General features: G+C 44.9%; 6 protein-coding genes and 1 pseudogene across 7 annotated transcripts; 4 read left to right on the top strand and 3 right to left on the bottom strand.

Moving 5' to 3' along the window:
• Positions 1 to 1,507: 1,507 nt before the first annotated feature.
• PUS3 (pseudouridine synthase 3) lies at positions 1,508 to 11,465 on the top strand. The gene is made up of 5 exons (XM_080650281.1): positions 1,508 to 1,799; positions 7,829 to 8,247; positions 8,359 to 8,924; positions 9,794 to 9,984; positions 10,122 to 11,465. Exons 2-5 carry the CDS (start codon positions 7,873 to 7,875, stop codon positions 10,430 to 10,432), a joined length of 1,443 nt encoding a protein of 480 aa, XP_080506407.1. The 5' UTR covers positions 1,508 to 1,799; positions 7,829 to 7,872; the 3' UTR covers positions 10,433 to 11,465.
• On the bottom strand, positions 3,570 to 16,350 carry HYLS1 (HYLS1 centriolar and ciliogenesis associated). The gene is made up of 3 exons (XM_080650282.1): positions 16,269 to 16,350; positions 6,994 to 7,111; positions 3,570 to 4,937 (listed from the first exon to the last, which is right to left on the bottom strand). Exons 2-3 carry the CDS (start codon positions 7,005 to 7,007, stop codon positions 3,956 to 3,958), a joined length of 996 nt encoding a protein of 331 aa, XP_080506408.1. The 5' UTR covers positions 7,008 to 7,111; positions 16,269 to 16,350; the 3' UTR covers positions 3,570 to 3,955.
• An 8,944-nt stretch (positions 16,351 to 25,294) lies between these two features.
• On the top strand, positions 25,295 to 25,946 carry LOC308238255 (proteasome subunit alpha type-6-like; annotated as a pseudogene). The gene has a single exon. The product of its transcript is annotated as a proteasome subunit alpha type-6-like (transcript).
• Positions 25,947 to 30,852: 4,906 nt separating this feature from the next.
• LOC308238108 (deoxycytidylate deaminase) lies at positions 30,853 to 31,389 on the top strand (the record flags this gene model as incomplete). The annotated part of the gene is made up of 1 exon (XM_080649708.1): positions 30,853 to 31,389. One exon carries the CDS (start codon positions 30,853 to 30,855, stop codon positions 31,387 to 31,389), a length of 537 nt encoding a protein of 178 aa, XP_080505834.1.
• A 5,948-nt stretch (positions 31,390 to 37,337) lies between these two features.
• Positions 37,338 to 40,023, bottom strand: PATE3 (prostate and testis expressed 3; the record flags this gene model as incomplete). Its single annotated transcript, XM_080649887.1, has 3 exons — positions 37,338 to 37,462; positions 38,206 to 38,328; positions 39,975 to 40,023. The coding sequence occupies 3 exons, from the start codon at positions 40,021 to 40,023 to the stop codon at positions 37,338 to 37,340; spliced, it is 297 nt and encodes a 98-aa protein (XP_080506013.1).
• A 4,849-nt stretch (positions 40,024 to 44,872) lies between these two features.
• On the top strand, positions 44,873 to 46,609 carry PATE2 (prostate and testis expressed 2; the record flags this gene model as incomplete). Its single annotated transcript, XM_080649886.1, has 3 exons — positions 44,873 to 44,924; positions 45,797 to 45,933; positions 46,478 to 46,609. The coding sequence occupies 3 exons, from the start codon at positions 44,873 to 44,875 to the stop codon at positions 46,607 to 46,609; spliced, it is 321 nt and encodes a 106-aa protein (XP_080506012.1).
• Positions 46,610 to 47,723: 1,114 nt separating this feature from the next.
• Positions 47,724 to 50,218, bottom strand: PATE1 (prostate and testis expressed 1; the record flags this gene model as incomplete). Its single annotated transcript, XM_080650385.1, has 5 exons — positions 47,724 to 47,857; positions 48,840 to 48,956; positions 49,176 to 49,226; positions 49,829 to 49,864; positions 50,167 to 50,218. The coding sequence occupies 5 exons, from the start codon at positions 50,216 to 50,218 to the stop codon at positions 47,724 to 47,726; spliced, it is 390 nt and encodes a 129-aa protein (XP_080506511.1).
• Positions 50,219 to 70,793: the final 20,575 nt, after the last annotated feature.

Raw genomic sequence — 70,793 nt, 5'->3', positions numbered from 1 at the left:
TGGTGCTGGGCTAGGGGACCTCTGGCTGCACCCCTGCCAGGCTGGGGTACCTCAGGCCACGCCCCCCACCAGGTGGGGCTTGACAGGGGACTTCAGGCCATGCCCCCCACCCCAGCACCAGGCCAGGGGACCTCAGACCACACCCCCTGCTCAGTGGGTTTTGACGGGACCTCAGGCCACGCCCCCCCCATCATCGGGCCAGGGGACCTGAGGCTGCGCCCCCCTGCCTAGCTGGGCTTGACAGGGGACCTCAGGCGGTGACCCCCACTCAGTGGGGCTTGACAGAGGACCTCAAGGTGCACCCCCAGTGCTGGGTCAGGGGAACTCAGGCCACACCTCCCACCCTAGCACCAGGCCGGGGAACCTCAGACTGCACCCCCCCCCCCCCCCCCGCCCAGGGGGCTTAACGGAGAACCTCAGGCCATGCCCCCTGCCCCAGCACCGGGCCAGGGGACCTGAGGCTGTGCCCCCCGCCCAGCGGGGCTTGATGGGGGACCTCAAGGTGCACTTCCCATCCTGGTGCTGGGCTAGAGGACCTCAGGCTGCTCCCCTGCCCCAGCACCAGGCCGGGGGACCTCAGGCCGTGCACCCCCATCAGGTGGGGCTTGACAGGGGACTTCAGGCCATGCCCCCCACCCGGGAACCAGGCCAGGGGACCTCAGGCTGCACCCCCCACCCCAGCACCGGGCCAGGGGACCTGAGGCTGCGCCCTCCTGCCTGTCAGGGCTTGACAGGGGACCTCAGACCATGCCCCCCACCCAGCAGGGCTTGACAGGGGATCTCAGGCCATGTCCTGCACCTGGCGGGGCTTGATGGGGGACCTCAAGGCACGCCCCCCGCCCTGGTCTGGGCTGGGGGACCTCAGGCCATGCCCCCCCATCCTGGCGCTGGGCCAGGGGACCTGAGGCTACTTCCCCTGTCCAGCGGGGCTTGACAAGGGTGGGACTGGCCAGATCTGGATCTAGCCCAATGTGGGTGGGGCTGGCCGGGTCTGGGTCTCATGTGATTTTGAGGCACATGTGGGTGGGCGGGGACTTGACTCTGGGTCTCATGGTGCGCCCCAGACTCTAACAGGAGGAAGGTTTTCATATACATTTTACTAATTTTCTTTCATCTCTGACACTTCTATTATAGAGAACGGGCAAATAGCAATATTAAATTATTTCCTCTAATTAATCCCCTTTTAATGTGCACGAATTTTGTGCACCAGGCCACTAGTAGGTATATAATTGAGCCAGAGCCAGGTTCTTTTAGTTTTTGTATAAGGGTGGCAGACCTTTGAATGGTTACTTATCTATTATTTTAGCGCACTACAATTTATCTGTTTGTTCTTGTACTAAGCCAGGCCTTAGGTGGAAAACGATGGTCAGACTGGGAAACACTAGGCTGATTTCCACGTCAAGCCTGCACCCCAGCTCTTAGAACAATATTGCCCACAAAGCTGGACTACAACTCCCATGAGCCCCCGAGCGCGCCCGGAAAACGCAAATTGACAGCTTCCTGTTCCGCGAAAAGTCGCTTGGCCCAAGATCGGAATGTAAACGTGGGTTTAGGAGGGTGGGTTGTTTTCTAGGTTCTACAGAAGAGGCACGGACGAATGGACAAATAGTTGGACGTTTCTCTCTTCCCCGCTCCCTTTTCCTTCCTCGATCTTTTCAGGAAGTGCCGGTTTACGGGAGTGGGACCTGTGTTTGCGTTTAGTCCTTGGAGCTCCTCGCGGAAACTCAACGGAGGAGCGGTTACTTTAATTCGATTCTTACAGGGTCCTTGGACTGTGGAGTGAAGCCTCTGCTGTCTCGGTGAGAGTTGTTTGCTCATAAAACAAAATGCTGGTACTGGTTCGGGCTCCCAGTAGGTTGTGTTGTGGAAGGCATGGCGACACTTTTCAGGTCGTTTAGGGGATTGCTCTCCGATATTAGCGATTATAGGTTCGTGTTTTCTCATCCTGTATTACCCCTCCTTCCCTCGTTGGTTTAAATTTATCATGGGAATGCCCTTTCTACTACTCCACTAGTTACTAATATTTTCGAGATTAAAATCTTTTTAACTTTAAAAAATGTGTTGAAACTAATGGCTGCTTTAGTGCTTACCGGCAATGCGTGGCCGAATGCACGAATACCTCTGTGGTCATTTGGCAGCCCCCTTCCAGGTGTTAGGTGTCCGCTTGGGAACTGTATGTCACCCAGAGAAAGGTATGATGTCCTGGAGAAAGCACTGTACTGACTCAGGATACTGGGGCTCTACTCCTCCTTTTGCCACAAATCTTATTACTCCGCGCTTAAACCCTTTGGACTGGTTCTTTGGTTAAATAAGGGGTTGAACTAGATAATCACTTCGAAACTTTCTGATTTGAAATATTGGGCTTTGAGATATATAAAGGTAAATCATTTGAGCATTTTGCTAATTTGCATATAAAACTGTCATGTGGCTTTTAACTCTTAAAAATATATAAAGAAAAACTACCTTTAATCTCACTACCCAGTGTTATTTTTCACCTAATTTACATTTTCCATTAGCTTCCCATGATTCTCAATGACTGTTCTACTTAACCTCACCATTGTGGCTTACCGTTTTTACTTATTTGCAGTATATCTCCGAGTCACTGCGTTTTTTGCTGATAAATGCCTAGCAGTGGAACTGAGTGAATGAATGGTGTAGCTTAAACATTATGGAGAAAATGTACTTTAGCAGATAGGTCAAGGTTATTCATTTTGTCACATAGCTGTTTTCCTTTGAATGAACAAACTATTTCTGCTATCACTACTCACTCTTATGTTAATATGGACAACCTTCAGTTTGTAGATGTTCCTCATTGGATTAGAGTCAAGAACAAGGAGATCCAATTTAAGTGAGCAGAATTAGTGTTTTAGTTTGTATCCAAATAGGTCAGATGCATTTTTTTTTTTGTCTGCATCTAGTCCAGATGTTAGCAGTTTGAAGTTCTGTTGCAGAGTGGGAATAGCCTTCAAGTGACAGGCATATTTCTAAGACAACCTCAGTGGCAAATTATAAAAATTTGGGCAAAACATTTCAATAATTTGAAACAACTTGTGCTAGAATCCTGTGTCATATAGTGTGGCTGTTGAGCACCTTTTAAGAAAGCATTTAACAGTTATCTCGATTTACTAATGGAGGACAGCTGTGCTGTTACCTTTTTTCTTTCGTTAGGTTTGTGTGTGTGAAGGGCAGGTTTTGTTCCTTCCCTCTGGCTCATTGTTTAGGACAGTGGTCAGCAAACTCATTAGTCTACAGAGCCAAATATCAACAGTACAACTGGGGCTCTACTCCTCCAGCGATTGAAATTTCTTTTGAGAGCCAAATTTTTTAAACTTAAATTATATAGGTAGGTACATTGTTATTAACTTAATTAGGGTACTCCTAAGCTGGCCTTTGCTAAAAACTCAAGCGGCCAAAGAGCTGCATGTGGCTCGTGAGCCGCAGTTTGCCGACCACTGGTTTAGGCGATGAGAGTATGATGGGGAGTACAACTGGAAGCAGACTCATAACTCAGGTTTGAGACTGTCTTACTTTGGGAAGTATTTTAAGTAAAAATAAGGGCAAGTCCACAGATTTCCAAAATCCTTTAATGGATAAGCTTAACGCCCAGCAACTATTAAAAACAGCAACTCACGCTGGTCAAAGGTAAAAAGAGTATAGAGCAAAAACAGTGTTAGCCGACTTTGCTTACTAATCTGACAGCAGAGAGACCAGGTTTGTTTTCTTCCTCTGGTGTGACTTCTCTTGCATTGCTGGATTTGAGTGGTGATTTGGCAGTTAAGTGGCATCTGATATCAATGTGATATATACCTAGGAAAAACCAATGATGGGTGAAGTCCTTACTCTATAACGTACCACTGTCTTTCAAGTTAGTTGTTTCTATTTAAATAAAAGGAAAGATATAAAATGCCATGTTATCCCAAACAACTCTGTGAGACAGGTTAAAAAAAAAAAAGACTTAAGAAGGAGAAAGAGGGAAGGGAAGCTTCCTGGGCATGACACCATTTGCAAGGTCACAACGAATACCCCAACAAAGGGCAGATCTTTTCTTTTCAGTTGGTACTAGATAATTGTTTGGAACATATATGTGCTGAGGCTTGGACTGAGGTTCTGCTCGACAAAGCATCTGCTCTCGGACACCCCAGCGTAATTCCTTCCTATGATCTTCACCAGGTAATCGCATTGAGTCCCAGTCTCGTTTGTACTCAAAATAGCGGGCCACCCGGTCTATCTTGCCCCGGTTTCGGCTTAACTGGTCCAGCCTTGGGAGAATAAAGGACTTTGGTCGGCTGGCAACAATCAGGTCTTGTTCATAAGCTGGAGGGCCCATTCCTTCTCTTTGTAGATAGCTATTGAGCCGATCTTGGTATTCACGTGGTAGATTAAGTTTTTCTGAAATATCAACAGGGGACTCCCTGTCTTTCGGGAAATGAAGGTTCATCAGCCTTTGTCTTAAATCCCAGAGATCCATATCAATTTCTGTACCAGACTCTGATTCACTGATAATTGACTCATCTGTCACTAACACTTCCCCATCGGGCTTCCTACGCAGCACCTTTCTCTTCATCACTGGCTTTCGGGGTCTTTGGGAGGCCTCTGAGACTGTTTCTGAGGTGACATTACTTTTTGCATGTGGGTACTGCAGTTGCACAGGAAGAGCATATCGCTTTCCTGGGGTTACTGAAGCTTTGCTGTAGGGATCATATTGGGTTACTGAAGCTTTGCTGTAGGGATCATATTGGGTTACTGAAGCTTTGCTGTAGGGATCATATTGGGTAGGCCAGGCTTCTCTCCTGACATCTCCCTCACCCTGCCCTGCACAGATCTGGGTGAAAGCTGTAGCAGCCGCTAACATTTGTTCTTCTGGATCCATATTGGCCCAATTTTGTCCACTAGGTCCCATGAGTTCCTCCATTGCTTCCCTCACATTGTAGGGCCTTCTGCAAGAGAAAACACTGATCAGTTTTCTAATAATAAATTTCTATCTCACAAATTGTTCACTCCCTTCTTGTCAGTGAAATGAAAAATGGCTAAGGCAATCCTATATAATAAAGAGGTAATATGCAAATTGACCATCACTCCAACACACAAGATGGCCACCACGAGATGGCCAGCAGGGGAGGGCAGTTGGGAGGGACCAGGCCTGTAAGGGAGGGCAGTTGGGGGTGATCAGGCCTGCAGGGGAAGGCAGTTAGGGGTGACCGGGCCAGCAGAGGAGGGCAGTTGGGGACAACCAGGCCTGCAGGGGAGGGCAGTTGGCGGGGGGGGGGGAAAACCCAGGCCTGTAGGGGAGGGCAGTTGGGGGGGGACCAAGGCCTGCAGGGGAGGGCAGTTGGGGGGAACCAGGCCTGCAGGGAGGGCAGTTGGGGGGGGGGGGGAACCCAGGCCTGCAGGTGATGGCAGTTGTGGGGGACCAGGCCTGCAGGGGAGGGCAGTTGGGGGCGACCAGGCTGGCAAGGGAGGGCAGTTAGGGGAGACCAGGCTGGCAAGGGAGGGCAGTTAGGGGTAACTGGACCAGCAGGGGAGGGTAGTTGGGGGCAACCAGGCCTGCAGGGGAGGACAGTTAGGGGCGACCAGGCCAGTAGGGGAGGGCAGTTGGGGGCAATTGGGCCGGTAGGGGAGTGGTTAGGGGATGATCAGGCTGGCAGGCAGGCAGGCAAGCAGTTGGGAGCCAGCAGTCCTTGATTGTGAGAGGGATCCCCGGCTGCCCGTTTAGGCCCAATCCCACCAGGATGGGCCTAAACGGGCAGTCGGACATCCCTCAAGGAGTCCCATATTGGAGAGGGTGCAGGCTGGGCTGAGGGACACCCCCCCCCCATGCATGAATTTCGTGCACCAGGCCTCTAGTCATAACTATAATAGTTAAATATTTAATAAATTACAGATTAGTACAAGATAGTATGGGAACAGTTTGCAGGGGCATTAACTCAGTTCTAGAGAATTCTGCTTTCTTTTATTTTTTTAAACATTCAAATATTGTTCTGTTTTGTTGTTGTTTTTTTAATATATTTTTATTGATTTCAGAGAGGAAGGGAGAGAGAGAGGAAAACATTAATGAGAGATGTTCGATCGACTGCCTCCTGCAGGCCCCCTACTGGGGATCAAGCCCACAATCCCAGTTTGTGCCCTGATTGGGAATCAAACTCTGACCTCCTGGTACATAGGATGATGCTCAACCAATGAGCACACCAGCTAGGCTGGAGAATCCTGCATTTATTTCCACCCTCTTCTTATTCACTCCTACTTTCTACTGCCTGCTAGTTCTTACCACCTTTAGTAGCTCACAGGGCAGGCTAGGTGAGTTTTGGCATGAGAAAAGCTTGAGACTGCATGATATAGGGCTTAAGGCTTCATGACCATTGTGTAACTTGTACTGAGAAGGACACTTCATGTATCCAGCATTGTTCTGTGTGTTTTATATTCATTCATGCAATCCTCATAACTAGGATAGGTACTCTGATTATCTTTTCACAGACGAGTAACATGAGTCAGAGAGATGAAATAACTTAGCCCATGACTACACAGCTAGTACGTTGCACAGAATTCCAATGTATGGATGTACTGTAATTTTTCAGCTAGTCCATGATTGGTTTATTGTAGGCTTAGTCGTTTGTTGTTAAAAAATGAATGTTACAATGTGTATCTTATAAATTTTTACATACTTGTGCAAGCATAAATGCCTTTTCCCACTCTTAAGATTTTAAGAAAGTTATTTCATGTTTTCTTCTAGCACTTTTATAGTTATGTTTGAAATGTAAACTTTTAATCTATCATAGATATAGAAACTCAAAAGGCAAAAAACAAAATGAGCTACCTAGACTTACATAACATAGTCAGCCTTAGAACAGATGTGTAGATGATCTTCTATTACCTAACATAACCATCAGTCATAGGTTATCTAGTACCATTTTTAAGGATGTAATACAGTTGTCCTCAGATGATCTTTTTTTTTCAGAACATGCATTAAATTTAAAAAGGATCACAGTGCTTAATTACCTTCTTTCTGCCATCAAAATTGTTTAAAGTGGGAAGATCTTGACTCCAGGTTCTACTTCCAATATAAAGTACAATCATTGACAAATTTCTTCAATCAGGCTAGCTTCTATTGTACCACCTTTAAGACAGAACTTAGTATTAGATGATAGGACATGTAAGCTACTAGTTTTATCTGATACTGGAAAGCAGTAGACACTCACAGTAGACATATATTCCATATCAAAAGATCTCTCTTTTTAAGAACTTTTTTAAAGAGAGGAAGGACAAGAAAGAGAAACATTGATCGGTTACCTTCCACATGTGCCATGACCAGGGATCGAACCCACAACCTGGATATGTGCCCTGACCAGGAATCAAACCTGCCACATTTCTGTTTATGGAATGATACTCCAACCAACTGAGCCATCCCAGCCAGGGCCATATCAACAGATTTTGATGGGAAAGATTGAACACATGTAATGAGAAGTCAAAAGGAAATGTTTTAGGGGGAAAATATCAGTAACATCAGTCCCTAATCATCTCAGCTAATGAATACAGATGTGAAATATACAGCCATTTTCCCTAAATTCTGACTATTGAAACCTTAACAATGCTAGCCAAACATTTTTGATATTACTTTCCTTTTCCCCTTTAAATTGGCTACACAGATGAAAAAGAATAATCTCTGTGGATGGTCAACCCTAATAACTAAGGTAATGCTTGTATCCCTGGTCAGAGCAAAAGTCTGCTTAAGGCATTAAATTAACTCTTAGATACTATCTGTACATAGTTGAAGGCTCCTGACATGATCAAAGGAACCAACACTAAAACTGTATCCCTTTTACTCTCTTTCCAGGTAGTTCGGACCCTTATGATTCATTTATTCCTGGAGTTCTTATCATGGCTGAAAATGACATAGACAGAATCCAGACTGACAAACTCCTAAAAAGAGTACAAGAACTAGAGCAGGAGATAGAAAGACTTAAAAAAGAACAGGCCAACACCAAGGACTCAAATGCTAGAGAAAATGCTTCAGGAGCTAGAAAAGCTAAACGTGCATTTGACTTCAGTGCTCATGGTCAAAGACATGTAGCCCTAAAGATAGCCTATCTGGGCTGGGGATACCAGGGCTTTGCCAGTCAGGAAAACACAAACAATACAATTGAGGAGAAACTGTTTGAGGCTCTAACCAAGACTCGACTAATAGAAAGCAGACAGACATCCAAGTATCACCGATGTGGACGAACAGACAAAGGAGTTAGTGCCTTTGGACAGGTAAGGACCACTAAACTGTTTCTCAAAGCAAGCAATACCAATATATTCTAGGTGTACATACTGAGGATTCATATTTGTATCTCAACACATTATCTTTTTCTAATTCCACAGGTGATTTCTCTTGACCTTCGTTCTCACTTTCCAAAGGGCAGGGATTCAGAGGATTTTAATTTAAAAGATGAAGTCAACGATGATGCTAAAGAGATCCGTTATACTCACATTCTCAATCGCGTGCTCCCTCCAGACATCCGTGTATTGGCCTGGGCCCCTGTAGAGCCCAGCTTCAGTGCTAGGTTCAGTTGTCTTGAGCGGACTTACCGCTACTTTTTCCCTCGTGCTGATTTAGACATTGTAACCATGAACTGTGCAGCTCAGAAGTATGTCGGCACACATGATTTTAGGAACTTATGTAAAATGGATGTAGCCAATGGAGTGATTAATTTTCAGAGGACTATTCTGTCTGCTCAAGTACAGCTAGTGGGCCAGAGTCTGGCTGAGGACAGATGGCAAGAACCTTTCCAGTTATGTCAGTTTGAAGTGACTGGCCAGGCGTTCCTTTATCATCAAGTCCGCTGTATGATGGCTATCCTTTTTCTGATTGGCCAAGGAATGGAGAAGCCAGAGATTATCGATGAGCTGCTAAACATAGAGAAAAATCCCCAGAAACCTCAATACAGGTAAATTTAAGTATAAATATATATTAACAAAACAGCCATTGCTTTTAGATTATTTTGAAATATATTCTAATATATCTTTCTATCCTCACAATTGTCTGAATAACTAAGTGACTGAGTCTTTCTTCATGAAACTTTTAGTATAACTTGTAGAATGTTATGAACATGTAAGAGGAAGTGCTATCTTTGATTTTTCTTCTGTTACTCCTATCCCAGGAATAAGAAATAGGTGTTTGGACCAGGCCTCTTAAATAAAAGCACATTCATTTCTACATCCCCCCACCCCCACTGAATTTATGTTAAGAGGTATTGTTAGGTTCTGCTAATAGTAAGCATTCAAACTATTCATATTAAATCTTGCTTGCTTTGTATTATGGAGTAATCATACTACTACTTTGGAATTTTTCCTAATTTTCAGTTTCTGAAATGGTAGGAAAGGTAGGAAAAGTAAGAAAAACAGCTGACTTTCCTTTGGAGAGCAGGCTGAGGTCAGACAGACCAATAATTCATTCCTAAGCAGTGAAATCTATAAGTTTCTACTTCATACTATGCAAAATTGACAAGTTTGGGAAAATACCACCAGCTGTTTTAAATTTTATAGCCATATGATGGAGCCAAGTGAACTCACTTGTAGGTGACTTGTTACCATTGAAATTTACCCCAGTATAGACCAAACCTAACCAACTGCCCCATGGTTTGTCTTTTTTTAGTTATAATGTTGTGGAAAGTTAGGGATAGTGTTGTATTTTCTTAACTATCAGATACTTAATATTGACAACGTTTTTTCCCCTCCTTTAACCCAACTAACCTTGTTTTTCAAGAACTGTTGGATGGCTGCTATGTATTCTCATGCTGTTTTGTCTCCTCTCTAGTATGGCTGTAGAATTTCCTCTAGTCTTGTATGACTGTAAGTTTGAAAATATCAAGTGGCTCTATGACCAGGAGGTTCAGGAGTTCAATATAACCTACCTACAACAACAGTGGGCTAATCAAGCTGTTAAGACTCACGTGTTATATAGTATGCTGCAAGGACTCGAGTCTGTTGCTGTGCCCTGTGAGACAGGTATGATAGGGAAAACCACGGGTAAAATTACCAGTACAAAATTACACATGGTTATGGGGAGGCAGGTTTATATAAAGTTTGGAGGTGATTCTATTGTGGTAAAGTATTCATGTAATGACTGATTGTACATATTATAGGAACAAAGACGGATGAAGTAATAGAATGGAGAAATGTTAAGCCCTCTGTCATAAAGCAGACCAGTGCCTTTGTAGAAGGAGTGAAAATGCGCACATATAAGCCCCTAATGGATCGTCCTAAATGCCAAGGCTTGGAATCCCGGATCCAGCACTGCGTACGTAGGGGACGCATTGAATACTCACGTTTATTCAATGAGGCAGAAACAAAAGCCAAAAGGGAGTGTAATGACATGCTAGAGGAAGAAAATACTATTTTAGAGAAACCAACAAAGAGAGTCTGTGTTGATACAGAAATTAAAAGCATCCTTTAACCACAGAAAATTCTCCAGGATCTAGGAGGCAACAACTAGCTAATGGTAGGTGGGTAAAAAGGAAATACAATATTTACTGCAATAAGTCCTAGAATTCAGATGATCAGCTCTTAAAAGAACAAAACCAAAAAGACCATACACTCTATTTAAGGATGTTCAAGCTTCAACAGGAAATCAAACATTCATTCCTGTCTAAAAGGATTAAGAGATGGAAGAAGCAAAAAGCAGATGTAAAATGGAGATGTATTTACATACACTTGGAAATCTGTGCCTAATGTTCAAATTTATTAAACCTGATCCTGCAAGTGTCTTAATTTGTTGTGCTATCCTTTTTAAAAGTAAATGAAATATTCACTACCCATCTAAATTAGCATAAAGAGATGTCTTATTTTCTAGGACAAATTAAAGAAATGAAATTTAGTCAAATATTTGATAAATTGGTGCAGTGTGCACTGCCAGGCACAATACTACCTGACAGTGACCTAACTGAATGAGGCACAGCATCTCTTACAAAGCTTATCAGTTTAGTGCTGTGTGAGCCACAAATGGTCTTTGTTATATGTATTTTTTTCAATATTTTACACATATAAAAAAACATTGTTAGCCCACAGGCCATAAAGAAACAGGCCAGGCAGTTTATAGTGATTTAAGAAAAGCTCTCACAACGATATCCAAGCTGAATCTTGTACAACAAATGGGAGCAGAGTTAAAGATGACAACACTTGCATAGTTTAGGAAGGTAAGCAAGGGTCCAATCCATATCAAGCTGGTAGCTAAAACATAACTAACATATGGAACAATTAGAAACAATACTAACATAAATAGTAAACATGCTGTATAAGTGCACAAACTTAGTAGTGGGTAGGCTACAGACATATTAGACTTCACTGAAAGAGTCCCGGGTTTAGAATTTAAATAGTATAAGAAAAGTGACGTATACGTCAACTTGTATTGTTGATGGGATTGCAAATTGGTATAGTTACTATGGAAAACTGTGTATGTTCTTTAAAAAATTAAAATAGAACTTCTTCATAATCCAGCATTTCCACTTCTGGGAATATATCCAAAGAAATCCAAAACACTAATTGGAAAAGATATACACAGAGTTTCTTACAATAGCCAAAATACGGAAGCAATGCAAGCTATTACTTGGCCATAAAAAAGAATGAAATCCTACCACTTGCAAGTGAAATAAGTTAAAAAGAGACAAATACCATATGACTTCACTTTTATATAGAATCTAACGAATACAACAGAACAGAAAACAGATTCATAGATGCCAAGAACAAACTAAGGGTTGCCAGATGGGAAGGGAGTGGGAGGATTGGGTGAAAAAGGTGAAGGGGCTAAGAAGCTACAAAATAGTCATGGGGATGATAGGGAATATAGTCCATAACATTGTAATAACTATGTATAGTACCAGGTGGGCACTAGAATTATCAGGGGATCACTGTGTAAATTATAATTGCCTAACCAATATGCTGTACACCTGAAACAACTATAAAATAATATTGAACATCAACTGCAATTGGAAAAAAAAACCCTGGCCCATAGCTCAGTTGGTTAGAGTGTTGTCCCAATATGCCAAGGTTGCAGGTTTGATCTCCTGTCAGGGCATATACAAGAATCAACCAATGGCACTAGCCAGTTTGGCTGCGTGGATAGAACGTCGGCCGTCAGACTGAAGGGTCCCGGGTTCAATTCTGATCAAGGGCACATGCCTGGGTTTCGGGCTCAATCCCCAGTAGGGGGGCGTGCAGGAGGCAGCCGATCAATGATTCTCTCATCATTGATGTTTCTCCCTCTCCCTTCCTCTCTGAAATCAATAAAAGTATATATTTTTAAAAAGAATCAACCAATGAATGCATAAGTAAGTGGAACTGCGTGACCGATACACAGCAGCCTGTCGCCTTGGGTTCAGCTGACAATAATTAAAGAATGCCCATGTGCCTTCCCAGGTGCTCTCTACATGGAACAACAAATCAATGCTTCTCTCTCCCCATCCCCTTCCACTCCCTCTAAAAATCAATGCGAAAAAATATCCTCGGGTGAAGATTAACAAAAAACAGAAAGAAAAATTACAATAAATTACTCCTTATTTTTAAAAATCAACTCTAAAGAAATGATACATGGGACAGAAAGCACTAAATAAAATGTCATGTTTGGGAGAGTCTATAGAAGCAAAGAGCAGAGGATCAAGGTCTTAGGTCTTAAGTAAATCAATTCCAGTAGGTTATACTTTATCAAATCTAGAAAAAGCTTTTAGTGACATTATTTTAGGTAGTTACCATAGGGAGAAAACTCAGGACAATCACCATAGAAGAAGCAAGAGAGAAATCCCAAACTGTAACTTTAGAATTAACTTCAGTTATGTGAGGAAATGTTTGTATAAATTCGAAGTCTCTGACCCATGGTAGGGACTAAATAAACGTTAGAAGTCAAGTAGGGCTTAGATTTTACTTTCTTCACTACAAAATGGAAGGAATTCTTTCAATAGGTTTTGAACTTTAAATGAGATTTTACATATCAATACACAAAATGGAGCTTTGTGAGAAGTACACCATTTCAATGTTTATGCAATACAAACCTACCTACTAAAAAGATAAGCAGAGAATAAAGTAGGGACAGAAATGGAACAGGAATCTGGGTGAGGAGGAGTTCCAACACTACAGCCAAAGAGATTTTTTTGTGTACTATAATATATAGCAGTGATTTTCAACCTTTTTCATCTCCTGGCACACATTAACTACTAAAATTCTGTGGCACACCAAAAAATATATTTTTTGCTGATCTGACAAAAAAATAGGTATAATTTTTATTCATTCACACTGGACTGCTATTGTGTTGGCTGTTGTCTTTTTCTTTTCTTTTCTTTTTTGACAATCTAAAAGAAAAGAGGTCAGTGCCCCTGACAAAACAAGTATTGCATGTTTTAAAAATTCTTGTGGATGCCCTGAACGGTTTGGCTCAGTGGATAGAGCGTCAGCCTGCAGACTGAAGAAGGGTCCCAGGTTCAATTCTGGGCAAGGGCATGTACCTTGGTTGCAAGCACATTCCCGGTAGGGGGTGTGCAGGAGGCAGCTGATCGATGTTTCTCCCTCATCGATGTTTCTAACTCTCTATCCCTCTCCCTTCCTCTCTGTAAAAAATATCAATAAAATATATTTTAAAATGAATAAAAATTCTTGTGGCCCACCAGTGTGCTATGACACAGCGGCTGGAAATCACTGCTATAGTGACTAATATGTTACTTTATTTGCATTTTAATTATAGCACGCTCCCATTCCTTTTGAACATATGAGGGTAGGTGTTTGCAAATAATAAAATCTAAACTTTAGTAAGGTCCACAGGTAACTGCCAGTTCTTTATATTAAAGAGAAATAAAAGACCTGATAATCTTTTCTCTTATAAGGAAACTTATAGAGGCTAGAACACCTTATATTTTGAAAAATTACAGACCATATATATATATATATATATATATATATATATATATACATTCATATATATATATATATATATATATATATATACACACACACATTTTTTTTCCTTCATCTTAAATTGTCCTCTCCTGCCTTTAAGAGCCAGCCCTATACTCAGGACAGCCCTCCTAAACTGAGAGGGAGGTTTCTGTGTGTCCTGACAGACTCCCCTGTTACAATTGAGCACAGGCGAGCAGAGAAAGCATAGGTCAGGACAAGAATTACAGACAGTATTAACCAAAATACCCCAAAGTTATCTTCTCTTCAAAAATCTTAAGCGATTTGGTGCCCCAGGTTTAGCTAATTTCAAGAGAAAGGATTTCAAAGGTGGAAGGGGTACGTTGGGTCAGTATTCTAACTATTACAGGAAGGCTACTGCAGAGTTAAATCAAATTCCTCTACCTTTAGGGAGGTAAGCATGCAGCTTTATGTACCACAAAATCAGAACAAAACAAAACAAAACAAAAAAATACCCTAAAAAAGAACTGTAACTGAAAGAGACAACAAACTAGGGGAAATATTTGTACCAGGTTAAAAATTGCTAATTTAAATTCCTCTAGAAAGCTAATAAATAAAAAGGTACATACACCAGCAAAATAAGAAGACAAATGATTTACCAAAAAATATAATAGACATAGAAAAAGATGTTTAATCTATATACATAAAAGTCAAGTGACCAGAACAACAGAACGACCGGAATGACCAGTCGCTATAATGAGCACTGCAGCAGCCAACCGGCCCCCCCACTGGCCCAGCCCCCAATGGGCCCCCCCAACCCCAATCAGGGCAGGGCTGGCAGCCAACCTACCATGGCCACCCCCCACCCCCAGCCTGCCTGGCTGGATGGGCTCCACCGGTGCACAAATTCGAGCACCAGGCCTCTAGTCTCATTAATAATGCAAATAAGCCTTAAATGGTTTGGCTTAGTGGATAGAGGTTTGGCTTAGTGGATAGAGCATCGGCCTGCGGACTCACGGGTCCCAGGTTCGATTCCGGTCAAGGGCATATACCTTGGTTGCAGGCACATACCCAGTAGGGAATGTGCAGGAGGCAACTGATCGATGTTTCTCTCTCATCGATGTTTCTAGCTCTCTATCCCTCTCCCTTCCTCTCTGTAAAAAATCAATAAAATATATATATATATTTTAAAAAAGTATTAAGACATCCTTCTAGAAAATTTTTCAATGTCCAGTGCTGGTCAGTGTATAGAGAAAAAAGCAACCTCACCCTCTGTATGTGTGTGGATGGAATGGGGAGGGGTATATCAGTTTTTCTAGAGGGCAAATTTGACATTATCAATCAGAATTTAAATTGCACCATAATTTCTAAGCCATCATCCACTTCCAGGAATTAAGGCCACAAACTGGATAAGAATGTAAACAAGTATATGTACGAATCATCATGCTATCCTATGATGATGAAGAAATTGAAAAAACGAATGTCCATCATTACAGGATTAGTTATTTAATATACGGTTAAATAATGCATGCAAGAGTTACCATGCATGCATTAAAAGGGATAATGCACGTCTACATTTGACGGAGATGTGTTCCTAAAACATTACTAAGGCGCAATGTGCTTTTTAAATGAACATTCTTTATTATATTCAAAATATAGTTATATAAAAATACTTGTGTAAGTATAGCCATGTAAATATATATTCATAATAAATACATCTGCAATAAACCCAAAGGTGAGGGGTTTTGTGGTGGTGGTGGGTTTTGTTTTTTTTTTGCTGATGGAATTTCGAGTATTTTCTTCTACTCTTCTTTATACGTACCTAATATTGTTTGATTTACTTATAAAAAACAATGATTGCGTAATTTTTATAATCAGGAGCGGAGGGAAGGTTTATTTTCATTCTAGGGTAGGGCTGTAGGGTTGAATTTCACACTCTATCCTAATACATCTGGGAAAGAGCTTCTTGCACGGTTACACCTATTAGTTCAAAAAAGGGGTGTTTAGGGGGTGAGAAGCCTTTTACACTCAAGTTTACAGAAAGACCGAGTCGCCACCACCTGGCCCACGCTGGGTGCCGTCTGTTTGTGACGCTTCAGGGGAGGCCGGCTCCCTCGCTGCGCCCGCCCCCTGACCCCTGGCCCGTCCACCACGCTAAACCCCGGCCACCGTGACATCGGGGCTACGGCTGCCAAGGGTCCATTGCGTCACCGCAACGAGCATCTGAGAAAGCTGCGAACTCGGGCAGTCGGTACGTCGGGGTTCCGGACTGCGCGCCAGGGCATCGGTACCCGGGCCGGGAAGTCAACTCCGAGTACTCAGCCCCGACCTCTCCCCAGCAGCCGGGCAGCCCTCTGGGCCCCACTCCACCTCTCCCATCCTGTCCCGCTTACCCGCCCCGCCGAGGTCCGCTCGCCACCCAGTCCTCAGCTCCGCAGGTATCAGTTGGCGTTCCGCAGCCTGCGCAGGCGCACTGCCGGCTCACGCACGGAGAACGCCCCAACCGCCGGACGCCGAGGTTTAAATCACTAGAACCAACCGGCGCTCTCTGCCCCGCCTTCCAGCGCTCCCATTGGTCCTGAGGGTAAACGCCTTTCACTTCTACATTCTGATTGGTTTTGGTTTTCTTGTCCCGCCCCTCAGGCGGGAAGAAGTTGGGATTCGGCGCGCGATTGGGACACGTCCGAGTCCCGCGGCGGCTGAGCGCGAGCGCTGAACCGTCGCTTCGTTGCCAGGCCGACGGGACGCGGAGGGGAGGACTCTCAAGCCTCCGTCAGCGGCGGTCTTAGCGCCCCGTCCACCTCCCTGAATCAGTCTTCACCCTTCCCGACTCTGCGGGGTCGGTGGCGGCAGGTGGGTTCTCGACGCGGAGTCGTGACCCCGATCCCGCCTCCGCGCTCAGCCCGTCCACCGAGTCTGCCACGCGGGCTCTGTGTGAAGGCTCGGACGCGCGTGGAGGCCTTTCCGAAGCTCTGTTACCTCTTATTCTCTCTCTGTCTCAGGGCACATCCTATGTATGTGAATAATTTTTATAACATCATTTTAAATAGTAGCAAAGTGTTCCAATATGTAAGGATCTTAGTTGTTTTTTATCCTCACCAGAGGATTTTTTTTTCCCATTGCTTTTTAGAGAGAGTAGAAGGGAAGGAGGGAGGGGAGGAAAGAGAAACTTTGATGTGAGAGAGACACAATCACTGGTTGCCTCCTGCACACATCCCGACCCGGAGTGGGGAGAGAACCCACAACCCAGATACATGCCCTTGACCGGGAATCGAACCCGCGCTCCTTCAGGCTGTACGCCAACATTCTAACCACAGAGCAACACCACTCCGGGCAGGATCTTAGTTTACTTAATTAGTTTCCTGTTACTGGACATTTGGTAATTTTTTATTATTTTTCTATTATAAACATGCTAAGTTAATTTTTATTAGTTAATTCTCTGGAACAATTCACCATTACTTTTCTAGTATACATCCCCTGAAGTATGATTTCTGGTATAATGAGTTTGCTCCTTTTAAGGATTTTGATATTTGTTGCCAAATTGCTTTCAAGAATGATTGTATGAAACTTACCAGCAGTGTGTGACAGTGTCCAAGTTCCTTCTCTACAGCATCAAATCAAATGCCACGTCATGTCAGTCATACTTCTGCGAAGTAATATACCTGATCGCTTTTGTGCAATTTGCACTATCCCATAGGACAGCTGGAATATTTTGCAGGCACATCAAATGCCTTTACTCTCTGCTTTTCTAACTCATACACTAATGCCCAACTTTGAAATCTCACAGTTATTCTCCAATTATCTTTTACATCTCATTTTAAAAAAAAAAAGATATCAGTCATTTAGAATGTCTTCTGCTCCTTCCATCACAGTCACGGATACACTTCTTGTTCCTCAACTGTCTTCCATCCCTCCAGTACCCTTATCCCTAAGTTTTTCCTTTCTACTGCTCACAGAGTTCTTTTTTTCTAAAACAATCTGTTCATTCACTCCCCTGATTAAAAGTCTTCAGTGGTTTTCAATTACTAAAGAATAAAAGTACAGATTTCTGTGTCAACAAGCACCTTTGGCAATGATAAACCACAGAAAGGAAAGTTTTACATGTATACTCAATTGAAATGGAATTTTAATATTTTCTTTAAAAATGTTAATAACTGATATTTATCTTCAAACCACATCTCCACATATGTGCATAAATACTGTGCCTTTACCATATTAGCTTGTGGTAATTTTTTATTATTTTTTAATTACTGTGCCTTTACCATATTACTGTGCCTTTACCGTATTAGCTTGCGCTAACAAGGAAATAAGGGAAAACAATTTTATTTGAAAATAAGAGATTTCATTATACCAAACTTGAATGATCACTATTTTTTAACTACTATCTGGTGTTCATTTTGGTACTTTGTAATCCTAGACATTCCAAAATTAAAAGATTGCAAATATTTTCCCTCCCCTTCTTAATAAAGCAAGACCATGTTCCAGATGGTATCACTCAAACGGTCTCTCCAGACAATTTGATTCTGCATATTTCTTTAGATAAAAATGTTGGTGATGTTTCATTTATTTATTGATGTTTCCAATATGTCTTTTCCTCCTTCACTCTAACTTAAATTACAGATATTGAAAATACAACCCTGGCTGGTGTGGCTTGATTGGTTGGTTCAATTCCCAGTTTGGGCATATGCCTCGGTTGTGGGCATGCAGGAGGCAGCCAGTCTATGTTTTGCTCTCACATCGATGTTTCTCTCCCTCTCCTTTCCCTACTCTCTTCTCTTTTAAAATCAATAAAAAAATCTTTTTTTAAAATTACCTTTTAAAAAAGCCACAATGACCCATTTCAGTAATTTTACTAAACTCACTGAAGATCTTAGACAAGTTGGTAATGTCAACAATTATTACCTTTAACATTTTCTCCTATAAAAAAATAAATAAAAGACAAGTCATATTTCCAATATTATAAGCAGAAAGATGTTATAAACTCTTAAAGCCCATTTGATAATTTTTGTTATTGTCATTTTTCACCCCATCTCACCTTCCCATCCCAAGTAAATAGCGGATAGAAAGTTAAGAGGGCTTCTGTTTCCAGATGTTAGGGAGCATTATCAGCAATAAAATCAGGAAAGATAGGTTATTCTTGGAACAGTATTTCTCTATTTCACTAGCATAACAATTCAGGAGGGCATCTGAAGAGAAGCTGAGACATCCATGGCTTTAATATATATATATATATATATATATATATATATATATATATATATATAGAGAGAGAGAGAGAGAGAGAGAGAGAGAGAGAGAGAGAGAGAGAGAAAGAGAGGAAGAGAGGTACAGAGAGATAGAAACATCGATGAGAGAGAATCATTGATCGGTGACTCCTGCACACCCCCTACTGGGGATGGAGCCCACAGCCTGGGCATGTGCCCTGTCCAGGAATTGAACCATGACCTCCTAGTTCATAGGTCAACACTCATCCACTGAGCCACACTGGCCAGGCTCTATTACTTTTTATTGCCCCTGTAGTACACTTGCAGTGTGTACTTATTAATATGCTTGAAGGCCCTGGGGTTCTCACGGTGCCAGATCACAAAGGATTCAATTTGTAGCCTGCAGCATTGCCCCCAAGCAAGAATGTTATCCTGTCCTTAAAAGCCTTGAAACCTGGCATTGACTTGGCCTCCATATGGATGGAAGTCCTGTCAGGCAATTCATTTCTAGAATAGGGAGGTTTCGTCCATATTAAGTATTTTCTCTAGCAAGTAATTTCCTTCTATAATCAAACTTACCCAGAGTTTCCAAAAATTCTTCAGCTGCCTTTACATCGCAACTGCAGACTCATCACTCCCTCGCATTATGTGATGAATAATGATTCTTGGATCATTTATTCCACCAAGAGCTGGTAGCAAATTCAACGTTGTAGTTGAGTCCAACCTTTTCTTCCAATATCACAAACTTTGCTTTGGCTCTGATCACTCACGGTGCCGAGAGGGATATGCTTCTGTGTCAGATCTTCAAACAGGTCCTTAACAGTTTCTCCATATCTGATATAGGCCAGGTTTTGAATCTCAATTGGCCTCTATGATCTAGGGTAGGATGTGTTTGTTTGTAATAATAGGTCTTTTCCTTTGGCTGCTAGGTAAGCAGAGGGGACACTGTCGTCAACCTCACCCTTGCTGTACCTTGGTTTCAGTGGGGAAGAGGCATGTTATTAATTAGATGGAAACGTCAAGAAACTGCAGGCAGGAAGACAACACAGAGGTTGCAATAGTCCCACCAAGTGAGGCCCAGGAGGGATGCCTGGTGCACCGGTCACGATTTCAAATACCATAATCCCAGCACTTCAGAGCTGTGTCCCTTTGTAAACAATGCTGCAACTTTGATGCTCTCTTTCATTCACTCACTGTGGTAAGACTTGAAGAATTGATGTTTTGTTTTTCCCAAGATAGGAAGATATGCGAGAACTCCAGGTCAGGCCTTCCGGGAAAGCAAAGGTGTAAGGTGGCAGGGTGGGGTGGGGGTCGGTGGTGGGGTGGTAGAAGTGACTCAGCATTCAGGCTTGGTCTACGAATAGAGTCTTTTCTAATAATTCTGAACCAGCCCCTTTATGCCTTCTCCTAGAAAACTACTTGGGGCTAGGAGTTGGGCAGCTAGAGAGTCACTCAGATTTCCAGAAAATCCCGAAGACAAGAGACCTTTACATTGTGGTGACATTTTCATGCAGTCTTGTTTCTTGTACACAAGGTAAGGACATTGGGTTACGTTGCCTCTGTGCCCAGCTCCTCCTGTATTTTACGCATTTGGTAAAATGGAGGTGGAGGAAGAGCTATAGGGACAACATCCCCTACCAGTTCAGTCGAGTTGCTTTTTGGGGTTATATACTAGTACAATCCTTTGAATATTGCCTCCCTCTTTCAGTGAATCAGAGCTCATGTAATATGCTTGCTGCTCACTCATCTGAGAAACCAATCTGTTCTGAACCTGAGCCTCCATCTTCAAAAGTCACTGTAGAAGACACTGTTCTTGACCTTCCTGCCCACTCCCACACACGCCGAATCCAAGCCCTGCCAGCAGTTAACCATTATCAAGACACTCCTACGTCCACCCCCACTGCCAAATTCTTCCTCATTCCCATGCCCACTGTCCTCTCTGGCCCTGTGTGTGACCTTCTCAGAGAGTGGCTCCTGATGGCTGAAGTTTCCAACATCTATTCTCGCTTTCATGGAAAACTAGAAAAACAACGCGTTTCATTTTCTTAACTCAGCCCCACCGCACAGCTTTTAATTGGGTAGCCCTGGTGAGCACCCCCAAGTTCAGTCTTGGCTGGGAAAACAGACACAATGGATCCCACAGTGTCGTTTGCTGCTGCCAGCCTACATTCTTCCCGCTGTACTTTCAAAGCAAATTTGTGTAAACTTAAGGCCAATGTTAAAACCTCATGGGCGTTGTTTGTGGGTTTTCTTGGGTGGGCGAGAACAGGCAGAGGCTACAGCTAGGGAGCAGTGTAACCTCCAGTGCCTCTTCTCCAGCGTGACTAGCCCATGTCCCAGCAGCCTGTCGTAGGAAGGGCATGCGAAGAGCATCCACTTGACTGCAGTCATGGATATTGGTTGAGAACTGCTGTTTGGGGGTGTCTTGCAGGAGCCTCCCACCCTGTACTCATCACTCCTAAGTCTGGTGGGTTAGCATTAGAACTACGGACTGTAAGGCAGGAGCGGGGTGATGGTACGGGGCATGAGGAGATGGCTTCAAAGCCCTGTCCCCCTTAGACGGAGACTCAGTCTGGGAAAAGCCTTGGCAGATGGTGTCCTGAAGAAAATCTTTGGAGGAATCCTTGTGAAGAAGTTAGTTGTTGTTAGTCCTGGCCTTCCCACAATTGATCCCCTTCCTACCATGTTAAATGAGTTAAGCTCCTACAGCCGGCATGTGCTAGGGGGTGAACTAATGAAAAGTGGCGACTCAGAATCCATGTCTGACCCCAAATGCACATCCCATACTTCTCCCACCTGTGGACATGGTCCCTGACCTGATAACCGAGACCTGATGAGAATCTCCCTACACCCTTTCAGTGTGGCGACATTGGGCTACACTGCTTCTGTGCCCAACTCCTGTATCTTCCACGTTTGGTAAAATGGTGCCTTCAAGGTTAGAAAGTTTGGAGCACAGTTCAAGGAGGGTGAATGGGGCTAGGTCAGGAGGCTGAATTGGGCTGGACATGGAGGAGGAGAGGGTGGGTTAGGGTTTCTGGGGTGAGACTCAGGCACCCAGGGCAATGTTCTGGGTTTGATCCAGGCTGCTAGAGGGAACTTGGGTTTAAGTGTCAGAACTTGTTGGCTAGCGCAGTTGCTCCTGCAGACGTGGATGTGAGGCAGAGTATATGCCGTGGAGAAGAGATGTGACCGTCCTCACACCACACACTTCCTTTCTCCTGTGGGATGGGCCTCTCAGAGAGCCCAGTCATAGAGTGAGTCTCTGTCTTCTCACTGACTCAGCTGGGCCAGATGACTCCCCTCGCGGGCGCCCCCCCGCTGCGCAGGGCCAGGGGCTGTGCTTATGGTTTGCAGAAGTGGTTGAAAAGGATATCTTTGAATGCAGGAAACTTTCTTTGGGAACGTTGTTGTTTTCATTTTACTTTTCCCTGTGTCTCATGCCCTTACACTGTCCCCCTTCAGGGGAAACAGAAAACCAACTTTAGGCTGACTACAAAGGAGCCACATGTGGCCTCAAATCCATTGCCCTCCTTCAGTAGCAAGAGGGGATGGGTTACAGGTTGTGCCTCTGGGCAGGACGGGATGTACTACAGCCCCCATCTAGGAAAGAGCAACAGGGCCTTGGGATGGAGCCAGGGCTGGAGGGGAGAAGATGCAGACTCTGGCCCCAGGAGAGGCCTCAGGGGAGGCCTGGGAACCTACTTCTGGGGGCTCAGATACCGAGGTGGGAGGAAAGAGCAGGTGGCCAGCACATGTTCCTGTACCCTGGGAGACAGAGAGGGCCCCCGGTGCCCGAGATCTGTCTGTGGCCCACACTAAGATCCTGGGGTAACAGGTGTTGGAAAACTAAGAAGCCAGCTGAGGCTTCTGGCTGAATCTGGAAGGTAGGTTCAGGTAGCAGCCATTTTAAAGGGGTTACTTGGGGACCAGCTCCTGAACCTCCTCTCAATTCTGGGCTTCACAGAATAGGAGGGATAAGGAGGGACAGTGATAAGGGCGAAAATTCCACAATAAAAAGTCATAATAGCACATATACAGGGATGGGCAAAAGTAGGTTTACAGTTGTGAGTATGCAAAACAGTTTATTTTTGGATTATTATATATTATTTTCCATACAACAACTGTAAACCTACTTTTGCCCCAGCCTGTATGTTGTCAACTGTGGTAGCATTTGTTAACATGAACGTCTGATATGTGTATAGAAATAATCCTGTGTGAAGATATGGAAAAATGTTCACATTGTTTCTCTCAGACTTGAGGGCATAAAGGGAATTTTATTTATTCCTTAATAAGTTTGATTTATTTCCAAAATTTCTGTTACTTTCATTCAGAGAATAAAGTTGGTCAAAGCTACCAGGGCAAACACAGGAGAAAGACCTGGCTTTTGTGGAGATTGAGTTTCACGCCCAGATTTTCATTACCAGTTGCCCTGGTCAAGGAGCATCTATCTTCCCAGGCACAAGGGTCCTTTGCTCGGAGGCATAAGCTGATGCTCTGAGCGCAAACCCTCTGGGACTAATATCCAAGATTGCTGCCTATGTCTCACACATCCCAGAGGGAAGACTCCCAAAGGTGGTCCCTCTGGGAATTCCTTCCAGACAGTGGCACATCAGCCAGGCTGTGAGGCCCCCTCATTTCAGTGGGAGCTTTGTTCATGAATGTGGCCTCTGCCAGGCAGAGGGAGATTTTTTCTTTTAATGGAGATGACCTTTTTCTTTTTCTCCCTCTCTTCCCATTGTCATCTGATGATTCAGGGTAGAGCTGCACCAGAGTTCCAGCCCTGGAAACCCTTCTCCAGATTGTAAGTGAGATGTAGAGCAAAGATGGTGGCCACTGAATCAGACAGATGTAAGCCTTGTTCCCTGGTCTTCAACTATAAGAAAAGGTCAGTTATTTCTACCTATGAGGTTGTTCAGAGAATTCAAAGAGAACAAGGGCATAACATGCCCAAAGATGTTTGATGCCATGTAGGGTCTTAATGTTTGCCATGGCCCATGTGTGAGTTTTTGCAGTCCCGGCAACCATATCAGATAGACCTCTGATAGTCCTTGTGTGTACCTAAGGAAGCTCAGTAACTTGTTTGCAGTCACAACAGGGAGGTAGCACCCAGTGTACAGTGAAGATGATGTGAGGAATCACACGTGCGTGTGGTGTGTCTCTGAATGAACCCACTCAGAAAACCGGCTCTAAACTCACTCTCTCCCAAGACAGGGAAATCTACCATCACCTCTGCCTGTCTTCCCCATAGTGACTACTAACTGCAAGGTGAAGGCCAGGAATGCCATCCTGCAAACTTAGAATTAGGGGCTGTCAGTATAGAGGCATCATTCCCTTGTGTCTCTCAGGTTGACCATACTAACCAAGCCACTCATTGTTTCATCAAATACTTTTGATTATCCGATCTGTGCAAGGCATTACTCTAGGTGCTGAGGAGTGAGCAGTGAACACAACATGTGAAACTCTTGGATTCGTATAGATTTCATTCTTATAAGGGGAGAGAGACACAATAAACATCAATAAGGAAAAGCTATAGAATGAAAACTGGGTTAAGTACTCTGGAGAAAAAGCAAACATGGAAAGTGTATATATATAAGGAAAGCTTCCCTGGTGAGTTAACACTTACTACATGAAAGATGGATGGCACAAATACATTGCACCATCCGGAGGAAGTAAGGTAAAGGCAGGGAACTGATGGAAAAGCTCATTTCCAGCCCTGCCTCCTTTCCCTCTATACCCCCTTTCTAGTGACTAAATATTTCTTTCTTTCTTCCTGTAACGCTCAGTGAAAGTCTCTCCCACTGGAATTATTTATGGTCTTTGTCTCCCTTGAAAAAAAGTAATGAACAAACTTGCAGTTGAGATCATCCCTTCCCACCACCTGATTTTCCTGGGCTGTCTCATCCATCCTCAGAGATGGTGCTACACTGGGAGGTCAGACCATAACTGGAGACTTGGGCTCTGATTTGGTGACCTACTTTGTGAGGGATGTAATACTCTTGGAGGTTATGGTACCTCAAAGGGATTGAGCAACCCACTGATGCACGGTGACCCCAGCTTCGTTATATCTGGAAGGACGTCACATAAATGTGAAGTGAGAGAGACCGTTCTTGAAGTAGTGGCTGCTTCAACATGTCCCGTGGTTCCAGTGCTGGTTTTGACCGCCACATTACCGTTTTTTCACCAGAGGGCCAGCTTTACCAAGTAGAATATGCTTTTAAGGCTATTTAACCAGGGTGGCCTTACATCAGTAGCTGTCAGAGGGAAAGACTGTGCAGTAATTGTCACACAGAAGAAAGTACCTGACAAATTATTGGATTCTAGCACAGTGACTCACTTATTCAAGATAACCGAAAACATTGGCTGTGTGATGACAGGAATGACAGCTGACAGCAGATCCCAGGTACAGAGGGCACACTATGAGGCAGCTAATTGGAAATACAAGTATGGCTATGAGATTCCTGTGGACATGCTGTGTAAAAGAATTGCTAATATTTCTCAGGTCTACACACAGAATGCTGAAATGAGGCCCCTTGGTTGTTGTATGATTTTAATTGGTATAGATGAAGAACAAGGCCCTCAGGTGTACAAGTGTGATCCTGCAGGTTACTACTGTGGGTTTAAAGCCACTGCAGCAGGTGTTAAACAAACTGAGTCAACCAGCTTTCTTGAAAAAAAGTGAAGAAGAAATTTGATTGGACATTTGAACAGACAATGGAAACTGCGATTACCTGCCTGTCTACTGTTCTATCAATTGATTTCAAACCTTCAGAAATAGAAGTTGGAGTAGTTACAGTTGAAAATCCTAAATTCAGGATTCTTACAGCAGAGATTGACACTCATCTTGTTGCTCTAGCAGAGAGAGACTAAACATTGTAGTCAGTTTACCAAATCCATTACACCACTTGCCTGTGTGTTTGGCAACAACAGATGAACATTATGGAGGCCCTTGGATTGAAAAAGGAACTTCTCCCACTCCTCCTGCCACTGAAGTGGTTAGGGATCTATATAAATAAAAACAGTGCTTTTGGGGAAAAATAAATAAATAAATAAATAAATAAATAAATAAATAAATAAGAAGTGAGACATGGTCTGTCCAGGGGTCCTCAAACTTTTTAAACAGGGGGCCAGTTTACTGTCCCTCAGACCATTGGAGGGCCGGACTATAGTTTAAAAAAAAACTATGAACAAATTCCTACGCGCACTGCGGGCCCGGGACAAGTCAGCTGCTAAGCAGGACAGGCAGCGGCACCCGGCGGGCCGGATAAATGTCCTCGGCGGGCCGCACGTGGCCCGCGGGCCGTAGTTTGAGGACCCCTGGTTTAGAACAACAAACAGACATACCACCAGAGTGAAGAGGTACAAGGGAGGGAGATTCTACACCAGCGTTAATTACTAACTTGTGATGGATCTAATAAAATTAAATATGGTGTCTGGGTGGGGGAATGCAAACAAAGACAGTGTGTACCCTCTCCTGGGAACATTAGAGAGAATTCAAGTGGTTTGATCTGAAATTTATGATTCTGTGATTCAAGTGGTTTGCCTAAGGGCAGGTGATGGGAATAAATAAAGCTGCAACCTCCCACTGGGACCTTCTCAGGAATGGGTTCCTGGATTTTCCAAGTGCTTTTGCTGGGTATATTCATAATGCTCTTCATGGACGAAGGTGAGTCCTGGTGAGGGAGGCAATGAGGGCTGGGAGAGAATGTATGGGAAAGAAGGGAGGGGTTTCTAAACTTGACTCTTGGGGACGCAATAGAATGGTTCATGGAGAACTTTTCTTCTTCTCTTCACAGGAGACAGAGTCCTGACCACAAAATGTATGGTTTGCCATCCTTGGATAAATAATGCTGCAGCAAGAGGGGACATACTTGAGTTCTTTACACATTGTCTCTCTGCCCTCCCTGACTCCACCCTTCTCTCCTCACTCACTGCTCTAGTGTCTTCTTTCTGCCGCCAGCCTTGGGTAGGGGTGATATCCTTGGCTCCAGGAAGGGTCATAACTGTTCCGTACTCAAAAGAGTAAGGACCCTTGGCAGATGTTGGGAAGGGTTTCAACTTATTTTTGTGAGGTTTGCACACCTCAATAAAAATGTTTACTGGTCAGAGAGATTCAGAAGTAGAACCACTTTCCCTGGAGCTCTGCTTTAAAGCTTTACTATCTTTCTTTAGGGGTTCGATTTTGCAATAAATGTGATGTCTTTGATGGATACACCTGCGCCAATGAAATGAAAAGTTGCTGGAAGATTAATGCAGCAGTGTATAACAGGAGTTGTCGCACAGATCACTTTTACTTTTATGATCGCTTTGTAGGTAAGTGGGGGTTAAAGAGAGAGACATAAAATATTACCAATGGTGCCCACAATTCTTGGAGTCAAGGTATGGATGGAGCCTGGGAGAGAATGGGGAAAGTGGGATTCTCCATACACAGACTTGGGGTGAAGACTGTGTGGGAGGCAGATGTCTTTGGCTGATCCTGTTTAAAGAGATAGATAAGATGCACACACAGCCCTAGATTCATCCCAGACTACCTACAGAAAACTGACAAGGTTCTGGAGAGAAGTCATTGCTAGGAAGATAGCGAGAGGAAGCAAGGTGATCACGTTTGCTTTTCTTCTCTTTAGGGAGATATCTATATCGTTATACAACACTATCATGTGAAACTTGTGAAGCGGGAATGTTCCAGGTATTCCATGATCTCCTGAGAGAAACATCTTGCTGCGTTAATGATGACAGGTGCAATGACCCTAATAGTATACCAGAGATTACAAAGGAATATGTGTCACATGACAAAGACAGAATTGTTTGACCAAAAAAATAAAATAAGTTTTAAACCACATCTCTCAGTAAACTTGGCCCTTCCCCTGTTTGATGGCAACATTATCTTACATTTTCTCAAACCCCAGACCCCACTCTTTCCTCTAAGCCAGTATATCTACCTGTGGAACCCCTATCTTTCCTGTGTCAGTGCTTCCAGTAACAGGGACTCCATCTCTACTTTCTGGTTGGATTCCACTGTCTTTACCACCTGATATCTCCTGGCAATCTGTACTTGCTCTTAAGTTTTAAAGTCAGAGTTCTAAAATTTCTGGCAAAGGGAACAAAGTATTTTTCTGGTAGAGCTTCTGAAGGAAGATCAGGAAAAAGTGACTGGGTAGAAATCGGGACAAGAAATCACAGGAGATTTTACAAATATTTGGGAGGACAGTAGAAGAGGTATCTGGTGAGGACTGGGAAGGGTTTGTATTAAGCAGGGGCTTGAAAAAATCCATGTGAAATTAGAAAATTCTATCTTCTGTGAAAGCAATAATCAATGTACCAAATATGAGAGGCTTAGTGTCTTCCACTATTTTGGGAAACTGTTCCAATCACACCTACTTGTGTCCACATACACTTTGATTGCCATGTTTCTTATCATCTTATCTTGCTCTCATGGCCAAAGCCAAGTATACCAGGATGGGCACTTGGCAGAGTATCAGCCAATTACTCTGTCTTCGGGCTTGTGAGGCATACTCTAGAACTTAAAAACATCAATTTAAAAATCTTTAACAAAATATCAGCCAATAGTAGATAAAAGGATAATATATACTGAGTGGCCAGATTATTATGATCTCTGAATGCATAATACTCTATTCACTCAGTCTCTCTCTCTCTCTCTCTCTCTCTCTCTCTCTCTCTCTCTCTCTATATATATATATATATATATATATATATATATATATATATATATATATATATATATATTAGAGGCCCGGTGCATGAATTCGTGCATGGGTGGAGTCCGGCCAGCCTGGCCAGGGGAGGGAACATGGGCAGTTGGCTGGCCTGCCTGTTGGTTGAACTCCTGGTCAAGGGGACAATTTGCATATTAGCTTTTTATTATATAGGATATACACTGAGTGGCCAGATTATTATGTGTTCAGAGATCATAATAATCTGGCCACTCAGTGTATAATAGATCATTAATCTTAGTTGAGTAAAAAATCATTGCAAAACTCAGTGGCTTAAAATAATAAGCAATGAACCCTAGCTGGTTTGGCTCAGTGGATAGCGTGTCAGCCTGCAGACTGAAGAGTCCCAGGCTTCCTTCTGGTCAAGGGCAAATGCCTGAGGTTGTGGGCTTGATCCCTACTTGGGGGTGTGCAGGAGGCAGCCGATCAATGAGTCTCTCTCACTGATATTTCTATCTCTCTCTCCCTCTCCCTTTCTTTCTGAAATCAATAAAAATATATTTTAAAAAATAATAAGCAATTATTTTTCTGTGTCTGAAGAATTCAAATGTTTCACAAGTGCTCATTGGGCAGTTCTGCTAAACTCAGCCAGAGCAGACTCATTCATACATCTAGTGGAGAGCTAGAGTTTGGTTGGTTTAGGCTGGCCTTGAGTAGAGTGACTCAGCTCTGCCCTGCAAGCTTATCTTCTGCTGGGACCAATGGACTAGCTTAGATATATCTTACTCATGACAATGGCAGAAGAAAGAGAGCAAGACCCAAGTTCATTGTACACCAAACTCTGCTTACATTGTTTGCTAACACCGCAATGGTCAAAGCAAGTTATATGACCAACATTAGAGTTAGCAGACGGGACAGGTCACCCCACCTATAATGGCAATACATTGAAAAATGATAGGTCAAAGGATGTAGACAAAAGGAAGGTTGAAGAATTGGGACCAGATGATGCAATATACCATACATCATAGCCAAGTGAATCTTATTCTAGGGATACAAGATTGGTTCAATGTCAAAAATATAAATTATAATAACTTAGAAAAATCAGATGATTATTCCCATAGAAAACAAGAAGTCATATAAAAAACAAGTAAAAGTGGAATTGATAAATGTGTATTTAACATAATAAAATTATCTATAGTTTAGTCCCAAAAGCCAGTATTTATTTAATGGGGAAACATTAGCTTTCATGCCAAAATAAGGGATAAGACAAGGATATTCAGTATCTCTACAGCTAATTAATATATTAGAAGACTAACATGTCCATGCTACCCAAAGCAATCTATAGATTCAGTGCAATTCCTATCAAGATACCCATAGTGTATTTTACAGTACTAGGACAAACATTCCAAAAAATGTATATGGAACCACAAAAGACCCTGAGTAGGCACAGAAGTCTTGAGAAAGAAAAAATTGGAGGAATCATGATACCTGATACCAAATTATACTACAAGGCCATATTAATATAAACAGCATGGTACTGGCATGAAAACAGAAATACAGATCAATGGAACAAAATAGCCCAGAAATAAACTCATGCTTTTATGGTCAATTAATATTTGACAAAGGAGGCAAGAACATACAATTGGGTAAAGATGGTCTATTCATTAAATGGTATTGGGGAAATTGGACAGATATGTATTAAAAAAACTAGACCACCTTTCTACACCATGTACAAGAATAAACTCAAAATGGATTAAAGACTTAAATGTAAGACTTTGAAAACATAAAAATCCCAGAAGAAAACATAGGCAGTAAAATCTCGAACATTTCTCCTAACAAGGATATATTTCCTTGACCAAAGGAAACAAACTACATCAAAGTTTTTGCACAGCAAAGGAAACCAACACAATGAAAAGACAACTCACTGTATAGGGAGAACCTATTTCCCAATGATACATTCTATGAGGGATTAATATGTAAAAGTTATAAAGAACTCATACAACTCAACATCAAAATACCAAAAAATTTAATTTAGGAGGTCGCCGTGCGGGCCGGAGGGACCCGGCCAGCGCGCCACGTGGCCCAGCCGGGGCGCAGGACCCAGCATGAGCGAAGTCCCCTGCAAGAAACGTGAGGACTATTTGGAATGGCCCGAGTATTTCATGGCCGTGGCCTTCCTGTCCGCACAGAGGAGCAAAGATCCCAATTCCCAGGTGGGAGCCTGCATCGTCAATGCAGAAAACAAGATCGTGGGGATCGGGTACAACGGGATGCCGAACGGGTGCAGCGACGACCTGCTGCCTTGGAGGAGGACAGCGGAGCGGAAGCTGGACACCAAGTACCCTTACGTGTGCCACGCCGAGCTGAATGCCATCATGAACAAGAACTCGGCCGACGTGAAAGGCTGCACCATCTACGTGGCCTTGTTCCCGTGTAACGAATGCGCGAAGCTCATCATCCAGGCAGGTATGAAAGAAGTTATATTCATGTCTGATAAGTACCACGATAGCGAGGAGACCACCGCCGCCAGGCTCATGTTTGATATGGCTGGGGTCGCCTTCAGGAAATTCACACCCAAGTGCAGCAAGATTGTCATTGACTTTGATTCCATCAACAGCAGGCCCAGCCAGAAGCTTCAGTGAGTCACATCCCATTAAACCGCTGGGAGATGCGGATCACCCTCCTCCAGGGACCGGAGCGCCTTTCATGTGGATGTTACACGCAGCCTTCCCGTCGCCCGCAGCACTCGGAGACGCACATCTCGGAGAGGCACATCTAAAGCACGTACAACCTCATCTCCCCACTCTCTCTCCTGTCGCAGGGAATCTGCGTCTGATTAAGCTGTCGATTTAGGGTTAAGATAAAGGGGCCTGTGCCCCGCCCGTCTTGAGGGGCTGGCGCAGGGTGCCTTCCCCTTTGTGTGCTGGTTTGCTGGGGTGCATGAGAGCGTTCCCACAGGTGCTGTCACCCACTGCACGTCACAGCAGCTGCACGTGGCTGCATGTGCTAGGCCCGTGGTCTGCAAACTGCGGCTCACGAGCCACATGCAGCTCTTTGGCCCCTTGAGTGTGGCTCTTCCACAAAATACCATGGCCTGGGCGAGTCTATTTTGAGGAAGTGGCGTTAGAAGAAGTAGAAGTTTAAAAAATTTGTCTCTCAAAAGAAATTTCAATAGTTGTACTGTTGATATTTGGCTCTGTTGACTAATGAGTTTGCCGACCACCGTAGCTAGGCGGACCAATAATAACCATCGTGTTCCTGCGCGAAGAGCCGGCAGGCTCATGGGAACATCTGGCCCAAATGAGGCAGAACGTGTAGTGCCCGTGGGAACACACGGAGGGCCCGCATGGCAGCGGCATTAAGCTGTGTGCTTGAGAGTCAGGGGTGCCCCCACCCCCCAGACACCCTGAGAGGACAGCCGCCATCCTCATGGTGGTGGCGGAGCTGAGTTCTGGACCCTTTCTCTACTTTTGCTGTCCTGTTCCCCACAGGGGAGTGGCATTCTGTCCCTCGGGGGTGGTGACTCTGGTGTTGTTGTTTTTTTGTTTTGTTTTTTTGACTCCTGTGTTTTTATGTCTCATTTTTGGTTTGTTGGTCACATATTACATAGTTGTTCCTGAGCAGTCAGCTCATCTTGTCGCCCCCAAGACCACATCCTGCTGTGTGGGCGGGGACTGTGTGGATGGGCGGCCATCACGGGTCATTCCCAAGGTTACTCCCAAGGCCTCTCCCAAGGTCACTCCCAAGGCCTCTCCCGAGGTCATTCCCAAGGCCTCTCCTGAGGTCATTCCCAAGACCTCTCCCGAGACCACTCCCAAGGCCTCTCCCAAGGTAATTCCCAAGGCCTCTCCCGAGGTCATTCCCAAAACCTCTCCCAAGGTCATTTCCAAGGCCTCTCCTGAGGTCATTTCCAAGGCTACTCCCAAGGCCTCTCCCAAGGTCACTCCCAAGGCCTCTCCCAAGGTCATTCCCAAGGCCTCTCCCAAGGTCATTCCCAAGGTCATTCTTAAGGCCACTCTCAAGGCCACTCCACAGCCTCGGCGTAAGTGATTCCTAACCTGTAAGTGAGATCAGGCAGTTTTCGCCAGATCTGGTGGGGGCCTCATCTGCACCCCTGGCTCTGGGCCTTCCTCCTCGGACACTAATTGCACCTTCCTGTCGCTGTGAGGGGGTGAGGGGTGTGGCTGGCTGGACACTTATCTATAATCCCACTCAGTTTTTATTAAACATGTTCAGTCAGCCCCTTTGTTGAGAAAGTGGTTTCTTTATCCTGAAGATGATGACTAGTTTTAAAGGGCTCTTATATTTTTATGGGCTTTTATTTTGTCTCTGAGGTTTTGTACTCCGTATTCTGGAGCATTTTGTAATTTGGCTCCTTACCAACATTATTAAAATCTTATTAAAACCTAAAAAAAAAAAAAAAATTTAATTTAAAAAATGGGCAGAACCCTGCTGGCGTGGCTCAGTGGTTGAGCATCAACCTATGAACCAGGATGTCACAGTTCGATTCCCGGCCAGGGCACATTCCCAGATTGCAGGCTCGATCCTCAGTGTGGGGCCTGCAAGAAGCAGCTGATCAATAATTCTCATCATTGGTGTTTCTATCTCTCTCTCTCCTTCTACCTTCCTCTCTGAAATCAATACAAATATATAATATTTAAAAAATGGGCAGAGGCTGGTCTAGTGTCCTGTCTGCTGTGTCCTGAGTCTGTGTGTCTCCAGCTGTCTGAGGAGCAGGTGTGGTGTGGATAGAAGGAGATGATGTGCATTCTCCAGGCCACTCCCTGCCTTCCTCTTCGACCTGTCCATGAGTGTCATGTGTGAACGTGTGGAGAGCCCCGGGCAGGTGTGGAGAGACCACCTCCAAGGTGTGGGCCCCTCCAGGCCTTGGGGCTTTGGGCTGTTTGTTTGGGGATCAAGCCTCTATCCCTATTCTTGTTGCCTGTCCAGATGCCAAACTCTGTGCTGCTACAGGATTTGAACTTTTGGAAACTGATTAAAACGTGCCTTTTGTGGGTGGGGTCAGGGGCCTCTGGATGTAGACCCCGCCCTCTGTTTGGCGCCCCTCTCCTTCCCCGTTGAGCGCAAGGGGCTGGATCTGGCAGGATGCTAGGAACAGAAATGGAGGAGGGGGCAGCCCTATTGCTGCTCTGCTCTCCCCTGGAATTAATTTCAGTGAAGGGTCTGGCCAGCCTGCTGCTGCTCCCTTTACCTATTTGCTGGCTTCTCTTACACCCTCAACACCAATTGAGGGGGATCCTGAGGGAAAAACTACATTCTGGAAGTGGGAGGTCCACTCTGCCTATACTTAGGAAAATGCCTTCCCATCTATCCTCTACCTGTTGTCCCAGCCTGTCCCTTCCCCGTAGCCTTGACTAGCTTGGCTGCAGTGCACTTTGAATGAAGTGTCTGTCCTTTGGCCCAACGCTGGTTTTCTTGCAGAAAACAACAGGCTTCCCCATGGCATCTGCAGGGGACCTTTGGTGGCTTGGGGCACCCTGACTTAGCAAAGTTGTGGGGTGGGGAGGTGCTGAAAGAGGCTAGTTTTGACCCAATGAGGAGGTAAGGGCTCCTCGGGGATCACCTCATTTTCTTGAGCTGGCCTGTGGGGTCACTCTTGGGATCACTCGGAAAGCCTTGGAAGGAGATTGGCTCAATGGGGGATGTCTTCTGCCAGGACAATGCAGAGGAGCCCCACATATGGGGGAAAGCCCCTTAACATTATCTACCTTAAAGACACTCATCAAGGCTGAGGAAAGTGTCCATAGGTACCTAGGACTTTGGTCCTGCCTTTGGGGGGTCATTGGAGGTTGGATATGTATCTCTTCTGGGGGAAAAGGGTCACTCCTCTACTAGGGATTCCTCTGGGCTAATCAGTCCCATCCCTGAGGCTGACCTTCCACTCATCTTTGATTGTGAACTTCCAGAATGCCCAGGCCAGGGATGTCTCTGGAAATTTGGAGTTGAAGCCCAGGTTCTTGTTGGATGTTTCTGCTCCTAGCCATGAGTTGGAAGAGAGCTGGAGGTGAGGTGGGCAGGGAGCAGGCACAGTTCTGCTTTGCCATTTGTCTTCCTAGTTGTAACTCCTGATTATAAAGACCTTGCTCTTCACATTTCGAGCGCTTTATGAAGAATAAAAAATTCACAGACTGCAAAAAAAAAAAAAAAATGGGCAGAGGACCTGAATAGACACTTCTCCAAAGAGGATATACAGATAGTCAATAGACATATGAAAAGATGCTCAACATCACTAATCATCAGAGAAATGAAAATTAAAACCACAAAGAGATATTACCTCATACCAGTCAGAATGGCTATCATCAATAAATCAACAAACCACAATCTTTGGCGAGGATGTGGAAAAAAGGGAACCCTAGTGCACTGTTGCTGGGAATGGAGATTGGTGCAGCCACTATAGAAAATAGTATGGAGTTTCCTCAAAAAATTACAAATGGCACTGCCTTATGACCCAGCAATTCCACTTCTGGGAATATATCTGAAGAAAACTCAAACACTAATTCAAAAGAATATATGCACCCTTATGTTCATAGCAGCACTATTTACAATAGCCAAGATTTGGAAGCAGCCCAAGTGGATGAGTGGATAAAAACAGGTGTGGTACAGCCCTGGTCAGTGTGGCTCAGTTGGTTGGAGCATCCCCCTCTACACTGAAAGGTTGTGGGTTCGATTCCTGGTCAGGGAACATACCTGGGTTGTGGGTTCGATCCCCAGTCAATGTTTCTCTTTCACATTAATGTTTCTCTTTCTCTCTCCCCCTCTCTCTAAAATCAATAAACATATCTTCAGGTGAGATTAAAATAAAAAGCTGTAGTACAGTTACACAGTAGAATACTACTCAACTGTAAAAAAGAAGGAAATCTTACCCTTTGTGACAGCATAGATGGACCTGGATAATATTATACTAAGTGAAATAAGCCAGTTAGAGAAAGACAAGTGCCATATGATTTCACTTATATGTGGAATCTAACAAACAAAATAGAAGCAGACTCATAAATACAGAGAACAAACTGACAGCTGTCAGAGGGTAGGGAGGTTGGAAGACTAGGTGAAAACATGAAAGGATTAAGCCAAAAAATAAAAATAAATAAATTCATAGGCACAGACAACAGTATGATGATTATCAAAGGAAAAGGAGGGGGGTTAGAAGAGGATAAAGGTTGATAAATGATGACGAATGGAGACTTGACTTTGGGTGGTAAACACACAATCCTATATAATGAAAGGGTAATATGCAAATCGACCAAACAGCAGAACGACCAGTCACTATGATGCACACTGACCACCAGGGGTCAGACGCTCAATGCAGGAGCTGCCCCCTGGTCGTCAGTGGGCTCCCACAGGAGGAATGCCACTCAGCCACAAGCTGCACTGATGGCTGGCAAGCACAGAAGCGGTGACAGGAGAGGCTCTGCTCGCTAAAGATGTCCAAATGATGGCTTAGGCCTGCTCCCCTCAGGGGGCGGGCCTAAGCTGTCAGTCAGACATCCCCCGAGGGCTCCCTGACTGCTAAAGGGCACAGGCCGGGTGTGCCACGTCAGCACGGCCAAGGGTGAGCCCGAGTGGGGGCGATGAAAGGATTGAGAAAAGACAGACAAGAGAATGAAAGCTGGGTCTCAGTGGGACGCTGCTCCCTCATGGAGAGACAGCACCACGGACTACAAGCCGTGTCTTTATTTTATAGCCAGATGCCACGAGGCAAAGTAAGGGTGTGGTCAAGATGTTTACAGCATTCTCATGAGTTTTGATCCTACTCAATTACATGCACCTGGTCAAGTTTTGTTTACTTGCAGCCTATATTACTTAGGCACATGGGGCCACGTGTTCGGACCATAGGGTCAAGCTTACAACTACAGCTGTTGGCTATAATTGTGCTGGGAGGGCTCTGCCCTCCAGGCTGGGACTTGCACATGGCCACGAGAGGACTGTGCCCTCTCATCAGTCCAAGGTTTGAACCTGTCCAAAACACTGTAGCCATGCCCCACAGCTGGGCTGAGGGGACTCCCTCCACCCCCAAGTGCACAAATGTCATGCACTGGGCCTCTAGTATAATATACAGATCATGTATTATAGAATTGTACTCTTAAAACCTATATAATTTTATTAACCAGTGTCACCCCAATAAATTCAATAAAAATTTTTAAAAAGATTAGCCAATGCAATTAGACAAAATAAAGCAATTAAAGAACTTAAAATTTGAAAGCGAGAGTCAAAACTATGGTATTTTGCAAATTAAAGGGTATGTACCTGATGAAACCAAATGAATCAATAGAAAAACTAATCTTAGTAATAAGAGAATTTATTAAAGTAATGAGACATAAAATTAATATTCAGTTACCAATTGCCTTTGCATATACAATAACCACTCAGTATGTAAAATGGAATGTCTTATATATAGTAAAAAAAAAAAAAAAAAATCCATAAAAGCTGGAGACGCTGGGAAGGATGGCATGAATTAACGAGAGCTGGGCTACTTCCAGGATGGACCAAGCAGGAAACAAGGAAAGGCAAAATATGAAGAGGAAGAAACATCAGTAACATTCTATAGTAAGGCCTCAGGATGGCAAATATCTTAGCGACTCATGTTGCAATAATCAGAGTTGCAGCAGTGATGGATGTAAGTCCGATTGTTGAAATTAAGTGCCAAGTTTCTGCAGAATCTCTGACACACCATATATGATAACTGAAGAGCATAATCTGCAATAAAGAAGGAACATAGAAAATAAGCCAGTGATCTAGATTCTCTGAAGACAAGTCAAGTCCGGCACTAGCCCAGTCTGTGAAAATGTCATTGGGCATCAGGGTAGGGTTAGGGGTGGCTTCCCAGCACACCCTTCCCAAGAGCCCCTGGGCAGGTGGTGTGGAAGCCACTGGCCCTTGCAGGGGTTGTTGCTTGAGGTCCCTGACGACCCTCAGCTCTTTGTAAAGCTGCTTCATTCCTTTTCCTCTAGAGCAGTGGTCGGCAAACTCATTAGTCAACAGAGCCAAATATCAACAGTACAACGATTGAAATTTCTTTTGAGAGCCACATTTTTTAAACTTCAACTTCTTCTAACACCACTTCTTCAAAATAGACTCGCCCAGGCTATGGTATTTTGTGGAAGAGCCACACTCAAGGGGCCAAAGAGCCGCATGTGGCTCTCGAGCCGCGGTTTGCCGGCCATGGCCCTAGAAGATTAGCAACCAGTGCTTTAGTGTCCTCAGAGTTGGAGTGAGTTTGGTCCGTTTTATTGGGAATATGGCATTCCCACCTCCTTCCTCCTGTCTCATTGTCCCAAATCATCATCTCCTCTGCGTGCACTGGGACCCAAGCTCGGTGCGTCTGCGCTTCGGCTCCTCTCTTAGCTTGGCCTCAGTCTGAGATAGAAAGCTGCTGAAGTACTCTCCTAAGAATGTTCTAAGAATCTCACAGCACCCTCCACCCCGGCCCTCCAACTTACCCTTGTAGATCTTTAAGAGCATGCATGACTCACTCTTCTGAGCAAGACAAACACCAAAGCCTCTTCTACAACGATCTGATTTCATGTGAAGGTGGCACGTTATACACTTTAGCGGTGTCACTGCTGGAGAGTACAGAGCGGGTGTGAGGCCAAGGGGAGGCATGGGCTTAGCAGGAGCTAGAGATCTGTAGGTCTGGAGGAGCAGGCAGGGGTTGCACAGGGGAGGTGGATGAAGGGGAGGTGGATGAAGAGCGGGTGGTACCAGGTATTACACAGTCAGAGCTTTCAACTCCACATCCCAGAGCAATGCTGTTAGGAGAATAAAAGGATTCTGGCCCCAACTTAAGCAATCTCACTTGGGTAACTGAGCAAAGATTAGCCTTCACGGCATTGCTTTTTCCAGCTTAAAAATGGTTTGCCCTGGCCAGTTTTTCTCAGGGGTTAGGGCATTGACCCGAGGACCAAAGATGCCGCGGGTTCCATCCCCAGTCAAAGGCATGTACCTTGGTTACAGGTTCAATCCCCGGCCATGGTGGGGGCGCGAGTGGGAGGCAACCAATCCACGTGTCTGTCTCATGTTGATGTTTCTCTCTCTCCCCTCCCCCCTTCCTTTCCACTCTCTCTAAAAACTAACAGAAAAAATATCCTCATTCCTCCAGTGAGGATTTTTTTTAAAAAAAGGTTTGATTACTGCTGGTCTGGCCTATTTCACAGCACTGCCGATAGGAGGGCGCTCGTGAGGCTGAGCGCTTTGACACAGTTCACCTCAGCTCGTGTTACTATGCTGGGATTTCTGACATTTGCTGCTTCGATATTGTTAGGTGATATACTCTGTTATTTTGAAATCCAAACTGAATCTTTGGGAAGGCTTCATGAATGATAGCATAGTCAGTGACACTTGACGGGATATTTTGTGGGGTGAGCTAACCAAATACAGGTTTAACTTTTTAAAACACCTCTCCCTGGGACACCTACATGAGAAAAGAAAATAGTATTTATTGAGCATCTCATTTGGGCCATGTTCTCTCAACTTGCATCTGATTTAATTCTCACAAAAGCCTTGTGGGTATTTCCCCTATTTCTCAGATGAGCAACCAAAAGTACAGAAAATTTAAGACGGTGACTGAACTACATTTTTTCATCTGACTGATGCCAGAGCACCCAACATTTGCTCTCCTAATAAGGGATGACCTTATAAATGGCAAGGATGTCCCAAGGAAACTCTTGTTAGGATTTTGGATTATGGGGAACAGTAGGGAAAGAGAAAGGAAGCCATGTGAAGGGGCAGCCATTGAGTTTTGAGCCCCTGATGGGAAATGGCAGAATGTTGAAAAGCTCAGAAAGTTATGCCCAGCCGGCATGGCTCAGTGGTTGAATGTCGACCTATGAACCAGGAGATCACAGTTTGATTCCTGATCAGACACATACCCGGGGTTGCAGACTCATTCCCCAGCGGGGGATGTGCAGGAGGCAGCTGATCGATGATTCCCTCTCATCATTGATGTTTCTCTCTCTCTCTCTCTCTCTCTCTCTCTCTCTCTCTCTGAAATCAATTAAAAACTGTATTTGTTTTTTTTTAAAAAAAAAAAGAGAAAAAGAAACGCTCAGAAACTTGGAAGGCAAAGGGAGTTTTAAAGACTAACTAACTTCCCCTCCTTCATAAATAAACTCAAGGCTCAGCCCTGCATGGATATCTGTTACAGAAGTGGAGTTTCTTGGGGCTTCCTAAATCCCGTCTCTGGAGCTCACTCCTCAGCTGTGTGACTCACCTTCAATGCAGCAGAAGAGGGAGAAGACCAACAAGAAGTGTTTGTCCATCCTGACGCGGAAGAAAAGAAGCCAGGGCTGCCAGGCCAGGTCCTTAGGCTACAGGGAGGAAATTTTCACCTCGGGGCAGGGATCATTCATGCAGAAGGGAACCAATCACAAGGTTTCCACGGGGAGCTCAACCTCATTTTTCTCCACCCCACAGCAAAGAATAATGATCATTGATAAATGCTGGGGTTTCTATTAAGCCAACTTTGTTTTTTCATATAACCATCATGGTAATTATTATTAGCATTATAGTTACAATATTATAACTCTTGTTCTGATTTCCCACGGGAGGAAACTGGGTCTTGGTGAAGGTTAGTATCTGACCCAATGCTACTTATCTAGTGACTGATAGTGCCACTCCTCAAAGCAAGACTTTCTAGTTTAGAGACCATCTTTGGTCTCTAGATTTCATGCCTCTTGGAGATTTATTCATACACTCAACAAACATTTATTGAGCGCTTTATGTGCCAGACACACTTCCACGTATGAGAGCAGAGCCATGAATAACTCAGATGAGATCACCTAGCTCCTTACCTTGTGGGTGAAAAACAGGAAAGTGAGATGAAAAGATGTACAATCTATGACCAAATTGGGTCTTCAATCTAGAACTTGTGATTCTCAGCCCAGAATTCTTTCGCCTTACCAGAAATCCATCCTCCCTGGCCAGGGACTGTGAAATTTGTAGGGCTGTGAAATCCCCCCTGGAATGATCATACGACTTGAACTTAAGCAAATGTATATTGTGAATCTGGCCAGTTTTGTCCATGATGTAGGTATCTATCTCTTTGAAAGTTATCTCAGTTAAGGTTAACCATGGGTCAAGCAGTGGAAAATGATGACCAGCCCTGGCATTCTAAATCTAAGCCTATCAGGCAGTGAGCTGATGAGACTTTGTCTAGAGATACCAAGAATCTTCCGTACTGAACTAATTCTATGACATGCTCTTTAGTTGTAGGAACACTATGTTCAATAAAACATATCAAGTCTGACATTTTGAAACATCAGACATAGATTGCATGAAATAAGGTCTGAGCTCAAATACCCCCAAATTTACAATCATCCTTGCTTGGGAAGAGAGCCAGATAGGCTTTAGATATGAGGGAATTGGTTCTGGGTGGCGGGGGGGGGGGGAGGAAATGATTCTAGAATGGAGAGAAAGATTGTGAAGTCTTTTCTCTACTCTGTCATATTTCTGGTGAGGATGTTACAAACTGGATGGAATGTTTCAGGACTTTCCAAAGGATTATCAAGAAGGCAAACCCCTGAGCCTTTGGTGCTTGGGTTTATAAGGTTATCAGAGCATTTCTTTTGTTACTTGTTTTCTCTGCTTTGTCTGTTTAAAGACAATGACTCTAGAGCCATAGCCAAGAAAGCAGGCATCCTAGGTTAAACTGTAAGTGTTTGCACAGTTTCTATTCTTCTTCTTCCAAGGCTCCCTATGGCAGAGGTTTTCTGAAAGGCTCATTGAGTTTTGAATCTCTTTTCTACTGAATTATTTCCAGTTAGGATTATGGAATTTTGCAACTCCACCCAGGCACTGGGATCCTTTGACCTGCTCTGCATTCTCCCACAGTAACTCATCCATCAAACTTTCTCTTAAAAACAATTTTGGCCCTAACTGGTTTGGCTCAGTGGATAGAGCATCGGCCTGCGGACTGAAGGGTCCCAGGTTCGATTCCAGTCAAGGGCATGTACCTTGGTTGTGGGCACATTCCCAGTAGGAGGTGTGCAGGAGACAGCTGATCCATGTTTCTCTCTCATCAATGTTTCTAACTCTGTATCCCTCTCCCTTCCTCTCTGTAAAAAATCAATAAAATATATATTTTTTTTAAATTTTTTCTTCATTTAGCATGGAGTAGGAGAGAATAGGTATTAGAACCTATTAGGAGAGGCAATAATAGAAATAGCATTTTCCTCAGAGTCTGGAGACCTGTAGTTGACTGCAATGCAATTCATGGCATCATTACCAAGCCACTTATCTATGAAGTGAGATTTCGAGCATTTTTATGATCATTTACAACTTTAACATTCTATGGCTCTATGATGTAAATCATGAGGATGGGTACTAAGTTCTGTTATTTTGACCTAGCACTCTGCTTAGCACATGGTGATGAGCTGAACATATGATGACTGAGTGCGGAAGTGAATGAATGAAGGTATCCATCTCACCTGATTCCAGTCTCCATAACTGATAGAGTCATGGGGCACAGCACCCAGATTAATGCACTCCCATGCTAAGAAGCTGCCACTCAGCATAGATGCCGTTCGCCCTGCTCTGAGGAGATGAAAGCAGAACATCGAGTCCTTGTGTTCATGGTCTCTGTTGGCTTCAGGATGGGGGCTGAGATCTTGGTGATACCACAGATGAGCAACCCCTTAATCTGAGTTTCTACAAAGGAAGCTCAGTTTGAAAAAGTTGGCATGTTTCTTTTTTTTTTTAAATATGTTTTTATTGATTTCAGAGAGGAAGGGAGTGGGAGAGAGAGATAGAAACATCAGTGATGAGAGAGAATCATTGATTGGCTGCCTCCTGCCTGCGGATCCCCTACTGGGGATCGAGCCCACAACCTAGGCATGTGCCCTGACCGGGAATGGAACCTTGACTTCCTGGTACATAGTTTGACGCTCAATCGCTGAGCCACACCGGCTGGGCTGTCATGTCTCTTCAGCTTCCTTTAAACTGGAATATTTCTGCTGCCTGTCCTTGTCTTTCGTGGCATATATATATATATATATATATATATATATATATATATATATATATATTATATCAGTCCTACCTCTTTTAAAATGCAGCATTCATCATTCATTTTGGGGGTGTTTGATGATTCCTGTGATTAGATTTAGATGGTCCATTCTGGGCTGAAGTACTATATGGGTGCTGTTGTGTCCTTCTTTGTATCATACATACCTAGAGGCACACCATGTCTATCTGTTCCTCATTGATGATTTAAAAATACATTACATTTTATTTTAAAAATTTTGTAATAGCTTTATTGAGTTATAATTGACATCCAAAAACTGCACTAATTTAGACTGTATGGTATAATAATATTTGGCATGTTCATAATTGTGACACCATACCAAAATCAAGATGGGCAAAAGGCCCAGGACAGTCAAACTGGTTTTCATTATTTCCTTTGTAAACTTCCTAAGTAGCACAACACTTCACTTTGAAATGTAAAAATACATGCCGCCTACTATCTTAGGACTCTAGCTGGAGCTTCCTTTTTACATCCTTATTTTAGTTCCCCCCAAATCAATCTGATAACCTGGTTGCTACGTGAAAAATGGACTGGAAGGATGCCTGAGAGGATGTGGAAAAATCATTATTCACTTGTTCCACAAATACTTATTGGGTGTCTCCTATGTTGGGAGCTTCCAGATGCTGGGCATGCAGTGGTACATAAAACAAAGCCCTTGCTTTGTTCTAGTACAGGAGTCAAGCAAGTCACCAAACAGATATGTGCAGTCAGGTAGTGAGAAATTCCACCCTACATGATTAGGACACAGTAATCTCAGCAGCAAGACCAACGCATGGTCCCCCTTTTTTAACCACATGCCATCACCTCCAACAACATGCACCTTTGTGCCTTGGTTTCCTGCTTACCATATCACTGCAACCGCATGACCTGCTCCCATCACAGTGTGTCAGGTTTTTGACAGCTCTGTACTTTGACATATGCTGTTCTTTTGGGTGCCTGTCCCTACTCACTTCTTTTTTTAAAAAAAGTTCTGATTGATTTGAGAGAGAGAGAGAGAAACATCAATGTGAGAGAGAAACATCCATCGGCTGCCTCCTGCATGCCCCCTACAGGGGACTGAGCCCACAACCCAGGCATGTGCCCTGTCTGGAATCGATCCTGAGATCTTTTGGTGCATGGGACCACACCCAACCAACTGAGCCACACCAGCCAGGGCCCTGCTCACCTATTTTAGCTAGCACATTGATAGCCTGAAAAATCCTGCCCAACCACTTCTTTTTCAGGAAAACCTTCCCTGGTTAGACAGTCAAATTGGAAGGTATCTCAACTCAGCCCTTTTAAACAGCCTTGTTTGATGTACCTGTGGTCCCTGAAACAAGGCTTTAATGTCCGTGAGACCACTAACTTGTGCCCTAGTTTGCCGATCTTCTCTTCCTGTGATATTGTCATTTGGTATGTGTTTTGTAATTATTTACAAATTCAATCACCTGAAAGCAAACCAGACAAATTTCACCTCGGCTTACCTTTTTCCTGAAGTCTTCCTTCCCTACACCACAGAAGGGGCACCCCAATGCTCCCCCACAATCAGACTACACCTGGAATCCTGAGCTTCTTTTCTGGGGCCTCTGTTTAGGTGAGACCAAAAAAAAAAAAAAAAGCCTGAGATTATTCTAAAGAGAGTAACTAGGTTAGTGAACATAGCTAAAAGGAACTAAGCTGTCCAAATCCTGTCTTGATATATTTGAAAGGTTAAAATGTGAAAGAGAAAATTGACTTTATTGCATAGCTCAATAAATATATGTATACTAGAGGCCTGAAGCACGAAATTCATGCAAGGGACTTGGCTCTTACAGCCCCTGCTTCGTCCGGAAGGTCATCTGGAAGGTCGTTCGGCTGTCTGGTCTAATTAGCATATTACACTTTTATTATTATAGGTGTCCGCTCATTGTTGAAGAGAATGAATTTTAAACTAGATGCCTTAGGGGTAGTGAGACTCCAGTGGGTGGTTTTGTTCTGGGAACATCGAGGTACTGTCTGTCCCTAAATTTTTATGATTCTATAATTTAGAAGAAGTGCCCAAGGACAGATCACTGGAGGAGATTAACCAGCACATTCCTCGGGAAAGTGTGCATGACCCAAGCCCAAAGATGTTCGCTCTGTTTTTGCTGGGCCTGGTCTCTCTGGTCTGCACCAATAATGGTAAGTCCTAGAGACAGGGGGCAGCTGGTTGTTGCTTAAGAGATGGGCAGACACTGGGGGAGGAGACATGTCCAGAATTGGCTTTGGGACTTGGGCAGGTTTATGTGAAATTATTTCAAGGAGGACTTTTCTTCTTTTCACAGGTGAACTTCAGAGGTATCTCATAGGTACGACCATGCCTAATCTAAAGTCCTTGGTAAACAGGCCTTTTGTGACGTGTTTAGAAGTAACCCTCCCCTCCATCTGCAGAGAGGGCTAGAAAACACCCTTATTATAAAGTCCTAGGAGTTTTCTCTTCTCCCAGACCAATTTAGTCCATTACAGACCAATTTAGTCCATTCCAGACCAATTTAGTCTATTCCTTTCAGTAAGGACACTAAAATCCCCTTTGTTACTCCCTTTCCTCCTTACTGGACAAAAGTCATCTATGACAAGGGGCTAAATCCTTGTGGGGGTCCATAGATAAGTTTTATAGGGACTCTGACCTTTTGAAATCATAGGCAACATTTGATGTATGTCTGTACATGTTAGCTTTCATGGAGATTATCAAAGGATTCAATGGCCTGAGGAAGAGTAGGAGCCACTACCAGGGGTGGGCAAACTTTTTGACTCGAGGGCCACAATGGGTTCTTAAACTGGACTGGAGGGCCGGAACAAAAGCATGGATGGAGTGTTTGTGTGAACTAATATAAATTCAAAGTAAAGGAGCGCAGGGGAGAGCAAGAGAACCGGATAGAATAAGCCGGATCCAGCCTGCGAGCCATAGTTTGCCCACGGCTGCACTAGGCAACAGCACATTCCTGTAGAGAAGCCCCCTCCCCCGGAGAACCCTCTCTTGAGTACATTCGTTAAGCACCTCTTTCTGTGTCCAGCAGAGCCTTCAGTACTGTGTTATAAATGTAAAAAATTTCATCTTGGGTTATGCTATGACACCATGAGTTCCTGCAACCTGCAGTACCAGCAGTCCTGTGCTACTGAGAACATTTACATCCTTACAAAAAGAGGTAGTGTGGGGTACAGCGTGACTGAGAAATATCCACCTCCCTCCCTTGGAGACGTGGCTGTTCTTTTGCCCTCACTCAGAGTGTGTGAGAGAATGGGATGGGGGTGTGTGAGAGAATGGGATGGGGGTGTGTGAGAGAATGGGATGGGGGTGTGTGAGAGAATGGGATGGGGGTGTGTGAGAGAATGGGATGGGGGTGTGTGAGAGAATGGGATGGGGTGTGTGAGAGAATGGGATGGGGTGTGTGAGAGAATGGGATGGGGGTGTGTGAGAGAATGGGATGGGGAAGGATGGGGTGGTCCTCTAGACGGGATGGCAAAGATGCACTTTTCCTTAAGACAACAGTGCGTGAAGAAGCAGCTGATGTGCCTTACTGGTTAGGGAATGAAATCCATGATCTGGGTCAGTAGTTAGTAGACTCAGCTTTGTGGCTCATTTGGGCTTAGGGAAAAGTTAGTGAGGCTCTGAGGAGAGGTGGTTCCTAGCAATAGGGTAGGAGGAAACATAGTCATTATAGTTGTATTCCCTCTCTTTCACCTCCTCAGGGCAGAGTATATACTATTATTCAATACTGTCATGTATGACCAACTGTGAGGACGTCAACTTCTTGGGTTTTGAGAAGAGGACAGAGCTCATCTGTTGCAAACATAGTAACTATTGCAACCTCCCCGAGGGATCCTAGCTCGGCATCTCTCCTGGGTTTGGGGTCATTCTTCAACTCCCCATTCCCTTTATTTCCTCCCCCAAACCTGTATTTTGCTCTCCTCTTCTAGCAATGGTAGAGAGTGAGAAAGCCAGCTGGTAGTAAAAACAGTAGCAGTCATATGAAGAAATAGAGGAGGGTAGCTGAGTCTCATTAATTATGGAGCATTAGACCGAATTTTTCAAATCTCTGCTGTTTGCCTCTGGCAGGGGGGTTTGGTTTCCTCATGGTGGCCATGCCATAAATAGGATTGGGTTTAAAATTACCATTGCCTATATGGAAATGCCAAGATTTGCTTCAAAATAATCCCAAGCTAGTACTGAGAATTCTGTAACCATACTTTATCCTCATCTATACCCAGTCTTCTGGGCTGTGATTCTTTGGATTAGCCCTGACACCTCCAGGCACTCTCCTTTTGCTCGTGGGTTATGGAGATAGAAGAGGACTAACTTTAGCTTCCCAATTTGCTGGCAACATGAGCCACATCTGTCTCTGGGAGAGAGCTCTTTGGTGGTGGGGGTGAGGTGATGGGGGGCAGAGTGTAGGAGAAGCAGGAATCAAGCTAGAAAACCTGGGCAGGCATAGGGATAAAGCATCAAGGAAAAATTTAAGGGCATTTCAGTTTGTGGAAACTAAGATTTGGGAGACAATTTGGTGTGAGTGGAGTTATGATGGCCCTACCTAGCAAGGTAGCCAGGTAGCCATGTAGGGATTGAATTGAGGATGGAGAACTTGCCCTGCCGGTTTGGCTCAGTGGATAGAGTGTCAGCCTGCGGACTGAAGGGTCCTAGGTTTGATTCCAGTCAAGGGCACATGCCCAGGTTGTGGGCTCCATCCCCAGTGTGGGACGTGCAGGAGGCAGCCAATCAGTGATTCTCTCTCATCATTGATGTTTCTATCTCTCTCTCCCTCTCCCTTCCTCTCTGAAATCAATAAAAATACTTTTTTAAAAAAGGAAAGGGCTTTTTCTTACTCATGAAGAAGACGGAGCCATGTGTTTGCAACCTGAAGTGTGTTTATTTAGGAAAGCATTCTGAAGAGGCCATGGCAACAATGTCACCTAGAGGTGGAGCCACAGAAGAACCAGCAATTTCTAGATAAATTCATTACAAAAGTCATAGCTCCTACAGCACCGGAAGTTCACCAAGTAGATACTCCATTTGATGTTGTTCACGTTAGCACAGTTCTTCAGGCAGCCCATGAAGGTCAACCACGGTGTACCGTCACCTGCAGCCGGGAGGAGAAACATCAGCACAGAGGCGCTTGCCCAGAAACTTCCGTTCAGACTTCCCCAGCATATAAAAGCGACCTCAGGTAGTTTAAGGCTCTGTTATTCAAATGGGAAGAATTGGAAGATGTTGCTGGTTGGGGGCCTCCCAAACGAAAAGCAATGGTAGAGGCGTTGGGGAAAATGACTGGAGGGGAGGGGAGGGGCGGGGGGAGAAATAATGCCAGCAGCAATCCTGGGGTTACCAAAGCGGACGCTTCCATTGAGAATCAGCACTGGTTTAAATAAGACCTATAAACGCCAAGGGATCACTTAGCACGAAGGGTAGGCGAATAGAGAAGTCATGATGTTTAGTCTTACCCATCGCGGGCTCTTTAAGCCAGTCGCTATTGCTGCTCGAAGCTCCTCTGTTTCCACAGTTGAAAACCACCCGGAGGACTTGCCCTCCCCGCCCCACACCCAGCTGCTCTCCAGCCAGGTGCCTGGCCTCTGCTTTCTTCAGGCTTCTCCAAACACTGGCTCTCTAGCTCCAGACCCGCCCCTTCGTGATCACCCACTGGTTTCATTCTGCCATGTGATGGGGGTAAAGGCACGAGCCACTCAGAGCTGAGACTGCCTCTTCACTCTGGCTGACACCTCCCTGTCTGCTTCCTCCGCCCCTTTTTCCTTCCCCCTACCCACAACTTACTTTTCTTTTTTTTAACATATGAATTTTTTTATTTTTTATTTCTTTATTGATTAAGGGGTTACATATGTGTCCTTATTCCCCCATTACACCCCCCCTATCCCCCCACCTCATGCCCTCACCCCCCTGTTGTCTGTGTCCATTGGTTAGGCTTATATGCATGCATACAAGTCCTTTGGTTGATCTCTCCCCCTTACCCCCACCCTCCCCTACCTTCCCTCTGAGGTTTGATGGCCTGATCCATGTTTCTCTGTCTCTGGATCTGTTTTTGTTCATCAGTTTATGCCACAACTTACTTTTAGCAATCGTCCCAGTTGTGCAAGCCTCCTCTGGTGTTGCCATACATATTCCCCTGCCTTTGGAGCATCTGTGTCCTGGAAACTTGATGTGGCACATCTTGCACTGGATAGATTCTGTAATTTGGACCAGAGTAGGGAAGCGGAAGTGAGAGCAGTTCTCACGTGCTGGGGGACCCACCTCCCCTTTCAGGCTGGGATTCAGGTTAAGCCAAGAGGGGCTGTGGGGTTTCTGGTCTCAAGAGCATTAGTCTGAAAAATATGGGAGGGGAAAGAAACGAAAAGAGGAACAAAGCGAAGGCTGAGACCATCAGCTCAGGTCCTCTTCATACTCACGAAAAAATTGGCTTTTATCCATATAGAGGTGGTGTTGGTAGAGTGCCTGTCCTGGCAAAGAGAAATGAAACGTGAAGCAAACCTGCCCTTTGAATTCTTGCCGTGCCTGGGGTCCATCCTCTCTCTAACCTGGAGCCACCTTAGGCCATGTCTGTCCCTCCAGAGCCTGACCACCTATCTCACCACCCCTTCGAGCTCCTGCCCCACTTTAATGCTCTTCACCTGTGTGGGGCCTCTCTGACTCCCCTCCCCATGAAATACACTTCTTTTTTTTTAAAGCCTCACTCTCCTCTTGTTAACCCACCCGATGTGGCTTTTACCCACATGTTGTCTGGAAGCTGACGACAGGAAAAAGCATCTGATATTCATGAAGTAGTTACACTTAGGATTTGGCCAGCTAGTGCCTCCGACGTTTCCCTTTCCTTGTCCTTGATTAACTCGCCCTAAGCCTTGCCAACTGCTGTTCGTGTTAGGAGGCCAAACTTAAAAGCAGCTCCCACCCCAGCCCCCTCCTGCGGGAATAGGTGGCCAGGTTGAAAGTCTGGGTCTATCTCTGGTGCCTTTCCATCCCCTGGGCCTGCCCTGCCCTGCCCCTCGCATCTCCTCCCTCCTCTAATCTTCCCCCTCCCCACTACGGATCCATTTTTACTCACCTGCATACTCTCTGTTTAAAAATGACCCAGATAGTACTGTTGGGGGAAGAAAGATACATTCTCTGCAGACCTTGTTTTAACCAGTGCCACTTCCCAGCTTCTGTGAAAATTCTCTCAATTCTTTATAACCCATCAATTTTCTCCTGGGTGGGTGGGGTGGGGGCGGGGGGTGGGGGAGCTACAGCTTTGGTGAGATCCCAGGGACATGATGCCCTGGGTGGAAGGCATGGCATTGGAATGGCAGCTCTAAGAGGACCCTCAGAGGACCTCTGTCATGGGAACCCTGACCCATCCAGGACCCTTCACATGTCTCTCCAACCGGCAGCCCTGCGGCTCACCTCTAAAGCAGCACAGCAGCACAGGGAGGCCCCGCAGGAGGGACCCATCCATTTTGGAGGGAGAGAGGAGTAGATTAGGGCAGGAAGCTGATGTGCCTATTTATACACCTGCCAGGTGGGGGTTCCCCAGGAAGGCCTAGAGGCGGGGACACGGTGGAAGTCCTTCAGAGACTCTCCTGCTTCTAGGGACCAGTCACTTCCCTTTTCGGCACATCGCGGGAGACGGAGCGGCTAGACACATCCTGGCCCTGATTTATTTCAGTCCTGCCACTCAGGATGTCCCATGTCATGTTCTATGGCCTTTTATTTATTCCACACGGTGGGGCGGACAGGGTGGATCAGGGCTGGGCAGGTAGGACTCAGTCAGCCCCACCAAGGTGCTCATTAAAGCACAGAGAGCATGCGTGCAGATAACCGGGAGGCAGAAAGGCCGATGCCTGTAGGGAGTGGGGGAGCGAAGGGGGAGGTTAGGCTCAGAGGCCCCGACAGAGGATTCTCCTTCGGGGGAGTGCTTCCCAGCTGTCAGTCATCCTGGAATGAAGCAAACCCTAGTGTAGAAGATGAGAGTCGAGGAGGAAACTACTTCCCACTCTTGGAGTTGAGACTTAGATTTGTTGTCTGTTCATCCTCACCCGAGGAAATGTTTTCCATTGATTTTTAGAAAGACTGGAAAGGATGGAGGAACAGGAAGAGAGAGGGATAGAGACAGAGATGTGAGAGAGACACATCCATTATTGGTTGCCTCCTGCTTCTGCCCCAACCAGTGCCGGTGATCAAAGCCACAACCCAGGTATAGGCCCTTGGCCGGGAATCAAACCCGTGACTCTTCAGTGTATGGGCAGAAGCTCTAACCACTGACCCACACCACCCAGGGTGAGACTTAGACTTTTGTTAGAAGATGGAAGTTTTGGATTACTTCTCCTGCAGAGAGGGAAGCTGGTCCTTCCCGCTGGCTGTCAGGCCAGGTATTGGTGGGTTTTCCCTGAACTCTGAGAGTGACTATGCATCCAGTTAGGTCGGTGGCTGAATGTGAAGGTCCCATGGAGGGACCGAGCCAGTGGATTCTAAGAAAGCCATAGCCAGTATCTTATCCTACCTTCAGCAGACTGCAACGGAAATCTCAGTTTGGTCCCTGCTGTTATTTGCAAGGAATTGAGGGTAGGGTCTGTGTCCATGCTTAGGGCAAAGCAATAGAGGGGGAGAAACAGCACTGGAAGGAAGCAGATGGCACTAGGGCACAATGTAGGTCTACAGCAAAGGGGGCAGTGGTCTCAGCCAGATGTGGGCTGATGAGGCAGGGGACAAGAGCGATGCACCAAAGAGATTTTCTCCATGATATGCTGGACATTATTACTGCATACCAAAGAGCACACTAGCTTTTTTTTTCATCAAGGGAAGAAGGAGGAAGAGAGGTAAATTCGTGAACTGCTTCCCTGGGGCACCTAGAACCCGGGTGAAGCTGTGAAATAGCACCATTAAGTATTTGTACATCAGACACACACACACACACACACACACACACACATCATCATCATCATCATCATCATCATCATCATCATCATCATCACTGATTTTTGTGTTGTGCATAGTCATTAGCTCGTCTCATCGCCCTGACATTTAGTATCTCCTCTGCTTCTCTATATTCCTCTCCCACAATTTGAGATCTTCCCTCTTTCCTTCCATACTTGTTTCTTTCGCTAATGGCAGCCACCAGAAAGAGCAGGCTCTCCTTCTGCACCTGCCAGGACTGTCTCCTCACTGATTACTCTCCTGTGACGTCATTATGCCACTTCTCCTAAAGAAGAGACTTCTCTCTCCTGCTTTACTGACCCACCTGGATTCTTTGCTTATTGAACCCATTCCATTGACTTACTTTTCTCCTAAAATCTCCTCGCATACTCCCAGCCTTAATATCTCAAAATACCCGATTTTCCTTTCTTAAAATATATTTTTATTATTGATTTCAGAGAGGGAGGGAAAGGGAGAGAGAGATAGAAACATCAATGATGAGAGAGAATCATTGATCAACTGCCTCCTTCACGCCCCACACAGGGGATCAAGACCACAACCCGGGCATGTGCCCTGAACGGGAATCGAACCATGACCTCCTGGTTCATAGGTTGATGCTCAACCACTGAGCCACGCCAGCCGATACTCCTGATTTTCTTTCTGGGCCCACTCTGTTCCTTCTCTCAGTGCCTCTAATCCTTTTTCTTATCCTCTTAGTGCACCCCAAAAATAATTATTTTTATGTCCTAAATTTTAGACCCATGACTTAAAGGTGTTCAGGATTGCTTTAGACCTTACCTAAGTCTGCATGGCCCCTTTATTCAGGATGCCCCTCTCCCCATCACAGCGTACTGGAGGTACAATTAGACCGGAAGTGTAGCCAGGGTTTATCTCAACTGAGAGTGACCAGGGAGGTCTTCAGTGGTGTCCATATGTGTGAGATTAGAAGCCGGTTAGATTAGGGCTAGGATTTTTGCTTTGCATCTCTGATGTTAGGCAAAATACTAAAAATGACATTTCTTGAATGGAGATTTGCTTTCTAGTTATTACTTTTAAAGGAAACAGATCAACTCTCCACAGGGAATTTAGCCAAATATCCTGAAATTTACTGCTAATCCAGATAGTTCCATAATAATGACCTTTCAGAAGAGGTGAATGGGGCTGGTGGTGAGTACCCGGATTGGAGGACCGAGCTCTCAGCTGTGGCAGATCCCACACGTGATGAGGCGAGTCAACTGGATGAAGAAGCACATTCACTGGCCCCGGGCAGCACCGCTAGCCTCAGGCGCCTGGCTTTTCCCCGTACCCACAGGACACATGCCAGTGATCCAGCAGAAAGAACAGCCTCTTCTCGATCAGGGTTGGAAAGAACAGTCAGAACAGAGCAGCCTGTCTCTTTTCCCTCGGGCGAGGGAGGAGCACAGTTCTGGGTGACTGGGACCTGTTGAAACCAGAGAAGTTCTACCATCTTGAAGGGTGTGAAAATAGAAGCTTTTCAGACAACACGTGCAGATCCAATAAAGAACATAAGAGAAGTGTCTCTGAAGGGCCTGTGTGCATTCTTTTCTACCCTGAGACTCGCCACCCCTGAGGATTTCCTGGGAATCTCAAGCTTGTTCAAAACATCCACAGTTCCCTAGACAGCTCCTCCCTGTGGTTCTGAGGTCTGGAGAAGGTAACATGGCCATTGGAGTGACTAGGGAGGGAGGTCTAGGACTCAAGGGAGAATGAGTAGCCAATAGCTTATCCATTGGTCCTGTTACAGCTTACATCGCAAATAAAATGTCCTGTACGTTCAATATGCCGCCGGCAAACCCAGCTATCTCCAGAAGAACTCTTCCCACGGGTGACCTCAATTTTCTGGAAGACTTTTTTGAGAATTAGTGTTATTCCTTTCTTTACTTAAAAAAATTTTTTTTTAATTTATTTCAGAGACAAAGGGAGAAGGAGAGAGAGATAGAAACATCAATGATGATAGAGAGTCATTGATCAGCTGCCTCCTGCATGTCCCACACTGAGGATTGAGCCCTCAACCTGAGCATGTGCCCTGACCAGGAATTGAACCAGCAGCCTTTTGGTGTACAGGAAGGTGCACAGATTCGTGCACATTGAAAGGAAATTAATAAGAAACCATAGGAGGTGGAATTGACCCATGAGGAATTGGGCTCCCTCCTCTCTGGTTCCGGGGTGCATCACCCGAGAACCACTGATGCCAAGTCACCACAGCTCAGCAGCTACTGTGTTGAGTGTCTGCCCTCAGGTGGTCAGTGCACATCATATGTACTGGCTGGTTGGACAGTTGGACCGTCAGATGGTCACTTAGCCTTTTATATATATAGATAGATGATTGTCTGACCACTATACTGTAGACCTAAAACTCATACAAAATAATATTGAATTGAAAAAATTAACATCTCAAAAGAAAATGATAATGTGTTTGCAGTGTTTCTAGCAGAGCAGGTGCTTAGAAAAATATAGTCATTATTATTGTTATTCTCTGAAGAGAAAAAGAAGAGTCTCTGACTAAGACAAAAAAAATCTTTAGGTTAATTTCACTCAAAAATCTATACTCCCCTTCTCTCCAACGTGAATTGATGGTATATGAAGGCCTTGCTCAGAGACCTCTTTGCAAACTGTCAACACTCCCAACGTGGCACATAGCCCGCTGTACTGCGAGTTTATGACATGTTTTTACATATGTTATCATTACAAAAATAGTCTTACATATATCATCATTATAAAAGTAATCTTACATATGCCGTAATTATAAAAATAATCTTACATCTGTCATAATTATAAAAATAATCTTACATCTGTCATAATTATAAAAATAATCTTACATCTGTCATAATTATAAAAATAATCTTACATCTGTCATAATTATAAAAATAATCTTACATATGCCGTAATTATAAAAATAATCTTACATCTGTCATAATTATAAAAATAATCTTACATCTGTCATAATTATAAAAATAATCTTACATCTGTCATAATTATAAAAATAATCTTACATCTGTCATAATTATAAAAATAATCTTACATATGCCGTAATTATAAAAATAATCTTACATCTGTCATAATTATAAAAATAATCTTACATATGCCGTAATTATAAAAATAATCTTACATCTGTCATAATTATAAAAATAATCTCTCTGTATTCAGAGAGACTGTCCCTGACCAGTTCACTGAAGCAAATTCCGCGTGATATTTCCTGTGTGTGTATAGCTGTGGGATCTTTATATTGGTGGAAACTAACATACATACCAAGAAAGAGCACAGAACACGAATGCACATCTGAAATTATTCTAAAATATACATGTAACTAGGAGCCGGGTCAGGAAACTGAGTGTTGCCGGGGCCACAGAATACTCCTCCACGGCAGGTGCCCCCTCCTAACCACACTCTCCTCAGCTACGGTAGTTGCCTCATCTAGTGGGAACATCATCCTTTCTCTTAAGAAATTGATAGTTTTATAGTCTTACCACACCATATTTTTGCTTGGTTTTGAATATCAATATAAATGGAGTCAAACAGTCTGCCTTTTATAAATTATCCATGTTTTTGTATGAAGCTTGCTTTTTTTTCTATATAGTATTCCATTAGATGAATATTAGAGCTGAGAACTTTCCAGTATGGAAAACATCATTTCAGAGATTCAAGAAAACTCTAAAAAGCCAGGCTGGCATGGCTCAGTGGTTGAGTGTTGACCTATGAACCAGGAAGTTACTGTTGGATTCCTGAGTTGTGTGCTTGATCCCCAGTGTGGGGCGTGCAGGAGACAGCTGATCAATGATTCTCTCTCACCATTGATGTTTCTATCCCTCTCTCCCCCTCTTCCTTCCTCTCCCTGAAATCAATAAAAATATATTTTTTAAAAAGAGAAAGAGAGAGGAGGAGGCCTGAGAGAAACGCACCACTGGTCATGTTTCTACAGTGTTGGGTCCCTGTTCTCAAGGAAGTAGGCGCACTAACGCTGTGTATGTAATTCCAAGAAACCTGGGGTCAGCCCATAGGGGAACAGAACATCTTCTTCTTGGAGCCTTGAGCTGAGCTAGTTTCTGATCATTAAGGTCCAGGTGGGCAGCGGATGAATGGCGAAGAGCTTAGTCAGGTGAGAAGGAACAAGGAGCACTAATTAGAACAAGGCAGCATGGAGCTCTGGGATCGAGCCTAGAGGTGGGTGGGGAAGGAGTGAAGGGGTGTTAGTGCACTTAGCAGATATGAACATACTCAAGGAAAAAAAAAAGCACAGCTCTTACAATTTCAAAGACTTAACATGTGCCAAAGTGTTGAAAATGCACGGTTAGAAAGAGGACATAGCCTCCTCTCCATGTCTTAGAAATTTCCTGAAAACGTATGCTCACCCATAGAATAAGAAAGTGAGATTCTTGTAACACCTCCACACTCCCCCTCACCCCAGAAAAGTCCCTCCCCCAAGTCGGCCAGGTTGGTCCAAAGGCACTGTGATGAGGACCCCCGGTTTGGGTCCGCTGGCGTGCCAGGTCTCTATAACTTCAAAGGTGATGAAGTAGCCAAAATTTCAATTCCACAATACCCTGTTATCAACTATGGTCACCACGCTGTACATTGGAGCCGCAGACTGTATCCATCTTATAGCGGAGAGTCTGTGCCCTTAAACCAACCTCTTCCTATTCCCTCCACCCCCCGTCTCTGGCAACCACTTTTCTATTCTCTGTTTCTATGAGTTTCACTGTTGTTGTTGCGGCTGCTGCTGCTGCTGCTGCTGCTGTTTTTATCTGTCTGCCTTATTTTATTTAGCACAATGTGAGATGGTGGGTGTGTTAACTAACTTGATTGGGGGTGGGGGAGAGGTCGTGTCACTAATACGCTTTTAAAGATATTAATTTTGTAGTTGTACAGATTTCACAATGTATATCAAATCACCATGATGTACATTTTAAATATCTTACAGTGTTGTCACTTACCTCTAAACTGTTGAAATAAAAAATGTTTAAAGGTGCATGAGCTCTGGTGACAGGCCCACATGGAAATCTCAGTTCTGCCGCCTAGCGTTGTGACCCTGGCAAATCATTTAACCTTTCCCAGCCTCCATTTCAAAACCTAAAAAAGCGGGAAGACTGATGCCCAAGGAGGAAACCGTCTGGGGTCAACGTCTCCGAGTTTTCCTTAAAAGGCCTGCATCAGAACGAACTGAGGAAGCAGCCACCGCGGCCACCCAGACCTAGAGGACGTGGGATGGGAGCAGGTGACTTGGCCTGCTGCTCACATCGGAGGGCCTGTCCGGCCACAGCAGAACTACTGCCAGTCTGCACCAGAGTGCAGGTACCGACTTTCAGCTACAGCTCCTCCCGTGAGCCACGGAGGGAGGACAGAATCAGTCATGCGCTGCTCCCTTGAGCTGTGGAAGCGACTTAACTGACATTTCTATATCCGTATGTGAGCTACAGAGTCCCCCCTAGAGAAAATTATTGCTGGCTGCTGAAAAATTATAATCACTAAATGAGGAAAGGGGTGCAATGAAAAGCCCCTGGGGTGCGACGTTGATGTTTTTATCCTTCCAAGGTGTTAGCATTTGGGCTTTTGAATTCCTGTCATTTTATGGGACAGGTTTGTTTGTTGTTGTTATTCCTCACCTGAGGATATTTTCCCGTTGATATTTAGAGAGAGTGGAAGGGAGGGGGAGAGAGAAACATTGATGTGAAAGAGACACATAGATTGGTTGCCTCCTGCATGAGCTCTGACCGGGCTGGGATCGAGCCTGCAACCGAGGTGCGTGCCCTTGATTGGAATAGAACCTGCGACCCTTCAGTCCTTGGGCTGACCCTCTAGCCACTGAGCAACACCAGCTAGGGCTATAGTATAGATTTTTGAGTGAAATTGACCTAGAGACTTTTTTTTGGTCTTAGTCAGAGACTGTTCTTTTTCTCTTCAGAGGTTAACAATAATAATGACTATATATTTTCTAAGCACCTGCTCTGTTAGAAACACTGCAAACACATTACCTTTTTTTGAGATGTTAATTTTTTTCAATTGCAGTTTACATTCAATATTATTTTGTATGAGTTTCAGGTCTACAGCATAGTGGTTAGACAATCATCCTATATAATAAAAACCTAACATGCTAAGTGTCCGACCATTTGTTCAACCATTTGACCAGTTGCTATGGTTCTCAATGACCACCAGGGGGCAGATGACCCAACTGGTATATTAGCTTGCTGCTGGGATCCAGCCAATTGGGACTGGGCCAGACAGGCCAGACACGCTCTGGAGCCCTCCCACGGTCCCTCCCTGGCCCTGATAGTGCACCAATGGGGTCCCTCGGCCTGGCCTGTGCCCTCGCACAATCCAGGACCCCTTGGGGGATGTTGGAGAGCCGGTTTCAGCCCAATCCCCGCAGACCAGGCCAAGGGACCCCACCGATGCACGAATCCGTGCATTGGGCCTCTAGTATACTTTATAAAATGTTCCCCCCTGATATTTCCAATACCCACCTGGCACCATACATATTAGTAGTCATTACAATATTATTGACTATATTCCCTATGCTGAACTTTACGTCCCCATGACTATTCTATAACTACCAATCTGTACTTCTCAATTCCTTCACCCAGACCCCAACCCCATTCCCCGCTGGCACCCATCAGTCTGGCAAACACATGCTCTTCCATCCTCGCATAAGCACACTCACCTGGTGCTTATTATTATTAAGGACCCCAACTACCAAAGGACACTCAAGAAGAAAGAAATACACTTTTCAAGATATTAACCTTCTCACAAGGAAAGTTCCAGTGCTTTACCGGTGAACTCATTGAACAGTTCAGAAGGGAATAACATTGCCCTGACCAGTATGGTTTATCTCGTACACTGAAAGGTTGCCAATTCAATTCCCAGTCAGGGCACATGCCTGGGTTGCAGGCTCCATCCCTGGTAGAGGGTGTGTAGGAGGCAGCCGATGGATGTTTCACTCTAACATCAATGTTTTTCTCTCTCTCCCCCTTCCTTTCTCTCTCTCTCTAAAACAAACAAACAAACAAACAAAAAGGAATAACACAAATTCTCAAAAAAAGTCTTACAGAAAATTGAGGAGGAATTAGTTTGTCCTAACTCATTTTATGGAGCCAGCATTACCTTAATACCAAAACCAAATAAAGACATTAAAAGAAAAGATTTCGGTATGTGACATAGCTTTCAATTTCTAGAAGTTTGCATGCACCTTTCTCTCTTTAAAGAATGACATTGATCTTGATTCTGCTTAGCCAAGTCCTATAATTCATTACCTTATACTCCCTCCATAGATTGTTCTCTTATTCTAGTCAATGGTGTTTGACTCCTCTTCTGAATAGCTTTTGGTCTGATTAGGACTGGACTGTGAAACTATCTGAAAGGATTTGGGTTCCATAGCAGTGAACCTCAGAATAGGCTTTTTGGACAAAGGCAACTGTTTTTTATTTTTATTAATATATTTTATTGATTTTTTACAGAGAGAAAGGGAGAGGGATAGAGAGTTAGAAATATCAATGAGAGAGAAACTTCGATCAGCTGCCTCCTGCACACCCCCTACTGGGGATGTGCCCAAAACCAAGGTACATGCCCTTGACCAGAATCGAACCTGAGACCCTTCAGTCTGCAGGCCGACGCTCTATCCACTGAGCCAAACCAGTTAGGGCAAAGGCAACTGTTTTAACTCATCCTCAAAGAGGTGGAAATATATGAAAAGAGAGCGAGGGAACGAACTGGAGGACCGACCAGCAAAGGTAGCTACAGCAGCCAGGCTGAAGCGGTTGATGCTTAGACTTGGGTTGTGTCCTAGTCATGGTCCAACTATAACTTAGTCAAGAGACATGGGAAAGGAAACCAGTGGACTTAATGAGTTGTCAGAAGGGACAGAGAGGGACATAAAAAGAGAAAAAAACATGTTGGGGGATTTGCAACCTTTAAGTTGCCCTCCCTTTGAATAGGTGCCATGGTTTCCTTAACATATAATCTGGGTGTTTGCCTGGGAAAAAATGGAATTGTTGCGAAATAGAATGTAAATGATCTCCCTTACTTTCCTGCCTCCGATTTCTCCCAGCTGTGGGCTAATGAGTATATCGTCCACTTAGATTCCCTGTCCTGTAATTGGCTCACCACTTGGGACAATCTGATATGGTGACGCCTTGGGTCCTTGTGCTAGACATGTTTTATTGAATGATAACTGAATTTGTTGTCTCCAACTCCGTTCTTATCAGACATACTGAAAATCTGAGGTGAGCTCCTTTCTTACCTTCGCTCGAATGGTCACCCCCTTGACCAGCCCTGTGTTAGGCGATGTGGCTGAATCAAGGAATCCAGCACAACCCATGGGTGTGCCACGCATTTGTGTGCCTGTGGGGTACAGCCTGGTACCGGGGCTCAGTGGGCTAGTTGGTAACCTCACACAGAGTTCATCCCCAACACCGAAAGGTTGCCAAAGGTTGGAAAAAGCAGAGAATGTGTGGAATCTGAAGGTGGCTCCCAGCTCTGCTTCCCTTAGATCCCCTGCCTTTTCTGGGATGAGCTTGTGACTATTCTGTCTTCCTTTGATCACCTCTTTCATATGCAAATGTCTTGGTCCTGGCCCTGCGTGGGCTCTGGAATGGAGGGAGGAAGCAGAGCACCCACTCTGTTAGAGGCGGGGCCTCCCAATGCAAGTAAATAAATTAAAGGCACCTTTTATAGCTCAGGATGCAACTGGAAGAGCAGGAGGCTGGGAGGAAATGCAGCTTCGTCTCCATCCCACAGCCTGTCTAGGACACCATCACTGAGCCTTCCCTGGAGCTTGGTTTCCTGCTGCATCATCCTTTTCCCAACATATATGGGCTGGTTCCCGTTCCTCCTGCTCCCAGGAGCCCTCCTGCTCTTGTGCTGTTCTTACGCAGATGGTGAGTCAACTGGGCAGAGGGATGGGGTCAGGGAGTAATGTCATAGAAAGTCCTGAGGAGGAGGAGCAGAAGCTGCAGGGACAGTGTTTGCTGGGCTTAGGGCCCTGAACTCTTGGGTGCTGTACATTCCCTCCCCCACCATGGAAACTCTCCCTGGGCCCCTCCTGTGCCTGCTGTTCAGTAGCTTCACCGAAGTGTAACTCCCGGGATGATGTGAGGGGAAGGGCTGATAAAGAATCAGTGAGGCCCTAACTGGTTTGGCTCAGTGGATAGGCCTGCGGATTGAAGGGTCCCAGGTTCAGTTCTGGTCAAGGGACATCGCCAGTGGGGGGTGTGCAGGAGGTAGCTGATCGATGTTTCTAACTCTCTATTCCTCTCCCTTCTCTCTGTAAAAAATCAATAATATATATATATTTTTTTTTAAAAGCCAAAACACCTCCATAATTAGGTGAATAAAGACACTGATTTGTTTAAAAAAATAAAAAAGAATCACTGAGGTCTGTACATGGGCATGTTAGAGTGCAATATGCCTTTTCTCTCAACTGAGCCCAGGCCTTGATAAGTAACTTGGAACAGGGATCCCCCTCTTTTCCCCAAGGGATCCTGGGTCTTCTCTCTCAGACAAACTTACCTGGCTCTACCAGCAATAAAATGCCTAGTTTGGTGTCCCCTCTAGAAGCCACAGATGCAGGATGAGCCTGAAAAGAAAGAAGGGAGAGAGCTTTCTGGTAACCCTGCATGACATAGAACCAGGTTCCTTGAGATAGATGTGGGCTGCGCAGGGAGGGTCCCCTGAGGGGACAAGAAGCCTGGAAAGTCCAGGGTCCTGGCCTCACATCTTTCCCCCACAGTGGGGCCCTTTTCTCTTCCCTATTTGGCGTTCCTTGGCCTCACCTCACGGTTCTCACATAATGTCCAGATCCTACAAGGAGAATTCCAGTTTGCACCTCCTGCGATGAATTTGTCGGCAAGACCTGCAGAAAGAATTTAGGTTCCTGTAAATCCAGATACCCTGACTTTGCTTGCCAGACCAGAGAAGTGTACACTCAACATTACACCGCAGGTGAGGTGAGGGCTGGAGGGAAGGGAGGGATGGGAGATTGAATGTTATGCCTTGGCCTGGCGAACCAACAAACAAAAAGAGCCTTAGGTCTGGAGTTTGAATTCTTTAGTCCCACCAGCTCCAGCGTGAACTCAGCGGATGGTCTAGGGCCATGGTCGGCAAACAGCGGCTCGCAAGCCACATGTGGCTCTTTGGCCCCTTGAGTGTGGCTCTTCCACAAAATACCACAGCGTGGGCAAGTCTATTTTGAAAAAGTGGCGTTAGAAGAAGTTTAAGTTTAAAAAATTTGGCTCTCAAAAGAAATTTCAATCGTTGTTCTGTTGATATTTGGCTCTGTTGACTAATGAGTTTGCCTACCACTGGTCTAGGGCAGTGGTTGGCAAACTGCGGCTCGGTTGACTAATGAGTTTGCCGACCACTGACCTAGACTCTCGATTCCAATAATTACAGGCTGTTGTTCCTTGTGATTAAGCCCCTATCCCAGTGGTCGGCAAACTCATTAGTCAACAGAGCGGCAAACTGCGGCTCGCGAGCCACAACCACTGGTCTAGGGCACATGGTTTTCCTTTTCTGAGTTCAAATTGCTCATCTGTACAATGATTGAGTTGTGTGTGTTTTTTAAATATGCTTTTACTAGAGGCCTGGTACATGAATTCGTGCACGGGTAGTGTCCCTCGGCCTAACCAGTGATTGGGGCCATGAGGGGGAGGGATCGCAGGAGGGTGGCTGGCCACGGGAGGTTGGCTGTGGGAGCGCACTGACCACCAGGGGGCAGCTCCTGCATTGAGCATCTGCCCCCTGGTGGTCAGTGCGTCATCATAGCGACTGGTCTACCGGTCGTTCAGTCAGTAGGTCATAATGGTTGCTTAGGCTTTTATATATATAGATTGATTTTTAGAGAGAGAGAAAGTGAGAGGGATAGAAAGATAGAAACATCCATGAGAGAGAAACATCATCGATTGGCTGCCTCCTGCATGCCCCTTACTGGGGATTGAGCCCACAGCCTGGGCATGTGCCCTGACTGAGAATTGAACTGGTGACCTCTTGATTCCTGAGTCAATGCTCAACCACTGAGCCACACCAGCTGGCCAATGACTGAATTTTAATGAATGACCTCCAAATCTCATCCATCTCTGATGTCCAGGGACTGAATTCCTAATCAAGTCTAGCTGTTACAGCTCCTTTGCTGCAAATGCATGTGGGTGTTGGAGGCGGGAGTGAGGTACCCTGGAAGGAGGCCACCCTTTTGGTGGATGAGTCTTCCAGTCTCAGACTCTTCCTAAGGGAACAGGAGTGGAGGGGGGCTGCTCACTCAGCCACATTCCTTGGCATACCCCAAGTCTAACCTGGGCCTCTCTGCCATTTTCCCACCCTCTTCAGAATACGTCTACCAATACTCCATCCTGGGTTGCCCCAAAAAATGTGTGGAATATATACGCATCACCAACAAGAAGAAAGACGTATTCCTCTGCTGTAATGAAAGCTACTGCAACAGCTTGTCAGTCAAGGATGAGGTTCCATTCGACCCCCTCCTATCAGAGAAATTAAAACCCAGCTGACTGGCAGGGACTTTCTCCCAACTACACCCTACCCATCCTTTCTGAACAAACCTCAACATCCAGAAAAGCCTTTGCTCTCAACTCCCCCCTCCCCACACTGTCTCGAGAGCCAAGAGGCCCAAGGGAAATGAACTGTGGCTGAGGAAGGACTGTGGTACAACTTTGAAATGCCATCTGGACCAAGTGAGGCCCACCAGGCCTGGTAGTCTGGTTCTGCTGTTCTGGACAAACCCCAAGTCTAAGTGTGGTGAGGAAGTGGGGGAGGCTGCACTGGGACATCTGGGGGCCCTGAATGGATTACAAGAACAACGCTCATGAATAACAAGACCAGATGCAGGGCAGCCTGCAGGCTGTTTCCGTAGCAGACCCTATAAGAAGGAAGGGATGCAGGGCAGAGAAGAGTCTGGCAAAGGTTCCCAAGTCACTTCATTTCATTTCATCTCTCAAATGTATAGGATCCGAAATCCCACCAGGCCCCTGACATTCTAGGTCTGGGGAGTCCCAGAAACAAGGAGGGCCTGACCAACAGGGCAGGGTTTGCCCTGGGGGACCCTCTGCCATCTTGGGGCTGGTTGGGATCAGGCTGAGTGATGAGGGCAGGGGGAAGGAAGTTTTCTGGCCACTGCATGACTTCAGTATTAAAAAGCCCGTATTCTGAAGGAGATTGCCGATTGCCTGAGTCTGAATCCCACCGTTCCGTCTTCCCAGGAGATGGCATGCAGTGACTCAGCATAAGAAAACGGAAGCAGGAAAGTAGGACACAGGCTCTGCCCACCCAGAGAGACCTGGTCTCTCAGTAGCATGTAACTTTGGGAACATTTTCTAAGCTTCCTGAGCCTTCCTTTTCTGCTCTGCAAACTGGGCTGATAAGAACTTCCTCATGTGGCTGTTGTGAAGACCAAATGATAAAATATATCACTTTACATAGGGACTGGCACAAATGAATTGCCCAATAGGAAGTAACTATATTATTATTCACAATCTATCTACACTAATAAAAGAGAAAGATGCAAATTGACCATACCTCCATGACACCCACCAACCAATAAGGAGTGAGTATGCAAATCAACCCAACAAAGATGGTGGGTTAATTTGCATATGCAGGCCCTGGTCCTGGGTGCCGGAGGAAAACCAAAGCAAAGACTGAAGGCTCCGCCCTAGCAAAGACTGAAGACTGAAGGCTCCACTGTGGCCGGAGCCAAGCCTGAAGGCTTAAGGCTTGGCTCTGCTGCAGCCTGGGTCCCAGGTGCCGGAGGAAAACCGGTGCTGGCAGCCAGGGGAAGGAAGGCCTATTGCACGAATCTTCATGCAATGGGCCTCTAGTATATATATAAAAGCCTAATATGCAAAGTGTCCCCTCGGGAGTTCAACCGGGAGACTGGAAGTTCGATCACTCACTGTGATGTGTGCTGACCACCAGGGGGTGGCACGGAACAAAGGAAGGCCTCAGCCAGCAGCTGGCAGCCTGGGAAGGGAGACCCTGGCCGGCAGCCAGCAGCTGCTAGGGACCCACCCATGCATGAGTTTCGTGCACTGGGTCTCTAGTCGTATTATAATTTAAATCCTAAATCAAAGAGAATTCAATGTTGCAGTAAAAGAAAACCAAGACAATGCCAGTTATTGTTTGGATTGTGGTAAGCTATAAAGGACAAAATTTACCAGTTTAACCATTTTAAGTGTACAATTCAGTGATGTACATTCACATTGTGCTTTAGCCCTCACCTCTATACATTTCCATCATCTCAAACAGAAACTGTCCCTATGAAACAACAACTCCCCAGGTAAGGGGTTAATATAAAAAAATATGTAAAGAACTCAAACAACTCAATTAGAAAATGGGCACAGGGCCTGCATAATATTTTTCCAAAGAATACAGCGATGGCCAATAGGCACAGGTTTTCCATTGGTCATTAGTGCAGTGTGGAGGGAGTCATAAAGGGCAGGAGTTATTTGGGTTTTTGTTTTGCTCTTATTTTTGTTTTTATTAAGAAGGGTAACCTTGGCCGGTTTTGCTCAGTGTTGGCCCCTGGACCAAAGGGTCTCAGGTTCAATTCCTGGTCTAGGGCATGTACCTCAGTTGCAGGTTTGATCCCTGGCCCCATGTGCAGGAGGCAACCAGTCAATGTATCTCTCTCACACCCATGTTTCTCTCTCTCCCCCACTTCTACTCCCTAACTTCTACTCTCTCTCTAAAGATCAATGGAAGAAATATCCTCGGGTGCGGATTTCTTTCATTTCCTCTTTCGTTTTCCAAATTTTGAATTATGGTAAATCATAAATAAATTTTACTAAGTTAGCCATTTCTAAGTGTACTGTTTATTAGTGTTAAGTATATTCACATTGTTGTGAAACAGATCTCCAGAAATGTTTCACATTGCAAAACTAAAACTCTACGTCCATTAAATAACAACTCCCCACCCCTTCCTCTCTCAAGCGCCTGGCAACTACCATTCTACATCCTGTTTCTGTGAATTTGAGTCCTGAGGACCCTCATTGAAGTGGAATTATACAGTATTTGTATTTGGAGGCTGTCTTGTTTTTCTCAGCTTAATGTTCTCAAGTTTCGCCTATGATGTACCATGTGTCAGGATTTTCTTCATTTTTATTTTATTTATTTTTTAATATATTTTTATTTTATTTTTTAAAATATATTTTTATTCATTTCAGAGAGAAAGGGAGAAAGAGACAGAAACATCAGTGATGAGAGAGAACCATTGATCAGCGGCCTCCTGCACGCCCCCCACTGGGGATCGAGCCCACAACCTCAGCATGTGCCCTGACCGGGAATTGAATTCTGACCTCCTGGTTCATAGGTCAACACTCAACCTCTGAGCCATGCCGGCTGGGCAGAATTTTCTTCATTTTTAAGGCTAAATGATGTTTCTTCCCATGAATACACCACATTTTATTTATCCATTCATTGGTTGGTGGGGACTTGCGCCTTTTACACATTTTGGCTATTGTAAATAATGCTGCTATGAACATGGGTGTGCAAATATCTCTTTGAGACCCCGCTTTCAATCCTTATGGCTATATACCAGAAGTGAAACTGCTGGATCATATGGCAATTCCATTTTTAATATTTTGAGGAACAATCATGCTGTTGGCTGTACCATTTTACATTTCACTAAGAGTGACCAAGTGTTCTTAAGTCTCCACATTCTTGCCAACGTTTGTTTTCCGTGATTTGGGTTTTTTTTTAATAATAGACATCCTGCCACCATCACCATGACCCAGCTGTAGTTCTTTCTGATGAGATCAGACATAATAAGTACCGGTGCACCCAGCTTAATACACACTACAATATTTGGTTCTATTGGCTTTGATCTTAAAGGGGTTGTTGCTGGCATTTTAGCATCTAATAACAAGCCTCCCACAATGGCTAATCCTACCTGTCTTCCCTTTCATCTCCTTTCTCAGCTCAGATTTATAGATACAAATCTATAAAATTTTTAAATTTGATATTCTAAAAAAGATGATTTTTAGAGGATATTTCTGATGACTTTGAAAAATTTTTTACCTACATTAAACACACAGAAAATAAATTTAATTTATTTTGTTAGTCTTTCCAAAAGAAAGGTAAAATATTCCATTTAGTTTGTTTTAAATTATGAGTGGGAGACAGTCAATAAGTAATAAAAAACACAAATAATCTCCATTTTCCTATAACAAACAGCAAAGAAAGAGATAAAGAAAAAGCTAAGGACAAGAGATGCAAAGAAAAAGAAAAGCCAAGAGATCGACAAAATGAGCAGAAATCACTATATATATATATATATATATATATATATATATATATATATATATATGAGGCCTGATGCACAACATCCGTGCAACAGAAGACCTTCTTTTTTTTAAATATTTTTAATTTCAGGGAGGAAGGGAAAGGTAGAGAGAGATAGAAATGGAAACATCAATGATGAGAGAGAATCATTGATTGGCTGCCTCCTGCATGCCCCCCACTGGGGATCGAGCCCGCAACCCCGGCATGTGCCCTTGACCGGAATCGAACCCGGGACCCCTCAGTCCTCAGGCCAATGCTCTTATCCACTGAGCCAAACCGGCCAGGACAACAGTAGGCCTTCTTCCCCCTGCCGGCACTGGCTTCCCTCTGGCACCCGGGACCCAGGCTTCCCTTGCAGCCCTGGCTTCCTCCAAATGGACATCTGGTCTAATTAGCATATTACACTTTTATTATTATAGATATGGAGAAAGATATAGACATACACATTGCTATAGCTATAATGGGAAGATTTTTACATTAAACAAATGTAAACGAGAAGACATAAATCTTTCTTTGCCTAAAACCGTATTAAACTCACTCGTCTTACAAAAAATACTGTTTCACTTTCTTAGTTCTGCCCAACCTTCTTAGAAGAGTTGACCATACTCACTACTTTCTCCCATCATAGTCCATCCATTTCTCAACTCACTGTAATGTGGCTTCTGGGACCATCACCCATGAATCTTCTTGGGGAGTGACCTACACCCACTTTTTATGGTGGCAGTCTCTAATACCTAAGGTTCACCCACCCCGTCCCCTTCTCTTCTCCTGGGACAACCTCTTTAGGTCTCATAACCTAAGCTTTCAGTAGATCCCAACTTTGTATGTAGCATCTAGAGCTGATGATCACATCTTTATGCCCCAGGCTTTGGAACCTTCTTAAACTTTGTGCTCTATCTCTCCACTTGACACATTTTCCTGAGTTGTCCACTGACCTTAAACCCCTGATGTGTAGAATGGAACCCAACCCTTTTCTGGGCACATTCCAGTCACTCCTTCGTTGGTAGGGAGAAATCGGGCAGCCAGGCAGCCGGAGAAATGCAATGATGTGAGAGACCCAGGACATGCCAGGTGAGAGGGGCTGATGGTGATTGCAGATGCGCAGGAAGCAGAAACAAGGGTGAGCTGAGAGTGTTTGGTGTCACGGGGAAGGAGCCAGTGGCCAGGAGGAAAGCGAAGAGGGAAACATGGAGGAGAGGACAGGGCCCTGCATGCTCTTCGGGAGCACGTGTGGAGGCAGATAGGAGCAGAGACGCCAGGGACAGGACAGGGCCCGTGGACATCACCACTGAGAAAGGAATTGGTTGTTTCTACAACTTGTATTCTCGTTCATTTCCTTGATTTCTATTACAGAAATGTTGACCTTTACAACAAAAGGTTACAATCTTCAGGGCCCCATGATAGGAATTTGAAGGTGAACAATGATCTGAGCAGTCCAATTCAGTGTGCTCGTGGCTCCACCCACCTGGAAGAGAAGGAATTCATATTCATTGCCAGAGGACAATGCTTGGAACTCAAGTAGAAGGAATTTCCCCAATTCACCAAGCCTGGTCCAGACGACAGACACATCCACCTCTCAGCAAGGGCTTCCTCGGGCTGGAGAGCCCCTACACAGTGTCTGAAGTCAGGGGCCTGTTCAGGAAGCCAAGGAGAGCCTGGCTCAAAGGCATTACCTTTCTCATTGATAAAGAAGAAATCTTTGGTTCTGCATCCGGGGCCTTCCTCCACGGTGCAGTTTCCATTGCCTTCCAGACAATTGCCCTTATTAAAAATCTTGCAGACCATACACAATGTGGCTGGAGCTATAGAGAAATAGACATGAAGGCAGATCCCAGGATTTAATGGGCTGGGACCAAAGTGGGCTATGATACTGAGAGGGCCAAGGACTTCAAGAGAAAAGTATGACCCTAAATTCCTCCTCTAATATATGCTTTTTTTAAAAAACCCTCACCTGAGGATAGGTTTATTGATTTTAGAGAGAGGAAGGGAGAGAGAGCAAGAGAAACATCTATGTAGAGAAAAACATCAATTGATTACCTCCTGGATGCCCTCCTCGCCCCCAGCAGGATCAAGCCCACAGGCTAGGCATGTGACCTGACTGGGAATCAAACCCACAACCTTTCGGTGCAGGGGACTTCTCTCCAACCAACCGAGCCACCTGGCCACGTCAATACACTCTAAAAGCCTGGAAAAGGTCCCCTCACATTATGTACATTGATTTTTTTTTAAGTATATGGAACTTTGACACAAGGTTCTTGATTCCATTAAAAGTAAAGTGAAATGTCTCCACTTACCTTGGTGCCATGTTCCAGAATACAATAAAAGCATCTACTAAATGCCGCCTTCAGCTAGAAATCTGTTTAAAATCATGGGACATAACGACTATGCTGACCCCAAAGTGGGGCTGCAGTCCCACAAAATTCCTACCACAACTCCCACAAAAGGTAATTGGATGTTCAAACACATCGAAGTGATGAGAGTGCACATAGCATGAAAATATTGGTTCTAGTCAAGTCCTTCAGTGACCTCTTCCCGCTGGAGCACTGTCCCCTGGTGGCTGCTTTAGAGAAAGTCTTGAGCAACCAACCATTGGCTCTGCCTCTGAGGGCCTTCCCAGCCAGCCCCAAAACCCTAAATGGAGAAAGGCCCCCAACCCCAATCAGTCCCAAGGGAGTGACTGACCCCACTCTGAGGCTATTTGAAAGGGACCTGAACCATTTCCCTGGTCGTGGTTAGGGTGGGACAGCAGAGAGAGACCTTAAACCCTTGCTGGTGATCATCCCAGAACCTCATCCTTGACCTCATTCCCTCCCAAGGGGACAGATCATCATCCCGGGAGTGCTCCCCTGTCCCCAGGTCCTCGCCCCTGCCCAGCCAGCCCAGGGCCTCACCCACTCCTTGGAAGAACATGAAAGGGAAGCCTCCCAGCAGCAGCAGCAGCAGCACAAGCTTGTCCATCTCAGTCCGGGATGGCAGGGAGATGCAGAGGGGCCTGGAGCAGGGAGCTGAGTCCCGGGAAGGCTGGACAGGCTGCTCTAGGGTGCAGATGGGAGGGGGCTGGAGATCTGGACTGAGCTGCTCCTGGGCTGTGGGCAGAAGCTTCCTCTTTCACACTGGCCAGTGGGTGTTTCGCTGTCCCCCAGGCCCAGGAAATGTTCCCACAGAGCCACCCCACATGGATACTTCTGAGGATGGAGGATGTCCTAGGTGCCCCCTCCTGCTCCATTCAGGTTGCCTCCAGAAGAGTAGAGACATGATTTCAGAGAGGAAGGAAGAGGGAGAGAAACATCAGTGATGAGAGAAAGATGGGGATGGAGCCTGCAACCAGGGCATATGCCCTGACCGGGAGTGGAACCCTGACCTCCTGGTTCATAGGCCAATGCTCAACCACTAAGCCATGCTGGCTGGGCAATAAAAAAAAAATCTTTTTTAAAAATTCATTCTGTGCCCATGAGTTCCTGCAGACTCTCAAAGTTCTCGGAGATCTAATATTTAGATAAATCCATGCCTCTCTTCCAAGTTAGATATTAATAAGCACCATTTACTCCCTAAGCGTTCCAGTCCAGGAAATAAGTCACATGGCCCACCTACTGAATCATCAGGCACCATCTCTCTGCCTGTGGAGGAGCCTCTTTCTCTGCAGCAGCCAGACAGTGGGCACCAGGAACCACCACAAGCTTCCAGGCCCACGCCAACCCCCGTCAGATCTCCCAGGAATGTCTCCAGGCCCGGGCCCAACAAGGGCGTGCCCTGGCCAGAGCACAGACTCAGATATGAGACAGATCTGGGGTGGAGGCCTGGGTCCAGCATTTTAAAATGTTGAG

Source organism: Plecotus auritus, assembly GCF_963455305.1.
Source record: "Plecotus auritus genome assembly, chromosome: 13".
NCBI lineage: Eukaryota > Metazoa > Chordata > Mammalia > Chiroptera > Vespertilionidae > Plecotus > Plecotus auritus.
The sequence above is the reverse complement of the archived record's forward strand: the minus strand, read 5'-3'. Positions and strand labels throughout refer to the sequence as shown.

Excerpts from the sequence above, each read along its gene's own strand:
- PUS3 (XM_080650281.1), top strand. The coding sequence starts at position 7,873 with ATGGCTGAAAATGACATAGACAGAATCCAGACTGACAAACTCCTAAAA. Across the intron at positions 8,925-9,793 it reads CCCCAGAAACCTCAATACAG|TATGGCTGTAGAATTTCCTC; the intron begins GTAAATTTAAGT and ends TCTCCTCTCTAG. Across the intron at positions 9,985-10,121 it reads TGCTGTGCCCTGTGAGACAG|GAACAAAGACGGATGAAGTA; the intron begins GTATGATAGGGA and ends TACATATTATAG.